Here is a 72,089-nt window from a genome sequence, read left to right as displayed (position 1 = left end):
TTCGTCCAAGCCTTCCCTTAAGCCTAACATTGCAACAATTCTTTCATTTAGCTCAACAGACTAAATGCCCGACCCAGCCATTGTATATTCATTCGTGTTCATTCTCCAGTTTTTTCTGTCCTTTACTTCCTGGCTACACTAGCCCCCAAGTTCATTCTCCCTGTTTTTTGTAACTGCGCCTCGACCTTCTTGTTATATGGTTTTGTTAAGTTAACCCCTAAGTTTGATGTAAACCGGCCTGATATGAAGCTTGTCATGAAGTTCGGTATAGAAAAATGTTAAATAAATAAATAAATAATACTTGAGTAAGCGGGATCACAAGAGGTCCCAACTATGCTATAGGGTGGTATACTCTGGGGGCCAAGAACCGCAAATTGCCAAATATTACATGTTCTTGCTACCTTGTAGAAATGTATATAGTTGTATAGACTGAGACTACTAACCATGAGTAGATAAGTATACAACTTGACATCCTATTAGCAATGAACATTGTTATGTAGAAATGTATATATTTGTATAGTCTAATAAACCTGTATATATTTGAACATATTACCTGCCTTGTTCACAGTCCCATTTGTTTTTCCTGGGGTGAAGGGAGGGAAATCCCACCCACTAACACCTTCTTCCCCGGGTGAAGGCACCAGGTGCCAAGAACATGAGGACCAATTGGGGGGGGGGTGTCCCATTAGGTCTGTCCCAGACCCAGGAACACCCCATGAGGTAAGCAGTCAAGGAGGCGTTACAAATGAAAATCTAAGTGTTGGCATCTGTCAGCTGCACCAGTGCTTAGATATTCACCCCACAAGAGGAAGTAAGGGTTTCTCCCACTGGGATTATTTTGGGATTCGGGGAGGAGGGTGGGGTGGTGCCTCACTTTTTTAAAAAGCAGAAAGGCCACGGCAGTCACCTTTACTTTTGAACCTTGGGAGGAGGTGGCAGGGGGCTTGAGTGCTACAACCCTGACTTTTTTTTTTTTTTTTTACAACTTGGATGTGGGGGTGAATTGGAGCATCAGAATAAACAATGCTTTTTTTCTTTCAAATATTCAGTAAGTCGGCAAGCGAAAGGTTATGTGGATAATTTTATCTGTGTAACTTTACCCAGCTAACTTTGCCACTCACAGACCTACTGAATATGAACCTCTTATTGAAAATTTGCACACACGACCCCCACCCCAATAACCTACTTGTTAGACGAACTCCTTAAGTTAGATCCTTTAAAAAAAAAAAAAAAAGACCATCCATGGTCCCCACTGCAGTTCTGATGTCCAGAGCACATCTATCTCCTCCTCTCCTTGATGGACTGATCCATAACAAAAGTGTGCCCCACAGCTCCAGGTGCCTCTGCCCTCTCCTGGGTGAATTATAATTGAGGAAGGGGGTGACTTTGAGTAAAGCTGCAGGGAATGAAGCTTATATAAGAAAAAAAGTCAGCGGGATGGGTAGGTGTGATTCTACAGTATGTCCTTAACAAAAAGCTTGAGTAATGCTATACTCACACATTCCTATAAGCAGGGTCCGAGCATGGGGGCAGAGGGTGGAGGGAATACCTTACCAGAGCTCAGAAATCCAGGGCTTCTGCCTCAGGCTGCAAATCTACCACCATGAGAGGGGAAAAAACTATGAATAAATTGTAGGTCATGCTTGACGATATTTATGTAAAATTATGTACTACCTATATAGGGTGTCCAAGCTGGGAGATTTGCTGGAGCCAAACAAATGTTGTGCCAGGAGGTGGACCCTTGGCCTAGTGCAGGATTGGTAGGCTCCCTGGTCGGACCCAGAGAGCGCCTGCCACCAGGAGGCGGAGCACAAAAGGAGACAGAGGCTAGCTGGAGCTTCGCCACTAGCAACCTGGAGTTCCCTCGGGTTGAGCCCATGGTTACCCGGGCCACCTGGTCTTAGGTGGGCCTCGCAGGGTCTCCTTGAGCGAAAGTTCAGAGGTGTGCCCAACAGGATCAAGGGTGCGCAGTCTATGTTCAGACTAGGAGTCCGGGGTGCCAGAGAAGGCCAAAAGAGAGTCTCTGATGTATGGCAAGGATCAAGGCCAGAGTCAAGGTAACGTGGTCAGCCAAAGCAGGGGTCAGGTTCCAGGCAGCAGTCAGACGTGGTCAAGGATCAGGCACAGGTCGGTTCCAGGCAGCATGCAGATGAGGTCAGTAATCAGGTGCAGGTCAAATCCAGGTGGCGATCAACGTAGTCAGGAACAGGCAGAGGTCAGTACCGAGAAGACAGTCCGAAAGGTACTATCTGGGCAGACGAAGGAACAGGAGGACTCTGGAACAGAAGGACGCTGGAACAGGAGGGTGCTGGAACAGGAGGACGCTGGAACAGGACTGGAACAACACTGGAACAAGGCTGGAACGAGACTGGAACAAAGACTGGAAATGCAGAGGCAAACTAGAAATCACAGCGTGTTCGACCCAATTGCCAAGGGAAGGAAGTGAAGGCAGGGACTTCCTCTTGTACAGCATTCAATCAGGGCGCGCCACGGAGCTGGGACCTGCCCCTGGCCCTTTAAGGGACCGGGAAGTCTGCGCGTGCACGCCTAGGGGCAGGGACAATGCCACGGAGGACGCCGAGCCCCGCCATGAGGCTGGCTGGAGGTAGAAGGGCTGGCGACCACCGCCGCGGGACGCCGAGGCCTGCTAGCACTCGCCGCTGCAGCTGGGGAGGACGACCCGGGACCTGTGGAGGATTTAGTGAGGTGAGCAAGCCCGGGTGCGGGCTGAGCATGGACGGGATGCGCAACAACAAACAACAATCTGAATAGCAAGTTGCTGGCCATGGCCCTTCTGTAGAGCAGAGAAAGTCTGCTTGTACAGTTAATTGTAGGACTTCTGTGCAGAGCCTCACTGGAATCCCTTGTTGAAGGGCTATACAATTAAATAAATACAATTAAATAAATGAACTTGAAAGCTACTATCAACAGGACCACCAAAGACTGCTTCCACAAACTCCAAGTGCTGAAAAGAATAAGACCTCTTTTCCACACCCAAGACTTCAGAACGATTCTTCAAGCAATCATTTTCTCAAAATTAGATTATTGTAACTCCATCTTACTAGGTCTCCCCTCCTCCTTCACCAAACCGCTTCAGATGGTACAAAATGCAGCTGCTCGAATACTGACAGACACCAAGAGAAGAGACCACATCACTCCAATCCTAAAAAACCTCCATTGGTTGCCAATCCACTTCAGAATCATCTACAAGTCCATTTCCATCATTTACAAAACCATCCATCAACTGGCTCCAATTGATCTACATAACCCTCTCCGATTACATAACTCTTCAAGACCGACAAGAGACGCATACAGAGGATCATTACAGGTACCTCCTACCAAAACCACCAGACACATTACCTTAAGAGATCGGGCCTTCTCCACAGCCGGTCCACCTTTATGGAACTCCATCCCTCCTGATCTTAGACTGGAACCCTGCCTTTCAACTTTCAAGAAAAGACTCAAGACTTGGCTATTCAAACAAGCATTCCCGGACTCCAATTAATTTAACTTCTCACCATCAAAACTTAAAACTCAGCCATTTCAATTTTAATTATTTGTAAACTTCTTTAGCCATCGTTAACCTTTCCTTTTGTTTCTCTCCTCGCCCAGTTCTACTACCCTTGTTATATGTAACTGCTTTTTCCGCACCATGGTTCAGTTGAAGTTTATTATGCACCCCTGTTTTACTGTGAACCAGCATGATGTGATTGTTGTCATGAATGCCAGTATATAAAAAACCTAAATAAATAAATAAATAAGAAAAAAGGAACCTGCCATCTATGCCACAGCACCCCCATGTGAGGCGGCTGAAATGGTTGTTTCCTATGTCTGCAATAGACAGAGAACCCTAGAGGAGTTGTGAATTTTTGTGTTGAAAGTCCAAGAGAGAGGAATGTGTTTTTCAGACGGATAAGGATTTTTAGAGTTTGAAGAGACTTTCTAATTGATTTTTTTTTTAGAAAGAGAAGATTTTTTGTTTTGCAATTTCATTTGAAAGGAAGTTTTCTCCACCCTTCCTTTCCCCTTTTAATTTTGGGAACTGAAGTTTTTCCAGCTAGTCCCTACTTGGAGAAAGAAACAGAGCTTTTCCTGCAGAACTGTTTGTTGAGGAGAAGATATTTATCTGGGACCCAGCTAATGAAGGGATCCCAACACTCCACCTTTTGATTTACTTTCTGGCCAGAAAAGTGGGAATTTCAAAGGGGGCTGTCGGGTCCCCAATATTTAAATTGGCCAAAATGTAGGGATAATTCTACAAGGGACTGTTGGATTTCCCACCCCCCCCCCCATGTTACTATTTAAACTGGTCCGAAAGGAGGGGGGATTCCGTGAGGGGGCTGCATTGTACAGTTGTACTCAGGTAAAAATTATTGTCTGAGAGGGATGGGAAATTCAAAACTTCAACGTTAGCCAGTCAAACCCTATATTGATTCCAACGTTTTCAACACAATTTTCAGTACATTTATTTTATTTATTTAAATTTTTCTTATATAATCGCACTTTCAAACAGGCTCGATCAGGGTGGTTTACAATATCACATTCACAGTGTAACATAAAAGTTAACTTGAAATAATACATAAAATATTCCTCAAAATAAACAAAAACAAACCTACAGTATATCAACAGACGTGCCTCAAAATAAAAGTAATGATAAAAAGTAAGGTATTAACCTGTACTATCAAAAGCTTTTTAAAGAGGTAACTTTTTAGATTACATGAATACATTGCTTTCTCTAGATCTCATCCTTTTATCCAGGTATGTTTACCTTCTGACTTATTACTTACTTATGTCTAGTCTGGTCTAGTTTCATCTTGCTCCTTTGGGTTTCCAGCTCATTTCAAATCCCTCTCTGCTGGGCCAAAGTGCCCTAAGCTTTTTTTCCATCTTCCTGGGTTTTCCCGAATTTTATAAACTTCCCTGTCTACCCAATCTAGCCCAGCCATCACAGCAATGGTCCTAGGCCAAGGGCCAAAGACTGCAGCTTCTCTATGAAGCCAGTACACATGTACTCTGAAACTAGCCACTAGGTGTCGCCATTTTGCAATGGCTGAGATATCTTCCCTCTAGGACAGAGCTTTCCAAACTTTTCATGTTGGTGACACACTTTTTAGACAAACATAATTTCACGACACGGTAATTCAGTCTACTAGTAAACCAGAGGTTAAAGGTTAAACGAACGAAACATATTTCGACAATTTATGTATGTTTCCTTAAATATATACATAAATAAAATGTTTCACGACACAACCTATCTCATGAAAACCTTAAATTTATATTAAAAATATATATTCCAAGATTCATGTTATTGTTATAATTTATGAGAAACAATAATAAAACAAATTGTCTGTCCCCCACACCCTCATCTCTCTCCTCCCCCCAGCACATGTCTGGCCCCCACACACTCATATCTCTCCCCCTCAAGCACATGTCTGTCCCCCCAGCACGTTTGCCCACCACTCACTCATCTCTCTCCCCCCAGCACATGTCTGGCCCCCACACTCATGTACCTCGTCTTTTTGATTGTTGCCAGTTAAGTGCTTCACTCCCTTCCATGATCACCAGACACTGCTGCTTGCAGTCAGTACTCCTCATGGCCAGGCCTCATCGGCAGCAGCAGCCAATGCAAGGATGGCTGGGCTCGTTCCACCCACCAAGCCCCCCCAAAAAACGCGATTGACAGCAAAAATCACCCAATAATAAGCAACCCATAAACTGAAAAAAAAAAAGTGAATCTCTAGAAAAAAAAAGCCCAAACTCGCATCAGAGTTGACCGGGCTTGCGCTACACACATGCACACTGCAGGCGACACACTAACGTGTCCCGACACACAGTTTGGAAAGCTCTGCTCTAGGAGTTGTAAATGTAGCCTCCTCAGCATCATCAGCCAGACTAAGGAGCAGAAAGCAGGTATGGAAATCAAACCCAGGTCTTCCATATCACAGTGGGAAAAACTGACTTTTAACAATATTTCTACAGTGTGGCAATAATAGAAAACCACATCAAATTGCAGAACATAAATCTTAACATACAATAAAAAAGTTTGAGCTTTAAGAGCTATAGGGCAATTAACTTCACAAGGTTAGTGAATGACAAATTGAGAGTGATGAGCTGCAATTATGCCTGCTCTTCTTATATATCTAAAAAAATATTTTAACTCTCTAGAGAAAATTCACTAACTGAAAGTAAAAACAGCTAGTAGCTCTCCATTTATCTCAGTGCATAGATCTTCATTCCCTTTTTCAGATTTGCAAATTCTAATAAAACAAGCTATTAGAAATTTCGGGATTGTCACAGATTGCTCTCTGTCTATGAATGTACATGTGAAAAAGTTGCACCCACTGAAACATTTAAAACCTTTCCTAGATATGCAAGACTTTTGCACAGTTTGCAAGCTTCAATATTAAATTCTTTCGATTATTGCAATTCTCTTTCCTGGTCCTTCCTTAATCTACCATTCATCAGTTACAAATCATTCAAAATTCTGCAGCAAGACTAACAAACGAAAAGAACACATTACTCCCACTCCTCTGATATTACACTGAGGTCAAAATATGAAGTCTTAACTATGATATACAGGCTGTTAAATAATGCATCTTCAAATTCAAGATAACTAAGTATAAGTATAAGAAAAAAATATGAACAAATTGTTTGCCGGCCTATGATTAAGTATAAGGCAAAGGAAGGTATAATTTGATACTGGAAGTGCCTATTATGATTGGCCAGATGGCATTATACCTGTATTAAGGACTTTCATTGATGTATTTGAGTTGGTTTGGTCCTTATTTCACCATCATAGTAGTTGAGTGCAAATAATGCATCTTCTACATGGCTGATGTCTCCATTAAAGTTCTATAAACCACCATGCCTACTGCGCTCGATGAACAAAAACCTGCTAAAGATCCCAACAGTTAAAATTGCCAGGCTAGAGGTAACCAGAAATAGAGCATTCTTTGTATGGAACAGCTATGGAACAGCTTACCTAAAACCATTCGCATAGCACCTTCAATATCTGTGTTTAAAAAAGCGTTAAAAACATAGGGGTAGATTTTAAAAGGGTTACGTGCATAAGTTATGCGCGTAATCCTTTCAAAAAAACCCCTGCATGCACCGAGCCTATTTTGCATAGGCTCAGCGGCGCACGCAAGCCCCGGGACGCGCGTAAGAACCGGGGCTTTGCTAGGGGGGCATGTCAGGGCCATTCGGGGCGTTCCGGGGGGTGTGTCGGGGGCATGGCCAAGGCCTCCAAATCGCTCCCAGGCTGGGGAATCGCGCAGCGGTGGCTGATCAGCACACGCGAGTTACGCCTGCCTGGAACAGGTGTACATTTCACGATAAAGGTAGGGGGTGTAGATAGGGCTGGAGGGGTGGGTTAGGTAGGGGAAGGGAGGGGAAGGGAGGGGGAGGTGGGGGGAGGCTGAAGGAAAGTTCCCTCCAAGGCCGCTGATTTCGGAGCGGCCTCGGAGGGAACGGGCAGCGCGCGCAGGGAGCACAAATGTGCACCCCCTTGCGCGCGCCGACCCGGGATTTTATAAGATACGCGTGGCTAAGCACGTATCTTATAAAATCTGGTGTACTTTTGTTTGCGCCTGGTGCGCGAACAAAAGTACGCACGGGCGTACATTTATAAAATCTACCCCATATTATTTAGAGCTAGCCTTCTGCAAATGGAGGCTTCCTCTTTGTTATGGCTTTTCTCGTTCTTTGCTAATCCCTTTGTGTGTTTTTTTAAATTGTATTTTAACATTTAATTTATATATGTATGTGCTGTAAGCTTGTGCTTGTTTTTCAGAAGTCTGGCCTTCAGGTGCCATCTACTGTTTCAAGGTTGTATTGCCTGGAGTCCTAGAAGGCAACTTTGAGTAACCCATGCAGCTGCAAAATACTTTGGTAATTTTATCATGCATACCATGTAACTCATTTTCAAAGAGGAAACTGCCCAGGTAGAGTAAAGTACCTGTGCTAAAAGTCTGTATGCTTTGCTCCAACTCTTTGTTCTGGCAATTGAAGTGGGAGATGATGCACTTTGAAAAATCCCTATGTATGCACATAGGTGTCCTCCCCAGAGTTCCACATCCCGCGGAACGCCTCTTTTCAACCAGGCTAGAAAGTGCACATGCTATGGAAATCCATGTGGACTTTTAGACAAGCAGAGGGCAATTTTTCAGATTGGTAGTTCTGCAGGCTTTCAAAGTCGCCCTCGTAATGTAAGCCACCCTGGAGAGTGTTCCATAAGATGGCTGCTAAGTACAAATTTTACCTGCCCTACATTTGAAAAAAAGAAAACCTACTGAACAATAAAATTCAACCCTGGACAAGTGATTTTTGCATATTCGAAAATGGGGGGGGGGGGTATAAGCTATGGGCTGATACAAAACATATAATCGTTTTAAATCTTGCATCGTATTGGAAACAATTTTCTAAGTGTCCACACTAGGACAAGGGCAGCGCCTACTTTTTAGACTCAGGCTTTGCACCAGTTTCCAAAGCATATCTAACCAGTCCCCCCATTTGGTGCTATATCTGTCACTAAGGGGTAGTGCGGGTCCAGGTTCAGTCCAGATGGGAAGGAAGAATAATCTTCCAGGACCCCTGGCATGTCTATCCACCCTTCACTCTCACTGCTCACATTGGAGGTAGAAAACCTCCAACAGTTGTCAAACAGTCCAGAGAATGAGCAATGAAGGCGATAATAGTAACAAGGTATTGCGTCTGTTGCTATGCCAGATGAGAGTGTGGACCCCTTGCCCGAGGTGAGGTTGGCACAACCTGAGAGGGCGAACCCCCGCAGGTCCCCTCCGTCGGAGGGCGAGGCCGGGCTGGTGCAGAGGGCCAGCTGGAGCTTCGCCAATACCAACCCCATTCCCCGCAGGTTGAGCCCTTGGGTTCAGGGGTCGGCTGGTCTTAGGTGGGCCCCTGTGAAGACAGTGGTGAGTGTCAGTGGAATCGTCCAAGATCAGTCCAAGATCAGAAGCCCAAGGGTCGCAGGTAGCCAGTCCAGAGTCAGAAACCAGAGGGTCGCTGATAGCCAGTCCAAGGTCAAAGCCAGGAAATCTGTCCGAAGGAGACCAAGGATGGGAGCTGGAGCGGGAAGAGGAAGCGGAAGGCAGGAACAGGATTCAGAAGGCAGGAACTGGACTCAGAAGGCAGGAACAGGAACCAGAACACCAATGAAGCACAGAAGACCTCACCAAGGCAAAGCAGGCTTGTTGCCAAGTCGAAGAATAGGAAGAGGAGGTCCCTAGAAATAGTCCCTGGCTCCAGACGTCATCCAAGAGGTTGGACCGAAGTTTGTGTAGCTGGCCCTTTAAATGTTTGCAGGTGGTGCGGCCGCATGCCTAGGGAGGGCCCGGCCCGGAGAGGCAGCCAGCGGCATAGGTCTGTGGCCTTGTGCCGCAAAGAGGAGGACCGGGAGTCATCCCTCCTGCCATGGAGTGCGGCACGGGTTCGGCGGCAGGGGCCGCAAGAGTGGAGGAGGGCAGGTGCGGGCGGCCGGCGCGTCTAACACAAGGATGTACAAATGGATTCACACCAATGTCCAGCCGTACAATTCAACCACTAAAAGGGGTAGGAAAACCAGGAAAAATACTCTCTGGAGTCCAAGAATGGTCATCAAGTAAAGCAGTCTTTATTGTAACTTAAAAAGGATAATCCAGGCCACAATACCAAGGATAATCCAGGCCACAATACCAAAAATCAAGATTAGCATAAAAAATATAATAGCAATGAAGATTATTGTCAATTTCTCCATCTTAGGTCTTACCTCCCTTCTCACTTCTCTTGCATCATTATCGATAGAGAAAAAATGTTCTCCTTGCAATATGGGAAAACTGGAATGAGGTTTCAGCATAAAGTCAATCACCAAAATGAACCCCTCCCCCCCCTTCCCAAGGGAGAGAGGGTAAAGAGCATGCTACTATTTAAGAGAACGGCAGCAGAGAAAACAAAGAGGACAATGCAGCTATGTAACATGAGCTGCCAGCCCAGGAAACTCAGAATGAGATTGAAAAGGTTGCCAGACCTCTTACAGTGAAGAATTTGAATGTCACAGCCCCATGGACAATTGTTGGTTACTTGCAGTGACATATCCCACTGAAGTTCTGAGCATGCTCCTGGGAAATATATATCCCAGGTACCATACCCGCCAAAAGGTGGGGTTATCACACAGGGAAGAATAAAAAATATAAAACCTCCTCCTACAGCTATGCAAATTACGAGGGGAAATATTAGTAACGGCTTGGACCCCCTGTCACACATTAAATTCATGCATACTTTGAAACTTACCATACGTACAAAGTACGTGTAGTCACTTGAAGTGGCTTTTGCTGTGGGTGAAATTTTGCTGTTAAATACAGATGAAGATATGAACATGCAAGCTATGTGCATACTTTCATTTCTCCGACCAAAACACACCACCAGAAACACCTTCTTTCAGTATGGCTAAAAGCATGTGTCTTGTGGGTCAAGGTGCAGACTTTTAGCCTCATGAAGGAAGAATAATTTTCAGACAACGACTAATGCAGGTCAAATACATTTTACTTGTGTAAATCCCTGTGACAAGTGTCCTCATTATGCAAACAAGAAGCAAGCTTTCAAATTTCTATCGTCATATTTCCCTGAGGTATCTAAAAAAAAGGGTCCAAAACCTCATTAATGTCACCTACCAAAATAATATTTTCACACTGAACATTGGTTAACAAGTTTAAAATATTAATAAGAGGAACAATATAAACACTGAAGGGTCCAAAATATGAGATAATTATACAGTAGACTCTGAAGCCTGATACATGAACCGCAACTCCGTGGGTGGGCAACTTTCAAAATCATTTATGCAGGTTTTTATTGATGTACACGTGTAAATTGGCTGTTGGAAAATGTCCCTCCCTCGGTGCAGCCAACAGTACACAGAATGTTTCGCAGCTTGTGCACTTTTAGCCACATTTAGAGGAAGCATTCCCAGGAGCGTGTTTAGGTCAGGGGAAGGAAACAAAACGCACCAGTTACATTTTTAAATCTACTCATCCTGCAAGAAAATTATTCTTGCAGGATGGGGGCACTGCCCATAATTTTGACAGCCTTACTACCAAGATGCAAATGTTGCTGTCAGAACCTGCCAAGATATAGATCAGAGCTTTCCAAACTTTTCATGTTGGTGACACACTTTTTAGACAAACATAATTTCACGACACGGTAATTCAGTCTACTAGTAAACCAGAGGTTAAAGGTTAAACGAACGAAACATATTTCGACAATTTATGTATGTTTCCTTAAATATATACATAAATAAAATGTTTCACGACACAACCTATCTCATGAAAACCTTAAATTTATATTAAAAATATATATTCCAAGATTCATGTTATTGTTATAATTTATGAGAAACAATAATAAAACAAATTGTCTGTCCCCCACACCCTCATCTCTCTCCTCCCCCCAGCACATGTCTGGCCCCCACACACTCATATCTCTCCCCCTCAAGCACATGTCTGTCCCCCCAGCACGTTTGCCCACCACTCACTCATCTCTCTCCCCCCAGCACATGTCTGGCCCCCACACTCATGTACCTCGTCTTTTTGATTGTTGCCAGTTAAGTGCTTCACTCCCTTCCATGATCACCAGACACTGCTGCTTGCAGTCAGAGTACTCCTCATGGCCAGGCCTCATCGGCAGCAGCAGCCAATGCAAGGATGGCTGGGCTCGTTCCACCCACCAAGCCCCCCAAAAAAACGCGATTGACAGCAAAAATCACCCCCAATAATAAGCAACCCATAAACTGAAAAAAAAAAAGTGAATCTCTAGAAAAAAAAAAGCCCAAACTCGCATCAGAGTTGACCGGGCTTGCGCGACACACCTGCACACTGCAGGCGACACACTAACGTGTCCCGACACACAGTTTGGAAAGCTCTGATATAGATGCTTGCAGGCATTTATAGTACATTACGAACACTCTTCTGATGTTGACAAACCTTTTTTTCAGACCATTATTTCACTGGAAGTATTCAGACATAATCATTCAGAAGGACACGACCCTAACTTCTTGGCATATAGTGGATGTTCTCCCTTTGTAACCTTAATGGAAAGAATGTTCTGTTAGTAAACTGAGAAGAGGGCCTGAACATATAGGCATTTCTTAACAAGTCCATGCATACAGTAAGAGTAAAACCAAAACTGGCTCAGTCGCTCTACAGACACGAAGATTTTATCCCCTCAGGGTCTACACTTCATGAATACGTTTGACACTGACTTTCTACCAGAGTTTTACTAACAACTTAGTACAACTTACGACATTTATGGCTTGACAGTAACTTGACATTGGAATAGGCCTTTAACAGGTTAACTACATATTTGCTCTCCTGCAACGTTATTGAATTAGAATATTCATGCGTTCTTTATACTTAAGGTGTTATATCATGTTCTCCTGAAAACAGTTATATATGTAAAGCCTGTTGCTTTATTTGTTGACACTCTGTAAATCCTGTTTTATGTAAAGCCTTTTGCTACGTTATTGTTTACTGTAAACCGAGGTGATGTATATCTATACGTGCCGCGGTATATAAAAATCACTAAATAAATAAATAAATAAACAAACAAACAAACAAACTTAGGGCATAGTTTTTACATCACGTGAAAGTGTGCAAAATACCAAAATTCACAAATTATAACTTCAATATCAACTGAGATTTATTTTACATGAACAATATACAGTACTTTGGCCTACTATTGTTAATTAATATCTTCAGAAGTGTTTCAATTGTGATATTGACACTGCTACACTCTCAGTCATTGCAGGCCTGATGTTCCCACAGCGGCTGAAAGAAGATTGTTTAACTGATTTGATGTGTTTATAGCAAATGGGGGGGTGCTCCAAAGATTTTAGATATAACTTATGTGGCCCACAGAACCCCTGGAGAGGGTTCTAAAAATGAGAATCTTTAGAGGACAGATTGATCTTGGGAGTTGACAGAGAAAAGAATCTGGAGAAAGAATGACCTGAAACTTGAGGTGAAGGGACCAAGTTCAGTAACAAGATAAGAAACAATGTTTTGAGATATTGTTCTGAAAGGGATAGAGGCAACAACCAGTGCTGTTGATATGGAAAGGCAAGAGTGCCAAGCCAAGGGGACATTGAGGATGGAAGAATGAGGGGTGAGCCATACAACACACAGTCCCCTTCTGTAATCTCCACCTGCCTAGTCCTGAGGGAATTCTGCACTTCTGCAGAGCACAGAATTTGCGCAGAATCCCTCCCCCCCCCCGGTGCAGAATTGCTAAATTCCGTGCAGAAAATGGCAGAGAAGACCCCGGCATGCCGCAAATGGTGTGCATGAAGATGAAGGCCCCCGTGTATCACAGGATGCACCCCGCTCACAGTGAAGATGAAGGCCCCAGTGAGAGTGAATGTGTGTCTGTGTGTGTGTGTGTGAGTGAGAGAGGAGAGGGAGAGGGGTGTGAGAAAGGGGAGGGGTATGAGAGAGGGGAGGGGAGGAGGTGTGGGGGTTGGGGTGGGAGGGGTGTGAGAGAGAGAGGTGTGAGAGAGGGGAGAGGTGTGAGGGAGGGGAGGGGGGAGGGGGAGAGAGCAGGGGGAGGGGGTGTGTGAGAGAGAGAGAAAGAACAGGGGGGTGAGAGAACACGGGGGTGAGCAGGAGGGTGTGAGAGAGAGCATAGGAGGTGAGAGAGCGGGGGATGCTTGAGTGTGGGTGCCAGAGAGAGGGAGCCTATATGAGGAGATTGTGAAGGAGTGTGTATGTGTGTGAGAGATTGGGAGCGTGAGTGTATGAAAAAGGGATCGTGTGTATGTGAGTGTGCTAGCCTGTGTGAACAGATTGTATATGTGTGAGAGAGAGCCTGTGTGAAGGGGTGCGTGAGAGAGAGACATTGGTAGCCTGTGTGAGGCTGTATGTGTGAAAGAGAAAGGGAGCTTGTGTGGGTGTGTATGCAAGAGAGAGGGCCCTGTATTAGGAGATGTGTGTGTGTGTGTGTGTGTGTGTGTGTGTGTGAGAGAGAGAGAGAGAGAGAGAGAGACACAGCCTGTGTGAAAGGGTGCATGAGAGAGAGACATAGATAGCCTGTATTAGATGTATGCGTGAGAGAGAAAGGGAGCTTGTGTGGGGGTGTGTACAAGAGAGAGGGACCCTGTATGAGGGGATGTGTGTATGTGTTATTTGAGAGAGGGCGCATGTGTGTGAGAGAGGGAGGGACAGAGGGAGCCTGTGTGAGGGGCAGTAATGAGAATGGGGTCACTCTCTGGGACTGGCAATAGAGTGGAAGAGGTTGAGCCTAGAGGTGGAGGGGAGAGATACTGGCAGGTGGAGGAGTTGGGGTCTGAGAGGGCAAAGAGGCCAGGGGAGATGGGAGAGCGAGTGGAAGGGACAATCTTACAGTGAATTTCTAGGGAAATTCTGCTCAAAATATTTAAAATTCTGCATCTCTAAGTAATAACTTTTTTCTGTATTAATTTAAATGTAATTACTTAAAGACTGGCATGTACATTGTGTTCCCTGTACGTACCCAGATCAGTCCAGACTCCTGGGTTTTGCCCCCCCTCTAGCAGATGGAGACAGATGTTTACAAACTAAACTCCACCTTAACTAGGCTGGTCCCACCTACAGTCTGGCAGTCTTCTTCTGTCTCCTAGCAGGTGGAGAGGGTGCAAAACCTACAGTCTGAGTTGAGGCCTAGTTTAAAAAAAAAAAAAAAAAAAGAGAAGTATAGGAATTTTTTTTAAGGAGTGGTAGGTAGGTGGGTAGGAGGCTGAGACCGCAGTTGGGTGCCTGCAGGTCCGGCCTTGTCTCCTTCCAGGAAGCGGTGAGGTTCTGCTGGGACCATCCCTTCTGGGGGTTGAGGACGCTGAAGGTGGGCTGGGGGCCCTTGCCAGCGCTGATTTGTTGTACCTGTCCTGGGGGTGACACCGGGGAGCTCGGTTCACTCCCCCCAGGTGGGCTCGGAGCCAGCGGCGAACGGTAAAAAAAAAAAAAAGTTTTGTTTGTTCTTGTTTTCTCTTTTTCTCTCTTCCTTACCGGGCATTTTCGTTCGTGGGGGGGACACGGGTGGCAGAGCGGTCAGCGTCTTCATTGCTGTTCTTTGGGAGGCATGCCGCGGCGGCCGGTCTGCAGGGCCTGCGGGGCGGCCCGACGTCTCTCCCGCGACAGCCTTTGTTCTGGCTGCGTTTCGGGGGGGAGGGAGTCTCGGCCTTCCCGGAGGCATCGCGGCAGGCACGGGCAGCGGCTCCGGGGAACAAGTCGGGGGTGGTGGCTGGCCCGGCCCCGCGGAGCGCGGGAACGGGCGCCATTTTGGCTACCCTGGAGCCGGCGGTGGGAACGCCCACCATTTTGTTTCCTTCGGGGGCCGGGTGTTCGGCGCCCCCGGCAACGAGGGGCGGGGAGGATTTACCTCCTGCGCTGTCCCCCCAGCGGACAGTCCCTGAGGGGGACAAGTCTCCGTGGCCAGACTATAGTGATCCGGAGGAGGATCCGGATCGCAGCTCCTCTGATTCTTTTACCTCTGACTTTGTGCTGGTAATGCACAAAGCCTTTAAGGCACGGCGTCTGGCCAGGAAAAGGGAGCGGGGACCCCAGGAACTGGATCGGGGGTCGGAGCCCAGAAAGCGGGCCAGGCCCGCTCCGGTCTCGGATCCCCCGGGGGGGGGGCCCGTCCACTCAGGCTGGGGGCACCTCGGGGGGATCCCGATACTGAATCGGAATCCGGTGAGCCGGATGAGCAGGATCCGCCATCCCAGCCAAGAGGCATTGAAGGAGACAGAGACCCGGGGGCTGCCGGTCCGAGCGGTTCCCATTCGGGGGACAGGGATGACCCCAAAGTAGTGCGCTTGTTCCGTCGGGACGAGTTGGCGCCCTTGATACCAGCCATTCTTGGGGAGTTGTCCATAGAGTTACCGCAGCAGGAGTCCCGACTCGGGCGCACGGACCCCGTAGTATTGGGCCTTAGGGGGCCCCCGTCGGCCTTTCCCTTGCATTTTTCGGCGTCTGATTTACTGTTCAAGGAATGGGACACCCCAGATTTGGGGCTGAAGGTAGCCAAGGCCATGGATAAGCTATACCCCCTGACGGAGGACGCACTCGAGCTGTTCAAGGTCCCGAGAATAGATTCGGCGGTGGCGGCCATTACGAAGAGGACCACCATTCCGGTGACGGGAGGGACAGCTCTTAAAGATTTGCAGGATCGCAAGCTGGAGGTGCAGCTCAAGAAAATCTTCGAAGTCTCCGCTCTCGGGGTCCGAGCGGCTATATGTAGTAATTTCTCCTTGCAGGCAGGGGTTCAGTGGGCGCAACAACTATCCGCTAATGAAGCTCTCTCGCAGGAAGAGGCGCTGCAGGCGGGTCGCTTGGAGGCGGTGATTGCCTATAGCGCAGATGCCTTTTATGATTTGCTTCGCACCTTGGCGCGTGCTATGGTTTCGGCGCGGCGGTTGCTATGGCTCCGCCATTGGGCGGCAGACGTGTCGTCTAAAGCTCATTTAGGATCGCTGCCATTTAAAGGAAAGTTGCTCTTCGGAAAGGAGCTGGAGGATTTGATTGAGTCGCTAGGCGAGAATAAGGTGCATCGCTTGCCAGAGGACAGACCGCGGTCTAGAGGGGCTCCAGCCTCGAGATTCCATTATCGGGGAGGTCGCAGACCTCGTAATTCCTGGGGGTCAGCCTCCTCCTTTCGGCACAGTGCAACCTGGCAGCAGTCGTATGCTCAGTCCTTTTGCGGGCGCCGCTTTAGCAGGCCAGGGACCGGTACGGGAGCGCCGGTCGGTAAGCCTTCTCAATGATGGGCTGCCGGTCCACTCCTCGGTTCCGGTGATCGGCGGCAGGCTGGCATGGTTTTACGGGGAGTGGGTCAGAATCACCTCGGATCAGTGGGTCCTGGAGGTGATAAGTCAAGGTTACGCGTTAGATTTTGTACAGCGGCCCCTTCAGTGTTTCATGGTGTCGCCGCGCGGGTTCTCAGAGAAACGCAGGGCGCTGCGGGAAACGATTCGTCATTTGCGGGAGCTAGGCGCGATCGTTCCGGTGCCGTCCCACGAAGTTCGCAGCGACCGGTATTCCATTTACTTCCTAGTACCAAAGAAAGAAGGTACATTTCGCCCGATACTCGACCTGAAAGGCGTCAACAAGTGCCTGCGTGTTCCGCAGTTTCGTATGGAGACCCTGCGGTCGGTCATTGCCTCGGTGAGGCAAGGGGAGTTTCTCGCATCCCTGGATCTCATGGAGGCATATCTGCATATCGGGATCCGCGTGGAGCATCAACGTTACCTCAGGTTCGCCATTTTGGGGCAGCATTTCCAGTTTCAAGCGCTACTGTTCGGGTTTCCTAAAGCCCCGCGGATGTTCACCAAGATCATGGTAGTGGTAGCTGCCCAACTTCACAAGGAAGGGTTTCTGGTCCATCCGTATCTCGACGATTGGCTGATCCGGGCGAAGTCCGAACACCTCTGTCAGATAGCAGTTCGACGAGTAGTCGGATTGTTACAAAGGCTTGGCTGGGTGATCAATCTGGCCAAAAGTCACCTGGTGCCCTCACAATCTCTGGAGTTTTTGGGAGCTTTGTTCGACACTCGGAAGGGCATGGTGTACCTTACGTGGGAGCGCAGGGACAAGTTGCAGGTTCAAGCCAGGCGGTTGTTGACCAAACCCATGCCAATAGTCTGGGACTACCTACAGATGGTGAGGTCTATGACTTCCACGCGGGAATTGGTTCCCTGGGCGTTCGCTCATATGTGACCCTTACAGTTGGCATTACTCTCCCGCTGGAGTCCGGTGTCGGAGCAGTTCCATCTACCCTTGCCGCTACCGCAGTTGGCGCATACCAGCATGGATTGGTGGCTTTGTCCCGTCAACTTGGCCCGCGGAATCTCGTTGGCGGTTCCCTCGTGGACAGTGATCACCACGGATGCCAGCCTGTATGGATGGGGCGCGGTGTGTCTCCGAAAGTCGGTACAGGGCACGTGGTCCCCGAAGGAATCGTCATGGTCCATCAACCGGTTGGAGACCAGGGCAGTGAGGTTGGCCCTCCGGGCTTTCCTTCCACTGGTCTGAGGCAAGGCGGTCAGAGTTCTGTCGGACAATGCGACAACAGTAGCCTACATCAACCGGCAGGGTGGAACCAGGAGTCAACCAGTGGCCGCCGAAGCTCGACAGCTGATGGCCTGGGCCGAACGGCATCTCCAATGCATAGCGGCGTCGCACATCGCTGGAGTAGAGAACGTTCAGGCGGATTTTCTCAGTCGCAATCAGCTAGATACCGGCGAGTGGGAGCTCACGGACGGGGCGTTTCAGCTCATTTGTGCCCGGTGGGGGACACCGGTCCTAGATCTGATGGCGACATTCAAGAATGCCAAAGCTCCGTGATTCTTTGCTCGCCGTCAGGAGATAATAGAAAGACTAGGGGGCACTCCATGAAGTTAGCATGTGGCACATTTAAAACTAATCAGAGAAAGTTCTTTTTCACTCAACGCACAATTAAACTCTGGAAATTGTTGCCAGAGGATGTGGTTAGTGCAGTTAGTATAGCTGTGTTTAAAAAAGGATTGGATAAGTTCTTGGAGGAGAATTCCATTACCTGCTATTAATTAAGTTGACAGCCACTGCTATTACTAGCAGCAGTAACATGGAATAGAATTAGAATTTGGATACTTGCTACGTTCTTATGGCCTGGATTGGCCACTGTTGGAAACAGGATGCTGGGCTTGATGGACCCTTGGTCTGACCCAGTATGGCATGTTCTTATGTTCTTATTTTAAATTGTGTGCATACAAGCACGGGTATGTTTTAAAGTATACCAAGAGCGCATAAGTGTGCTCCTAATTTTAAGAGGTTACTCGAGCACATTTAGCATGCGTATCTTCCATAGGACATTGTCGATTTTAGGCACATATGTAGGCAGATTTTAAAACATGCTCACACGAGGGACAACCTAGTTTTTCCAATTAGTCCACCAGTTTGCCCAGTTAATATTGAGGTATTCCAGACCCCTCTAGTTCTTTATCCTGCAACCCCCCCCCCAGTTGATCCAGACCATCACTTTGTCCTGTAAGTCCTAAAACTTGAGATCTACAGTCCTGCTCCTCATCTGGAGAGCAGAAAAGTTACGCAGATAACAAGGTGACCATGTACTGCAGTCTCCGGTTTTAAAATAAGGAGTTATGCACAAAACTGTTGGCCCTGCCCCGAAACGCCCACGCTCCACTCATGCCCCACCCTCTTGCCTTTGACACATGCACTGGTATATAATCGTGTACTTTGCAGCTTTTTTTAAATACACGTTACTTGCATGCAGCCCACATACATGCATATGTGGGCATTTTGCGTGAGCAATGCTTTTAAAATCTACTTCTGTGTTTTATACTTTGGGGTTAAGAAATCCCTAGTTGAACAAGGAAGAGCTATACCTTACACACAATTTGAGGTTTTGTCCAGGTTTGACTGGGGATGTATTCTGATACATGCTGCATATTTAACCAGAATCCATACTTAAATGTGCATCCATTGTTAATTAATTCTTCTGGTGTCAACAAGTTTTGCTAGAGTTGCTTTTAAATTGGAAAGTGTCCACAGTGAATACTCATGAAAAACCATAAGTCATTACCTGGGATCTTTCTTTAAGCATTATTGCTTATATCTCTTGCTTCACAAATGCCTCCACATCTTTGCTTTCAAAAAGAAAAAAAAATCATTCATTAAGGCACAATATTAAAAGAAAAGAAATTCCATATGAAGGACCAAACTAGGGGCCTTTTTACTAATGTATGTTTCTATGTAATAGCACATTTTCATGCTAATTTACTCCACTTTATTTATCACGGGATATACTAAACTACAGTACCTGAGTACTTTGTGACATTTAGTAAATCATGCATGAAATCTCCAAGTGTTGTCCCAGCCAGGAAAACTGTGTGTTCCTGGCCATGGCAATGCACGGTTGTGGGGCCACCCCATCCAAAGGCTGCCATCTTTTAAAGGGGCTGCAATGCCCTATAAAAGCCTCTGCCACCCCTTTTAAAAATGTCAGTGGTGGTCCATGGACAACCTCCCAGATTCCTTCCACACTCTTGCACCCCCATCTGGTGCTTCAGTCTTTAACGAGTTACCAGTGCCTAAGCTCTACCTCTCCCAGGCTTCAGGTCCCATCCCCTTAAGCAAAAAAAGTGCTCTTCCATTTAAAAACAGTATCCACCAGCCCCCTGAGCCTCCCCAAAGCCATGAAGATCTAGAGGGGGCAGAAAGCATCCCCACTCACTCCTGCCCCGCCGGCAGCATTCTTTCAAAGTGGCATCAGCTGACCCATTAAGGGGTGGGGATTAGGCAGGGATAATCTTTTTTTAAAAAAAATGTCACCACCAGTGGGGGTGCCAGCATGTACAAGCAATCTGGAGGGGTTGTTCCTTGGACCACCACTGACATTTTTTTAAAAGGAGTGGAGGAACTTTTATTGTCTTTTGTGGTCCCTTTAAAGCAACACCCTGGGAGCATCACCAGGTACCTTAGCCTGGCAATACCCCTGGGGAGGACATTAGCTATATTTCATGAGATGTAACTAACTTTCCCACAGTAGTGCAGCTTGCAAAGATTTTTTTTTTTTTTTTGGCAAGCTGCACTGATGATTTTCATGGCAATGAGCTGCTTTGCATGTTTTGTATGCAAAACAGCCCATTACCACAGCTGCATTGCAACAGATTTAGAGGCTGACACATAGAGATAGATCTTCAAAAAATACGCGTGCGCGTACTTTTGTTCGCACCACCGGCGTGAACAAAAGTACACCCGATTTTATAAGATACGCGCGTAGCCACACATATCTTATAAAATCCGGGGTCGGCGCGCACAAGGCTGCGCAAAATTGGCAGCCTGCGCGTGTCGAGCCGCGCAGCCTGCCTCCGTTCCCTCCGAGGCCGCTCTGAAATCGGAGCGGCCTCGGAGGGAACTTTCCTTCTGCGTCCCCCACCTTCCCCTCCCTTCCCCTATCTACCCCACCCCCCAGCCCTACCTAAATCCCCCCCCCTACCTTTGTTGGGCAAGTTACGCCTGCTTGAAGCAGGCGTAACTTGCGCGTGCCGCCCCTGCATCCCCCGGCACAGGCTGCAGTGCCAGGGGACTCGGGACTGCCCTCCCGGCCCACCCCCGAACCGTCGCCACACCCCTGGACCTGCCCCGGACCACCCCCTGCCCCCGGACATGCCCCCTCCCACCCCTTTTTAGGAAGCCCCGGGACTTACGCGTGTCCCGGGGCTTTGCGCGCGCCGGCGGCCTATGCAAAATAGGCGCGCCGGCACACGAATGCCCTGCGCGTGTAAATCCGGGAGGATTTACGCGTGCAGGGGTTTTAAAATCTACCCCAATATGTATAGAAAATTTGCAGTTATCAAAAAGTCTATGCATTACATGCATTTACTGTATAATAACATGTTTTACTGCACATTACATGCTATTTGCCACATACAAATGCCACAAGAGTGCTGTCATAGAACAGTATCAGTCATTTCTGCTTCACAACAAGTGTTTCTTCTGAGGTGTTGTTGTGGACTACCAAAATAAATACTTAATAAAGGCAGCTAAAAGATAGATCTTTATTTAGATAAAGTATGGAATATTCCAGGAGAGTGTGAGATTTACAGCAAGGCAATTCAGAAACAGCCTCAAAGAGCATTGTTGACACAATAGAATTAATAGATTACCACCTCCAATTTACATACCAATAAACTAGTTTGTTTGCATAACATTTTCCTAATTGGTTGACATTATAATTATACCACATATATGGTTAATGGAACTGGGATTCTTGTAAATCATGTGATTTCTTGTAAATTGAGCCCAGAAGGCAAGAACAACATTTAAGGATTAACTTAGACATACCTTTTAACTTCTAGCATACGTTCTAGCATTTCAGCATATTCTGTCATGCCAGCAACCTTGAACAAGTCTGATCAATGCGCTTTCACAGTGCAGTAATGACAGCTTCATAGGAAACCCTTTTCAAAGCACTCCAACAGCATGGTAGTCCCTGCTGCACACACCAAGGTCTAACCCTGAAAAATTAGATTATGGCAAATGGGTACCAGAAAAACCCAGAGAAACAACAGGAGGGGAAGGACGGGATTAGGTAAGAGGGGCTCTTCCTTGCTCTGCTTTGTGTTCTGTCTTCTCTAGGCTCACCTCCTGCCTTCCTGTTCTGCTCTCTGCCTGCTCTCTGGGAGGGAAAGATATGGGTAGAGCAGAATGTGGAGTGCTATTCTCTGTTGCCTGAGATTTGGGGCATTAGGGAGATTGGGGCACAGTGCTCATGCATAGCAAAGCCCCTGGTGCTGCCCCCAGACAATTCCTTAAGTCTGCCTAATAGAACCAGCTCTGAATAAAGGATTCTATTTAAAAAAGAGTTTTGTTTTTTTTAAAAACCATACTTTAAAAGATCCTTTTGAAGACAGGGCACAAAAATTATATCAAAATGTTACTTTTCCCACATATTGCACATCTTATTAGAAAAATTTTGTCCTTAATGTATAGACTTTCAATCTCAGACAAATTGCCAAGAAAGCACCATCTTCCACTTATGTCGCAGGCCTTGCACGTGTATCTTAGCCAAAACTGAGACAAGTTACATGTGTGAGCTTTTCAGTGTGTACACATTGTCACTATGTTCATGACCTCAACAAATGCAGGAATAACATCACGTCACTTAATTTGTGTCAACAAAAAGTGTCCCTTATTTTATACATCAGAGTATTCTCAGTTGCTGAATATGTGATGTCAGAGAGAGAGTAGGACTATATAATGTTCCCTGACATTCCCCAATGGGAGATGTCTTGTCAAGGAGTATGATTTAATAAAACTCATGAGCCTACTTTGGCTTTTGCTCTTTCATCCAGTCTTCCATCCTAGAAAGGTAGTTGAGGCTCGAGGTCAGAACTCTTGGACCTTTCAGGAGGTGGGGGAGATTTTTCTTGAGGTTTCAGGGAAAATCCTGGGATTGAGAAAACCAGGGGATGTGAAAGGGGAGTTGGTCCCAAGTTCCTTGCATTTCACTGAGGATTTGCCTTAAGGTCTGCAGAATGAATTTCTGGTTAGAGTCAGAGTAAGGATTACTAAACTGGGAGATCTGCTTTCAGAGCTGCTGCTTGGAAGTTGTTAGCAGAAGCTCATCTGTTCAGCAGAACATTCGGGTTCAGCTACTGGTCTATAGAGATCTGCACACCAGAAAACAGGTACCAAAAAGAGGAGAACCCAGGGAGAATCCCATTTCCAAAGAGTACCTCAGAGCTAGTAGGTAGTGGTGAAAACAAAACCCACTGTGTGAAGACTGTGCAGTGACTGTAACTTTTTGGACTATGTATTGCCTTTTACTTTTGCTACATGGATAGCTCTCTTCTTCAGTGTCTGATTTATTCATCTGCATCAGTTATTCCAAAGGATTTATGAACAACACAGGACTGTTGGCAATGTGTGTTATTCTTCTTACTGGACAGTGTAAGAAGTCCTCCAAACAGCCTAAAGTCCTCCAAACAGCCTAGAGGCCTTGAAAGACTGTAACTTAACTTTTCCCCCATCAGCAATGAACCTGAAGGATCAGGGGATGTCTACTTGCCCCACAGATCCTAAATGTGCCCCTCAGTTCTAGTAGCTGGAGAAACAGAGGATACACGTAATTGGTCAGCTGAGCAAAACAAACTTTGATTCAAGTCCGCGGTGGTCTCAGCCAGAGGTCTTTCTCGGGAGTATGAAGACCCAGAGGAATAGCCAAGCAGCTTCTCCAAGTTCTGTAATAATATGCAGCAGTCACTAGGTGCAAAAGGATTTTCAGATTCTTTTCAATGGGCAAAGCAACCTAATTCTTTATCACCACAGTCATGTTAACACAAAGGGCAACCTTCTCATCCTCTTCATCAGCAGTCATTATTTGACCAAAAGCAATATAAGTTCCCTAAAAAAAAAATGATACATAATTATCTTTACAGTATATTGCATAGGTATGGTAAATAACATTCATTATTGCAATGCATCATTTACATTTAAAGTAAGATAGGCATACAGAATAAGATGATCATAATTGGGAACCATCTGTCTCGTATTTGGAGGAATGGTTCTTCATTTTGATTGAAAAATTACCCTTTTTTTCATCACTCTGTCATGCAGAAAGGCATTCAGGCCAGTGCATGTCATTGAGGCTGTATGACAGACACTTTATTCCCTATAATAATAATTTAAAGAAAACAACAACAACTTAGGCATACTCAGCTAGAAGACATACCGTAAGTAGTTACTATTTCCCTTCTGAGTATGCAGATTGCAGAAGCTGCTTTTTTGATCATATGATATATGCAGCTGGCATTGGGTCTTAGTTCTTATTAATTGCAGTCCTTTAATCCCACCATACATGTCCCAAAATGTCACTCAAAAACAGCATTTGAAAGCTGGCCCCCTTGAAATCATAAGCATGTTTAAGTATAGAGTTTCTCCATGGGTGGCTAGACAAGGCAACTGCTATTATCTAATCAGCCAGGTGAGGATTGTTCGTGTCCTGGTTCACACACAGGTTACTGTTGATCAGTCCCAGTCCCAGCAGTATCTGGGCTGGATGCACTTAACACTTATGTGTGGTCACCAACATCTGCATAGCACTTCATCACACATCCTACATAGAAACCAAACATGAATGATTCTGAAGACATTAGGGACTCAGTTCCACTTTGGCCCAAGCTAGACTGTTTTGCTGAGAAATTCACTTTGCACAGCACAATGTCAATCTGCCTTCTTTCTCTCGTCCTCTGTTGCAGGTCTCTGGCACAACTTCCCTATGCCTCTTCCACAGTGAAGAAGAAAATTTAAACTTAATATTGGTGGGGAAAATTGCATTTGTTGAGGGGGCAAAGAGGGTCTTAACCTCCATCTCATGTATCCAGCCCAAAAATGTAATTACATGTTAACTGCAGTAAAGCACCAGGAATATGAGGAAAAGGGCTGCCTCCCAGGCTCCTTGCAGCATGAATACTGCTTTGTTTTGCTTTTCACAGCCTTGATATTCACTGGAATTGTAAAATTTGAATTTGCAAAGATGAATAATCTCAGGATAGTCTGTTACAAAAAGGAAATCATATATACTTATTTTTCAACGACAACTCACTCACAACTTAAAGGCTAAAACTTGTTTTTCACTTGTTTTTTTCTTTTGCCGCATCGCCAAGCCTGACGACGTACCTCATTGGTTTTCAAATTGAGGCCGTCCAGACTTTTAATCATTTGCGGTCTAAAATGTTCAAAATAATTTGTTCATAGACGGTGATAATATATTTATCTTGCATACATCTTAGATTCAGGCTCAAGCGTACTTGAGCTCTCTACTCTAGCTTGACAACGGCCGGTGTTTCATGGGTAAATGCTTCATCAGGAGCTGTCAATGTTTTTTTCTTTCAATAATGACTAAATCACCACTTCTTTTTTGACTCTGTTCATATTCCTATGTCAAAAAAGTTGTATTGTAATTATATATCAACCTATATGCTGTATTACTTATCTTGTGTTGGCAAATGGTCCGACCTTTCATCCGAACAATCATTGTCTCGAAACACTTCCAAGAAGAATCGCGAAATACCGGCTGTTGTCGAGCTAGAGTGGAGAGCTCAAGTACGCTTGAGCCTGAATCTAAGATGTATGCAAGATAAATATATTATCACCGTCTTTGAGCAAATTATTTTGAACATTTTTAGACCGCAAATGATTAAAAGTCAGGCGGCCTCAGTTTGAAAACCAATGAGGTCCATCATCAGGCTTGTTGATGCGGCAAAAGAAAAAAGAAAAACAAGTGAAAAACAAGTTTTAGCCTTTAAGTTGTGAGTGGCTTGTCGTTGAAAAACAAGTATATATGATTTCCTTTAACAGTGTATTGTTGCGTAGAAATCAAATTGGGCTCTTTTTCCGTAATCTTAGAATAGTCCAGGTTAGAACATATGTATAGGGAAGAAGACTGGAACAGTGACCCTTTCATCTGCCCCTTACCTCAGCTGGACTGGATGGCTCCCTACAGGAGAGTGAAGAACACCGGCTCCAGAAAGAGCCCTGGGACAGAAACTTGGTTCAGAGGTGAGTGGGCTTTAATTGTTTTAGCCATGCTTCTGCAACTCATTTAGATTTGTTACATTTGTGCCACACCCTCCTTCCCCCCCCCCCCCCCCCCCCCCCCACATTTTTTTGTTTGCTAAATGAGAAATGTTAATTAATTTGGAAAATCCTGGACAACCCCTGGTATTTTTTCATCATAATACTATGCTACATACAGTAGGTCATCTTTGTATTGGCAAGATATAAATCAAAGCCCTAGCATGGTGTTTGGGGGCAGCGCATTGCTGAAGGTGCTGTATTTCAAATGAGGGATTCAACCAAGGTCTTATCTTTTCTCTGGATTGGGGGGGGGGGGGGGAAGGCAGACAAGTTTCAAAGCAATCTATCCACATAAATACAGATTCATGGAGAAAACAGCCATCCCATGGTTGGCTAAAAAGCCAGGCTGTATTCCACCGGGGGTAAGCTTTTGCTAGACTGCAAAGAGACATTCCCATAGTTATGTTTCAGTCAGATGAAGAAGCTAGTGAATGTGCATGACATTTGCCAAAGTAAGTGCACTATTTTATGCTCTGGGTACAATGCAATAAGCCGCACTTAAAAACATGCGTCTAAACTGAGCACCCGTTCTTTTAATGCACGCACAACCACATCTCCTGGGCATCTAATTTAATATGTAAATGAGCTGCCATGTTAAAAAGGACGGGCTAGGGATCAATTGTGCGTCCCTAACATGACCTTAGCATAGGGCACTCAGGGGATATGGCTGTTAGGAAAATGGATGCTCAATTTACAAGCGTCCGTGTTCCTAACCCGCACACAGTCACAGGTTAGGAAAACAGACGCTCGTAAATCAAGCACCCTTTTTCCTAACCTGACCGCCATCAAGATTTTTTTTTTTCCTGATGCTGCCTTCTGTGGTTCCTCCTATTTAGTACCGCAACAATATTAATTAGGAAGAACCATAGAAAAGCAGTATTTTGGGCTTTTTTGTGGTGGCTTGGAGCGTGTGAAGACTTAACACCAACTCTGGGGCCCACGTTACATTTTGTATGTAAAAATGTGCACGTGAGGCTCACGGTGATTTTTTGCATTGGGAGTAATAACTAATAGCCTCATCTGCATAGCATTTACATGTGTTGAGTGCTATTAGCTATGCACTGGTTTGGACATCTGTTTTGGCCGCGTTAATCCTATTGTTGCATCGGGAGTTATTCCAACGCATCCACTATGCGCTTTCAACCATGCGTCAAGCTGTGTGCTAGGCTGAGCATCCTATATTGCATCGGCCTCTCTGTCTTTTATCTCTACATGCGCACATAGCTCCAGGCCCTAACACGCTTAGAGAATGCATAACATTGTTAGCACAGTTTTTGGAGAGTTCTCATGTAGACATACTATTACATATCTATAAATCCATTTTATATAATTATATTGCACTTGCTTGGACCTGTTACCTATTTTCAGATGACTCTCTTTCTTGTCCCTCTCTCCCACTGCACACAAGTCCAGATATACACTTTTATCTATGAGCCTACATCCTTACTCATACACATGCACAAAATGCGGCAGCTCTTGCTATCCCCTAGAATGTTGTTTCTTACCTTTTTCTTATTAATAGGTCATCCGTGTACTTTTTCATGAAAAAAGGGATTTCATTCAGATAATAATAGCATTTACTGAAGATTCTTTTGACAAAATATAGTCTCAATATTTGCAAAAAATATTCTTTGCTACACAAAAAATAAAGAACAATTACAGAACAAAATCAATGGAACATACCGGTTCAAACTTTAGCTTTGTAAATCGTTGTTCTGTGTCTATTCTGATTGTCTCTGCAAAATAAGACAGATAAAATGGATTTCCTGAGTCTAATGTATACTAATAGAGGTCAGAGAGGCAAATAATGCAAAGATTTACCAAGATTGAGGACTTTCTTTACATTATACATAAAATCTAGTATGATTAGATTTTCCATACTCAGTTTAATTATTTACCAGTTTAAGACTCCATAAAAAATGACAAGGAACCATGATCTTTGGAGTATAATTTACAGAGTGACAAGCATACATCAGAATAAATGCTGTGGCCACTGCTCCTATTATTTCTCCTGCTAGCTGCAATGCCAGGGCTCAACTAGGTCCAGCAGCCAGCCACACAGCAAAATTCTGCACACGTATTTGAAATTCCATTCCAGTTCTGCATTGCACAGTGGTGCATAATTCCCCCAGGAGTTCCTCTACCTAATATTACTACCACTTATTTTATAGTGCTATACTAGACATATGCAGCACTACCTGTAAATGCCCTTTCTGAAACACAACTAAGTGATAAAGTTCCTGAAGGGAGGCTCTAGGGATTAGCCCTAGAGTCTAGGCTAATCCTGTGTTTGTCTGGGCACTTCACCAGGTTTATTCTGCTGTTTGTAACATAGATTTTAAAATGGAGGAAGTAGGACCACAAATTGAACAATGCATTGACATGCTCATTTAAACCCAGGACAGGAATGTCCTAAAGCCTCCCTTCAGAAACAGGATAACTTGGCAGCCTATGTACTAAGAGGTTAATTTTAAGACCCATACACATGTGCAGATATGCGCACATTTGCTGGCTCACGCACATAGGTGCAGCGATTTTATAACATTTGCACATATAGACGTGTCGGGGAGAGTGGGGGTAACCTACATGGAGTGGCAGTTACTACTCTTAACAGAAGTCCCAAGGGGTAACTTGCATGGAGTGGCAATTACCATCCTTAACACATGCATGTCACAATCTTCTTGTGTGGCTGAGTGAGTTCTTTGACCCTCTTTTCATCTCTCGTGGACCAATCTCCAAACCACTCTCTCTTTGAATCATTCAGTACAGGTGCTCCAGTCCAGAGCCCTAGGCAGCTGCAACCCCCATACCTGGTATGGATTAGGCACTTGGCCACTATTATGACCTGGGTCTTTTAGTTTGATTTCTCTCTATGTCTCCATTTGCAACCAGTGGAACCCACAGGTTCCAATAGTCGGCCTCTGTTTCCAGTCAGGTACTGTAATCAGGTTCTACTTCTTCAGCGTATTGGTCATTGGAAGTTCTCTGGCTGCAGCATCCTTCACTGGGACTTTAGCCCCTTGGCTTTCTGCTACTTCTCTGTTTCTTGAGTAAACCTGGATGAGAATTTCTCTCTTTAGGGATCAGGCTGTAATTTCATTTTGAATGTCAGCCTTGTTTCTCCTGATGGTGCCAAAGTAGATCAAGTTTTCACTTAACCTTTTCACCAGTACAAACGTAGCAGAAAAATTCCTGTCACCCAGAATATTCCTTCCTGATTTGTACCAGGGCCGAAGAAGGTTTTGCACAATACGGCTACCTAACTTTCTGCTATTCTTCTCCAGCTTTTTTGCCCAGGAAATATAGATATCACCATTCGGGGGTACAATGTTGCTATATCACAGCACCACCAAATCTTGAAACCATATTTTGAGGATTTATTTATTTATTTATTTATTTATTTTTATTTGTCTTTTTTATACCGACATTCGATTTGGTATATCACATCGGTTTACAGAAATAACTCATGGTACAATATGACAACGGTGTCGTTATTATTATTACATTTTAACTTAGTTAAACAAATTGGAACTTAAATTTGATTTACATAGAAACTGTGTAACTTAATTAACAGATGGAATACGCTTGAATTACATTGGGCGGTTGGGGGAGGAAGGGCATAGGGCGAACATGTGGAGTTATTGGTGCATGGGTTGGAAGGCTTTCTGGAATAGCCAGGTTTTTAGAGTTTTCTTGAAGGATTGGGTTGAGGTTCTAGTCTGAGTTGTGTGGGAAGTTTGTTCCATATTGAGGGGCCAGTTATTGAGATGGCGCATTTCTTGGTTGTGGTACAATGGGCCAGTTTGGTGGATGGGATAGCCAGCAGGCCGGTGATCTTAGATCAGAGATCTCTTTGGGATTCGTGGGGGTGGAGGGTGTCCTTTAGCCATTCGCTCTTCTCATTGTAGATGGTCTTATGCAAAAGGGTTAGGGCTTTGTGCTGTATTCTATAGGTTATGGGGAGCCAGTGGAGGTCTTTGAGGATGGGTGTGACATGGGTGGAGCGTTTGTTGTTTGTGAGAGATCTGGCTGCTGCATTTTGTAGTAGTTGAAAAGGTTTGAGTGTGGAAGCAGGGAGTCCAAGGAGGAGAGAGTTGCAGTAGTCCAGCTTGGAGAGTATGAGGGATTGCAGTTCTGTCCGGTAGTATTGGTTGAAGAGGAGAGGCTTGATTTTTTTGAGGACTTGTAGTTTGAAATAGCCCTCTTTTATTGTTGCATTAATGTGTTTTTTTTAGATTAAGTTCAGAGTCTAGGGTGATTCCTAGGTCTTTTATTGTGGATATGAGTTTTGTTTGGTTGCGTGCTCGGGAGGTCATGGGTGTTCTTAGTGGAGGGTTTGTTTATTATGTGTAGTATTTGCTGGGTATATGCTGTCTAAAGGGATTGTGACCTCAGAAAGCTATCAGCTACTTATCCATAGTCAGGTGTATCCTGGGCACATACCATTTTCAAAGTTACTCCACAAACAATGTCCACATATCATGGAAGGTAGTAAACTTGTCTACAGCTCTCTTTTCCTCCCACATAACTTTATTATCAAAATGCATATGTACCGTTATTTGTTGTAATCTTTTCAAACTCATTTTAGCACAAACAACAAGAATGCCGTATCTATGGAAACTACAACTTTTTTAGGGTTTCATAGCCTCCATGGAAAAAGTCATTCAAAATGAGGAGACCTATACATGTTGTGCTTCCCGGCCGCGTACGCTCCGTGGCCGGGCCTGCTCACCTCACTACGCCTTCCACCAGCTCCGGGCACGTCCCCTCCATGGCCGCTTCCAGCTCGCGGCGTCTCCAGTCCCCCTGCACTCCCACTCCAGACCAGGCCTCACGGCGGGGCTTGGCATCCTCCGTGGCATCGGCCCTGCCCCTAGGTGCGCGCGCGTGGACCAACCGGCCTCTTAAAGGGTCAGGGGTGGAACCCAGCTCCGCGGCGCACCCTGATTGATCACTGCTTAAAAGGAAGTGGTCTGACCCCACTTCCTTGCCTTGGCAATTGGGTCGATCACATTGTGATAGCTAGTTTGCCTTCCTGTTCCAGTGTCTTGTTCCAGTCTCCTGTTCCAGTGTCCTCTTCCAGCGTCCTCCTGTTCCTTCGTCTCCCCAGGTAGTACCATTCAGTCTGTCTTCTCAGTACTGACCTCTGCCTGTTACTTTGACTATGTTTGATTGCCTCCTGGATTTGACCTTTGCCTGTTTCCTCGACCACGTCTGAACGCTGCCCGGAACTGACCTCTGCTTGTCCATTTACCACGTCTGCACGCTGCCTGGAACTGACCTCTGCCTGATCACTGACCACATCTGACCGCCGCCTGGAACCAGACCTTTGCCTAGCATCGGCCCTGCCCCTAGGTGCGCGTGCGCTGACCGCCCGACCTCTTAAATGGCCAGGGGTAGAACCCAGCTCTGTGGCGCGCCCTGATTGATCGCTGCTTAAAAGAAAGTGATCTGACCCCACTTCCTTGCCTTGGCAATCGGGTCGATCACGTTGTGATAGCTAGTTTGCCTTCCTGTTCCAGTGTTTTGTTCCAGTCGTCTGTTCCAGACTCCTGTTCCAGCGTCCTCCTGTTCCTTCATTTCCCCAGGTAGTACCATTCGGACTGTCTTCTCGGTACTGACCTCTGCCTGTTACTTTGACTACGTTTGATCGCCGCCTGGATTTGACCTTTGCCTGTTTCCTCGACTATGTCTGAACGCTGCATGGAACTGACCTCTGCCTGATCACTGGCATGTCTGACCACCACCTGGAACCTGACCTTTGCCTGACTGACCATCCTCTGACTAACTACTGGTATTGACCCCTGCTTCAGCTGACCACATTATCCTTGACTCTGGCCTTGATCCTCACTCTTCATTCAGAGACGCTGTTCTGGCCTTCTCTGGCTCCTGGCCTCCCTGACCTGAACATTGACCATGCACCCTTGTTCATGGTGGGCACATCCCTGAACTTTATCTCTCGGAGATCCTGCGAGGCCCACCTAAGACCAGGCAGCCCGAGTAACCAAGGGCTCAACCCGAGGGAACCCTGGGTTGCTATTGGTGAAGCTCCAGCTAGCCTCTGTCTCCTCCTGTGCTCCGCCTCCTGGTGGCAGGTGCTCTCTGGGTCCAACCAGGGAGCCTACCAATCCTGCACCAGGCCAAGGGTCCACCTCCCGGCGCAACATCCAGCTTCTTCCATTATCAAAATGACTGTCTTTCCATTCTTTGAATTTACAATCTACCTGTTTGCTTGTTTCGATCACAATTACTGACAAAATATTGTCAAGCATAAATAGGGCAAACATTTCTGAAATGTTCTACTTCCAGGTTGCTTGTGTTGGTGACTCATCTCATTCTTTGGCCATCATTTGCTACACAACTGATGTGGAGCTTTTTACCACAACCTGCCATTTCTGCCTATCATGGTGGCAGCATCCAGAATATTCTTAGGGTGTAGTTATCTGGACTGTGAAGCTCTAGATCTACCTCTACCACGTCAGCCATGGGATGCTCTTCTTCCCCATACCACTGAATGACAGCAGTATCAATTACTCCTCATCACTGCTGGATGAACTTTCATGGAAAATGTGATCTTCAGGTTCAAAGAAGTCATAAACCCCTGGAAGAAAGTCTGGCTCATCTTCATTGGAATATCCTTCAAATGATGAATCACTGCTATCATCCATGAAACATAGTCTGATCATTTCTCCAGACATGTAGCTCCACTTCCTTGACTTTCTGGACTATAGAAAAAAATAACATAATGGCACAATGAAATGTGTGAAATAAGATACCATTGCTCCTCACCACCTCCACAAAGAAAGATGTATGGTATGGCACAATTTTGCCAAGCCAGAAATGGGACAGGTTTCACATGCACACCCTGGAAAATGCAGTAAGACTATAATGTTATCCCCCTTCAGCCTATGGCAGAGATGCAAACTCTGTCATAGGTCGAATGGACTCTGCTCCAACTTACTGGAGCAGAATCCATTGGGGCAGATTTTCAAGGATTTACATGTGTAGGGGAAGTTACGCGCGCCAGGCCTATTTTCAAAAGGCCCGGCGTTGCGCATAAAGCCTTGGGATGTATGTAAGTCCTGGGGCTTGAAAAAAATGGGCAGTCAGGGGGTGAGGGCAGAGACCTCTCCACGGCCGTTGGGCCGGAGGATTGTGTGCCTGCAATCGGCAGGCATAACTTGTTAAATAAAGGTACGGGGGTTTTTTTGGAGGGGGCTGGGGGTGGGACAGGTAGGGGAAGGGAGGGGAAGGTAAGGAGGGAATGGGGAAAGCCAGCTGGTCTCCCGAGGGCTCGACACGCGCAAGGTGCACTAGTGTGCACCCCCTTGCGCGCGCCAATCCCTGATTTTATAACATGCGCGCGGCTGTTAGTCAGACTAGAGTAGACACGGATCTGAAAAAAAACAAACAAGACCGATACCTTGGAAAGTAAATTTATTGGATACAGTAATGCCCAACTCCGGCCGAGTTTCGCCCTTTCGGCTGCATCAGGGATTTATAATTGCATACTCTACAAATGTGCTTCACATATGAGCCACCCTTATTCATAAACCAGGGTATGTTAAGGATGATCTCAATTTCTCTAATTCACTGCTAATGCCTTTTTAGCAATTTCATTGTGCCAGAGAGAACCTCTTTTTGGAGGTCATAAGGTGTAATTTTTACATGCAACAAATCAAGATGCACTTGGAAATTCTTCTTAATCAGGCCAGTGGCACTTTTGGAACTATTTCTGTAGCTTTCTGCCACCTTTTCTAGGACTCTAATTGCATCTCTTTAGTACTTAAGGATCTGTGCTTTCTCTGTACGATGCATAGACACCTCTATCAGCAATGCTGTATTCTTCTCTGATACCACAATATCTGCTTTTTGTGCATTGATCTTACTGTCAATGGGAATAGGAATGTCCCAGGTGATCACAACTTCTTCATTCTCTTCTATTCTATTAGGGTTGTGCTACCAGCGTTTGTTTGGTACCCAGGCCTCTCTTCTTCTTGTCTTTGACCACAGGTGGATGGGCTTCACCTGGGCCTCTCTTTCCTGTCTTTGGTCACAGGCAGGATGGGCCTTGCCTACTGCCTTCCTGGGCCTCTCTTCTTCTTATCTTCAGCCACAGGAAGGATAGGTTCTACCCATAGCTCTCCAAAGTTATTCTCCTCCTCTGCGTGCGGTCCCACTGGGCTTCTCTCCTTGTCTTCAGCTGCGGGTGGGATGGGGTTCATTTGCAACTTCTCCAGGCTACTTTCTATCTTTGGCTGTAGGCCAGGAGCTCACACTGGTGATTTTGCCATCCCCTAAAGGTTGGTGCTCTAGGCAACCACCTACTTCACCTAATGAAATCTCTGGCTCTGGTCTTCCCTACAAATGTATCCATCATCACAGGTAGAACAACTGGTCTCGAATCTTCAACAGAAAAGACACCATTTTCCTTTCCTCTTCCTCATAGGAAAACAAAAAAATTCATTTCTTCATTACTGTGAGGTCAGTTTGAAGGGTCTAAAAACTGCTCAACCAGTCGCCATCTTCCTATGCACCAGGATATTATCCTATTAATTAGCCAAAGGAAGGAGGGAATGCTGATGAAAGGAAGGAAGGAAGGACCCAGCAAACAGAAAAAAACCTAAAAATGTTCCCATTTTACAACTAAACATTTTATTACATGGGAAATTCAATATATTTCTTATTTGTATCTTAATGGGATTTTGTGAGCTGATGGGAATGGAAGATGGAGGATGCCTGTTCAGGAATATGATTGGAAATGGGAAAAGTTTGACTCATGGTGATGTGTTACCGTGGTCAGTTGAGATAATAGGGTTTCCCTGTTGATTTAAGAATACATTTTAATTGTTAATGCAATTATAATGAGGCATTACTCAGTCTTGGAGAAAAGGTATAGATCAGAAGTTGAGAGAGACATGGGGTTTTCTTGTTGGGTTTGATTACCATAGTAAAGTTTGAGAACCAGCATCTTAAGGAAATAAGATAATGTGACTCCAGGCATGAGAATCCTGCCACAGAGTACTCCAAAGAGCACAGTGACAAACATGTGCTGTGGAGAGTCCAAGAAAAGAATTCCTCAGGGGCAAAAACAACTATTCCTTCGTAACTGTAACATAAAAAAGGAAATAGAGTCAGGCAAAACATGTTATTCTTCAAAGAAACTAAAGCAAGACTCCTGTCAAAAGTCAATATTATACTCTACTTCTCAACTCAGCCTCAATGGGATAGTGAAATCCTCATAACAAGACTACTTTCAATTCACTTCTACAGATTTCACAGACATCATTTCCTTAATTATCATAATCATTGCTTTATCACTTGAAGGTCACAAAACATATCACTCCTGGAAGGCTGAAAGAAAAGGGTATTTTATCCAGATCTTCTAAGAAGGACCAATTTAATGGCACAATAGCCATACTATGCACAGCGATGCAGGAGATCGGGGTGTAATTCCCAGATCTGGCTCCTATAGTAGCAATATTCACAGGTCCTTGAAGGCAGAGAATCCAAACCATTACACATCAAGAATACCTATTGGTTAGCCACATAACATACTTTTATAGGGCTCCAAAGGGAGCCATGGTTGCTTCTTTTGGCTGAAGACTACCTCTGCGATTGTTAGACTATGGAGAGAATAAAAAGAAAACGCTCAAAAGTTGTGTACAAAGGGTCATGGCAACCAAGCCCCGGTGGAGAAGAAGGGAAGATACTCTAGAAAAGAGAAGTTATAAGCTGCCAGGGTATGTATATACAACAATAAAAATAAACCTCTTCAGTAAAGGAAGGAATTGGAGTTAATTGTAAGATATTTCACTTGTTATTTAAGTTTGAGTACCTACCTCCTTTTAGACTGCCACAAAATTGATATTCATCATCAGTTCCAGTGCACATGATGTATCTGTTTCCACTTACTTTTATAGATTTGTACCAAACATCTACTATGCCATGCACATTTATTAGATCATACCCTATGAAAGAGAGAAACACAGGTTTAATGTTTATTCATCCTTTTCTCATCCAGAGATGAAGAACAAAGAAGGACCTATCCAAATTATTTTTTTTCTCCTTGGATTCCTGTTCCTTTCAGCTCCATGTGGGGACATACAGAGGTAACATTCATGGAACTGCTATGATCCTGGAATGTAAAGAGATCAAAAGACAATATACTGCCTTACAAATTATTTATTCATAAAACTCCCAATCTAAAACTCCATTTTTAAATGCCCCTCTGGGTAACTGCTTTAGAATAAAATGTGTAATCAGTTCTCACTCTGAAGCAACAATTGAGTTTGACAGTCCAAGAAGGTACACATTATCTCAGAATGGGTTACTATATATGGCATCACTCCAAACTCATTAAAGCAGCCAAGGTGAAGTGTGACTTCTTATAAACAGTAACTGCAAGCTATTGAATGTGGAGAAAGATTACAAAAAAAAATGTGTCTTTTTCTTGTATCATGGGTCTCGCACTTGTTTACTTCTTGTCATAGGAAAACTCAGAGAGATAAGCAACAGGGCATATAGCAGCCAAGGTTCAGGAAGGGAAAAACCAGAACTATACTGTCATCTGTCTCCATTTCCTTCATGCAAACAGCATGAAACATAATATACAAACATATAGAAATTAATCTCAGTAAGGACCCTACACACCATCTAGTCTGCCCATTCCAAATGCAATCCCACAGAATATACTTAATTTTAAGTTTTACCCTCAGTTCCTCATATCTAAGAATCTTCTGTGCTTATCTCATGTTTTCTTGTGTTCTGTTACTGTTATAATCTCCACCACCTCATTAAAAAGCTGTACCATTTATCCACCACCTTATCTGTGAAGAAGTTTTTGTTGTTTACTCCTCAGTTTTCCGTCTTTTAGTCACATATCATGATCTCTTTTTCTAGAAACTTCTTTTTCATTTAAAAAATGCTTGATTTTTTGTACATTATTCATATGTTTGAGATATCTGAATGTCATTCACATGTCTCATATCTCCCATCTCCCTTCTCTCTCCTCTCTATCAGGGTATGCATATTTTGCATCTTAAGTCTTATTTCAAATGATTACAGACTATTTGTACCATCTGCAAAACACAAACCTTACCTACTGGCTCCTCTGCAATATCATTTTTAGAAATATTCAACCAAACTGATCCTTCAAAACTTGACTGATGACCATTTCTCCTTGGAGTAAATTCCATTTACTAGTATCCTCTGTTCCTTTCACTCAACCACTCCTTAACCCAGTTTATCACTTTAGGACCTACCATTATGCTGCTGAGGTTACATATGAGCTTCCTGTGTGGAACAGTATCAAAAGCCTTCCTGAAATCCAAATAAACCACATCCAGGGCACACCCTCTAATTCTTTAGTTTCCTAGTCCAAAAAATTGATACTCTTCCTCTAATAAAACTATGCTGTCTTGCATCCTGTAATCCACCAGATTCAAGATATTCTACTAGCCTCTTCTTTAGTAGTGACTTAATCAATTTATCCATCTGGCTAGTCTGTTATTTCCACCCTCCTCCTTTTTACCACTTTTATGAAGAGGGTCAATGTCTGCCCATTTCCAGTCTTCTCAAGGAGCACTCCTATCTCCAAAATCTGTTGAATAGGACTATCAGTGGAGATGTCAGCGGTAACTTTCACTTCATGTGCACAGTACAAGCAATCCTTCTGCTGTACATCCAAACTCATTGACTGAAGTCAACATGAGTTTGTATTAATATTTATTTTGGCATACATAGGGATTTTTCCTTATTCAAAACATAAACTCTTTGGTTTTGATTGACCCACACACTAGAACAAATAAAAATAACTTACTTGGAATCCATGAGAAAGAGAAATTATACTTGGAGCCTCGACTGAGGTTACAAGGATCTATGTTCACCGTCAGAGGATGCTTATTGACATTATCTAAATGAAAAGCATATAGTTTAGTGTTAATCAGATGAAAAAGGATCTACAGCTCTACACATCACAAGCATATCTATCAACAGGCCTACCAAATTTGTTAAAAACAACAACAAAAAATGACATGTGTAAAAATAATTTCATGCCAGTAAAGATGCTAAATAGTTAGAAGCCTCTAAGCTTAATGTGAACCCTAGTAAATCAGAAGCTTTATGGCTTACTACAAATGTTCTCTTTCTCTTCCAAGTGTGGCTATGAATAATGTTCCAATCCCAATCAAAGATGTAGTCACCACTCTAGTGGTCAAGCTTGATAAAGATCTGAAATTTTCAGTGCACATCTCTCATCTCATGCAAAACTTCTTATTTTTTTTCTTAGATCCATCCGAAACTTGCAGCCCTTCGAAGACCATCAAGATTTTAAAACTTTAGTACATGCACTTATTCTCAGTAGACTTGACTACTGTAATACTCTCCTTAATGGTCTACCTGCAGCCAAGTTATTCAAAATACATCAGGCAAACTTATCTTTGGAAAAAAAACAATTTTTTTAAACTTTCTATTTATAATTTTCCAACATTACAAAGAAGAAGACTTTGCACAGTAACTGAGAGTTTAACAAAATAAGAAAAGAAAAAATATATATATCATATGACATAATCCACAAAAAAGCAATACAATACCCTCTAAATGTAGACCTTCCAACCAGACAGAGAGAGGAAAGAAACACAGGAGATACAAAATAGAAGGAAAAAAGAAAACTTAATAGGGAATTAGGCTGACAAAAAAAACCATAACCCAACTTCTACATAAGAAAGTCACAACTAATATCAAGAAGGCTCTGAAGAAATGACCGTTCTCTTCCCATTGATATAGGCTTTAAGCTGTTCTGGAACAAAAAATATGTAAGAATCATTCCCAGAATTTACAACATACTTGCATGGGTATTTAAGTAAAAAAGAAGCCCCTAAGTCTTGGACCTGCGAACATAAGGCCAAGAAATTCCTTCATCTCTCTTGTGAAACTCTAGCCAGGTCAGGAAACCCAAAAAGACTACTGGCATATTTTTAAAGTAATTTCTCATAACAAAGGAAACATCATGTTCACTAAAAAAAAGAAACTATTAATAGCGTAGCCTGCTCAATTATCTCATCAGAAGTAGATTCAAGACGGCAATCCAGCGGGCTAAGAGATGCTCCTTCCCCAGCCAACGAAGGATCTCCTGCTCCTTCTTCGGCAATGGGGTTACTAACCCATGAAGCTTCAGGGTTAGAAGAGACACGCCCTACGACGGTCATTTGCCTCAAGGGGGAACTAGGGTCCGGAGGAAAGACCCAGCCTCGGCCCTTTCATTTGGATGGCATAAAAGCAAGTAAATTAATGAAACAGCAACAGGGAAAAAATGGAGACAAACATGAAAGTGACCGCTCAGGCAGCTATCTTGGCTCCCTCCCCCCGGAAAAAAAAAACCAATTTGGTCACGTCATTCCGTTTCGCACTGAGCTTCATTGGTAACCCATTTCAGCACGTATCAATTTCAAACTGGCCACTCTGACTTTTAAAGACTTCAGATTTAGCTCTCCTCCTTATCTCTCCACTCTCATTATTCCTTATCATCCTTCTCTTGCTTTTAAGTTCCAGCAAACTAGAACTACAAAGAACTACAAAGAAATGAGACTTGAATCTTCCAGAGACAATTGTTTAGGAAGTAAGATAAACTTCTTACCCCCCAGAGATAATTGTTTTGCCTTTCTCAAACCTAACATTTGGAATTCTTTACTTCATAGTGTATTTTTAGAGAAAGATTACATGAAATTTAGGAAAGCTCTTAAGGCATTTCTCTTTATCCAACTAAGTCAGGACCACATTTAGTTTCATTTTATTTCATGTTTCCATGATGTGATTTTCTTATTCTTTAATATTATATTGATTATTTTAAAAAATTATTTTATTTTATTATGTAATCTGTTTAACATTTCAATATTTCAACCGCTGAAGAATTTCATATTTGATGATCATGCAATAACTATAAAACTTCATGCAAAAAATGTAGGTGTTATCATTGACTCCAAATTATCTATGACATGCAACATATCAACACTTGTGAATACATCCTTTTTCAAGCTTCATATGTTAAAAAAACTAAAACCATTACTATTCCCATCAGACTTTCGATCAGTAGTTCAAGCATTAATCTTAACAAGTTTAGATTATTGCAACACCCTATATCTAGCTTTACCTAATGCCACTACCCATCCATTACAACTCATTCAAAATTCCACAGCTCGTATCCTATACAATTTGTCCCGCAGAGATCATATAACCCCGACCTTACAACAGCTTCACTGGCTACCCATATCTTACCACATTTCCTACAAAATCCTCACAATAATACATAACTTACTATACAATTCTAATTCTGAATGGCTCTGCTCTCTTCTCAGGATATATAAACCATCTAGACAACTACGCTCAATGGATAAATGCATTCTAGAAGTTCCATCGGTAAAAACTGCAAGATTAGGCAAGACACATGAACGCGCTTTCTCAGTTGCAGGTCCTTGTCTCTGGAACTCCATCCCAGAAGAAATCAGACTAATACAAAAGAGTTCAAAAAATATCTGAAAACATATCTGTTTACTGCAGCCTTCAATCTCAGTTAACTGACTGCGTTGCTTAACATAATAACTGATTTATATGATAAGAGTCATTAACTAAATGTAAATACCAAAGCTTAAAGTTATTGTTAATTTTATATCGCGTTGAATTAGAATGAATGAACAGTGTTGTTTTTAATTATGTATGTTTTATTGTAAACCGCCTAGATGGTCAGACCCTGACCATTTCGCGGTATATAAAAACTTTTTAAATAAAATAAACAACATGTAATTCACAATTGTTATTGACTTTTTTGTAGGATTGCTTTTTTTTACTTTTATCTGCTTAAGCTTATTTTATTATGTACACAACCTGTTTTATTGGTTTATTTTTCTCAGATTTTTTAATTTCATGCACATTGTAATGATTTATTGTACATCACTATGATTTGCCTTAGTAAAAAACTAGCAATTCATTAAGTAAATAAACTAAACTAAACTATTTCAACCAGTTGGTTCTCCCAGTGCGAAATCACAGGGACCCATTACCAAAATGTTGCTATTGTGAAACGAACAGCATAAATACAGTGATTGGCTAACTGAACCTCCTCCTTGTCAGAGATCCCACTGAATCCCCCCACAAGCCTAACAAGCCCATAGAAGGAATCAGAGAAAAAGCCTTCTTAATAATGGTTTGAATAGCTGTTTTAACTTCTTACCAGAATGAATGTAATTTAGGACAGGTCCATCACATGTGCAAATAGGACTCTTCCAAGCCACAGCCCCTCCAACAAAGAGGAGAGGCTGTCTTAGAAAACTCAGTAAAAAAAGAAAGTGGATACCTGCATGTACAATGAAGCACACAATTAACTCCACTCTTCTTGCATATATGGACCATTAGATGATTCAGAGGTTAAAGGGGCACTTAGAGAAGATAAGGCCATTGCAGAAAGATTAAACAATTTCTTTTCTTCGGAGTTTACTGAAGAGGATGTTGGGGAGATACCCATTCCAGAGAAGGTTTTCATGGGTAATGATTCAGATGGACTGAACCAAATCATGGTAAACCTAGAAGATGTGGTAGGCCTCATTGACAAACTGAAGAGTAGTAAATCACCTGGACTAGATGGTATACTCCCCAGGGTTCTGAAGGAACTAAAAAATGAAATTTTTAGGTCTATTAGTAAAAATTTGTAACCTATCATTAAAATCATCCATTGTACCTGAAGACTAGAGGGTGGCTAATATAACCCCAATATATAAAAAGGGCTCCAGGGGCAATCCAGGAAACTACAGACTAGTTAGCCTGACTTCAGTGCCAGAAAAAAGAGTGGAAAGTGTTCTAAAGATCAAAATCACAGAACATATAGAAAGATATGGTTTAATGGAACAAAGTCAGGATGGCTTTACCCAAGGCAAGTCTTGCCTCATTAATCAGCTTCATTTTTTTGAAGGCGTTAATGAACATGTAGATAAAGGTGAACCGGTAGATATAGTGTATTTGGATTTTCAGAAGGCATTTGACAAAGTTCCTCATGAGAGACTTCTAGGAAAAGTAAAAAGTCATGGGGTAGGTGGCAATGTCCTTTCGTGGATTACAAACTGGTTAAAAGACAGAAAACAGAGCGTGGGATTAAATGGACAATTTTCTCAGTGGAGGGAAGGTGGGTGGGCAGTGGAGAGTCTCAGGGATCTGTACTGGGACCCATGCTTTTCAATATATTTATAAACGATCTTGAAAGGAATACAACGAGTGAGATAATCAAATTTGCAGGTGATACAAAATTATTTAAAGTAGTTAAATCACAAGCAGATTGTGATAAATTGCAGGAGGACCTTGTGAGATTGGAAAATTGGGCATCCAAATGGCAGATGAAATTTAATGTGCATAAGTGCAAGGTGATGCATATAGGGAAAAATAACCCATGCTATAGTTACACGATGTTAGGTTCCATATTAGGAGCTACTACTCAGGAAAAAGATTTAGGCGTCAGAGTGGATAATTAATTGAAATCATCGGCTCAGTGTGCTGCGGCAGTCAAAAAAGCAAACAGAATGTTAGGAATTATTAGGAAGGGAATGATGAATAAAACGGAAAATGTCATAATGCCTCTGTATCACTCCATGGTGAGACCACACTTTGAATATTGTGTAAAATTCTGGTCACCGCATCTCAAAAATATATAGTTGTGATGGAGAAGATACAGAGAAGGGTGACCAAAATGATAAAGGGAATGGAACAGCTCCCCTGTGAGGAAAGGCTGAAGAGGTTAGGGCTGTTTAGCTTGAAGAAGAGACGGCTGAGGGGGGATATGATAGCAGTCTTTAAGATCATGAGAGGTCTTGAACGAGTAGATGTGAATCAGTTATTTACACTTTCAGATAATAGAAGGACTAGGGAGCATTCCATGAAGTTAGCAAATAGCACATTTAAGACTAATCTGAGAACATTCTTTTTCACTCAACGCACAATTAAGCTCTGGAATTTGTTGCCAAAGGATGTGGTTAGTGCAGTTAGTGTAGCTGGATTCAAAAAAGGTTTGGATAATTTCTTGGAGGAGAAGTCCATTACCTGCTATTAATGAAGTTGTCTTAGGCAATAGCCACTGCTATTAATTGCATCAGTGTACACCAACCAACCTCTTTCCCTTTACTAATAATTCTCCAACATTCGCCGATTCAAGGGAAACCTTGTTCAGTGGTATTTCTTTTGTACGGTGGCTCTGTTCAAGGATAACCAATTTGTGGTTATCTTTTTCATTCGCCCCGTATATTACTCTTTATTATTCATACTTTTGTGTTTATTTTCTTTATTTTCTTTTCTCTTTTTAATTTTTGCTTATAAAATCCCTTCTCCCTGACTGTTTATCCGACCCACTTGTATATTCTTATGGTCATATACTTATCAAGGCCGCCACCTCTGTCTCTTCTCATGGGGTCGGATCCGCCTGCCCGACATTGGCCATGTTTCGGCACTGTGTGCCTGCTTCAGGGGCTACGAGAGAGAAATCTACTGTGTCCAGTCAGGGTTCACAGTGTCGACATATCTGACAGAATCGGCGAATGTTGGAGAATTAATTGCATCAGTAGAATGGGATCTTCTTGGTGTTTGAGTAATTTCCAGGTCCTTGTGGCCTGGTTTGGCCTCTGTTGGAAACAGGATGGTGATCTTGATGGACCGTTGGTCTGACCCAGTATGGCAATTTCTTATGTTCTTAGGCAAACCTTACAGTCTTGCACAGACACGTACACCCGCCCCAACCTCTACACACACAGTTAAATATTATATACATTTATATTAAGATTTTACATGAAAATGGACAAAAATATCACATGTATATTATATTTACATGCACTGCTGTGGCACCAACTAGAAAACCCTGGAAAAAATTAAACAAGACAATTGGAACTCTTATTATAATTATATTATATTATATTATATTGTAATACGTATTGGGTGTAGATTTGGCCCTCAGAAAGCCATGAGTTAACTAAATTACAAAATAGTAAACCTCCCATATCAAAACATCACTAACTGCCAGCACTCAAAATAATAACAAACATACCTATGAAAAGGCAACACTGCAAAACCCCAAAACCCCAATACACCTCCTATTAGGAAAACAGAACAAGCCAGGCTTCTAAAGATCCCTACAAAGAAACTATGTGCTAACAAAATACCTCACCTCAATCACACACGCAGAACTCAAGCAGTCTCATCAAATGCAGAATAAAGAGAGCATAAGGAATAAAAAGAAATGTGCAGCCAAAAACTAAACTGAAAAATACAAGCCAGATTTTGTATGCAGTACAACAATAGAAAAACAAACATTACTACAGCTCATAAAATATCGAGCAATACAAACTAAGAAATATAAAAACATAATAGTAAAACCAAATTAATAAATACTAATCAAAAGAAAACATTTCAAAACATAATTTTTTTAAATTTCCCAAACACCAATAAAATATTTCAAAAGAGTAGATACATCAAATAACAACAAATATTTTTTTTTTCAGAAAAAAATTATCCTGCTTTCCACACCTGGGAACTTTAGATTTCCAGTCATCCTGAGATTGTCATGGATTAGCAAGGGAAGAATGGTGCAAACACAAACACGCACACACACGCACACACACACAAGCTGCCTCTCACACACAAACAAGCAGCTTCCCTCCCCACACACGCACAAGCTGCCTCTCTCACATGGAGCCGCTTCTTTCAATCTTCAGACCAGTAGGCCTAGGCTTCAGCGGCACTTTGCAGTCTCTCTGCACTCTTTAGCTGCTGCCGGCCTGGTCTCCCGTGGCAACCTGCAGCATCTCTGCACTCTACAGCTGCCGCCAGCTTGGCTTCCAGCAGTTGCCCACAGCATCTCTGCACTCTTCAGACACCGCCAGCCTGGTCTCCGGCAACGGCCCGCAGCATTTCTTCACTCTTCAGCTACCACCAGCCTGGCCTCCGGCAGCAGCCAGCAGCTTCTCTCCATTTAGCCACCACAGGTCTGGTCTCCGGTGGCGGTATCTCGCAAACTCTCTCCACTCTTCAGCTGCCACCGGCCTGGGCTCCGGTGGCAGTCCACAGTACCTTCTCCTTCAGCTGATGTCTCCTTTGGGCCCTTCTCGCTGCGCAACAAAGCACAGGGACATTGCATAGCAGAGGAAATGCTGGCGCCAAATATCACGTGACCAATTGCATAGACCCAACTTCATATCCCTTGACAGGCCAATCCACTCCTGATCATCCTATAACAATCTCCAGTGTTTCAGTAATATTACTCTAGTCTGCTTAAGTTAGTTAATAATTCTGTAACAAATCCAATAACAATTACATTCCCTATTCTTATCTTTGCTCAACAATTGTGATTGGGTCAAATTAATGGGGTAGTGGATGAGGGATGGGCCAGCAATTCTGCAAGCATCCAAGAACGTGGTTTCATCCAGTGTGAATAATGTGCTATCTGCCCACAAGTTATTATTGGTGCCACATTACAACTGGTGCCACATTACATTTCCAGGATAATCTCCAATTCAACTTAGTTTCCAAAGCTGTTGTACTAGTACGTTTGTGGTATATGCAGTCTTGTGTCCATATCCATTGATCTACATTGGCAAAACTAAAAGAATGTTCCGTACATGGATGATTGAACATTGGAGTTATATTCAAATGGATGTAATGAGGCTCTTATGGTCCATCACTGTTTGGAGTTACATCATACTGTTGAACATTTGAAATGGACCATTATAGAACATGTGGTGGGGGGAGGGATTTGGATGTACTTTTAGTGTGCCTTGAACAGCAGTGGATGCACAGATTAAACTCAATCAGTCCATTTGGGTTAAACATCAAAACTGAGTGGACAGTATTTTAAACCATATTGTTGAGATGGAGTAACCATATGTTTTTGAGAGAGGATTTTGGCTTGCAATGTCAAGAATACAAAAATCTTTTTACACTGTGATTAGTTACACTGAAGCAGCCTCTTGATGTCATTCTGAATGAAGCAGAAGGGATTTTAAAAGTTGAATTAGGTCACGCAACACAAGAATTTTTGAATGGGGGTATCTGATTTTTATCTTGATCATGTGCTTCTCTGTGTGGTGTACAATAGGTTGGATAAGGACTTTAAAATGCGAATTAGTCTTTCTCATTGTATTCCTCCACAGAATTCTTGAAGCAGGCAAGACCAAAACATTGATGTTGGGTTCTTGCTGGGGCTTACTCCTGAATTTTATGACCAGTCTTGCTGGTGCTCACTCTTGAATTTCATGAGATGCTGAGTTTTAAAAAAAAAAAGCTAAGTAACACATTTTTCAAAATCATAAGAGTACATTTTGAAGTTTGTTTCTCCCAACTTCAGTCCCTTCTCACACTCACACCCCACAGCCCATCTGATCCTGTCATTTACCCTCTCCCCAAACACCTCCAAATACCTTACTCACACTCCACAGCTCCTCCATTCTCTTACACCCCACCGATCCCTTCCCTCACTCACTCTCCCCACAAACAATCCTCTGATCTATTTCACACCCTACAGCTCCACCAATCCCCAACTCACTCCCCATAGCTTTCTTCAAAAAGACATATGCTACATTTAATATACTTCAAGGAGAATACTTATCTCACAAGTTGAAAAAGAAACCTCAGTAAATTTCATCCAATAAACTTCTATTTCACCAATATTGTACTAAGTATTATGAGAACTTTGTCTAAGTTTCCTTATATATGCCTACGGCATACAGTTGTTTATTCCAGTTTGCAATTCAATATCCAGTATATTCAAACAACTAGAAATTTATCTGTCAGTCTTACAAAAAATAGTTATTTAATAACATATTATCCTCAAATGTTTCCAAATCTGAAATAATTTATTTGACCAGACATTCTCGTTGTGTTTGGCCGGTCGCGGGTCCGTCCTGTGACCGGCCACTCATACCTCCAGCCCAGGGTCAAAGGGGGCCCACCGAGGCCACAGCTGGGCCCCAGGAGAAGACGTGATTGGCTGCCGCACAGGCCCAACATGTCGCGCTAGGAACGCTGCTCAGCTGAGTGGGACATCTCTAGGCATGCACAAGGCTCAGGCACATTTAAAGGGCCTGCGGCACCTGTAAATGATGTCAGAGGCCTTCTACTATTTAAGGCCTGCTTTGTCCTGCCTCAAATGCCTTGGCAATAGGTCGAACTCCTCGGAGTAACTGTTTATCACTGCGTTCCTGGCTCCTGTTCCTGCTTAGTTCCAGCGCCTTGTCTTCGTTTTCCTGGTTCCTTCCTGTTCCTGTGTTCCTGTCTTGTGGCTCCTCATCAGTCTTCAGTGTCTTCCTGCTGTTCCACCTTGTCTCCTTCCCCCTGGATTGACTTCTCGGCTTGACCTCTGTTTCGATCCCTGGCTCATCCTCATTTGGATTCCTGGCTTGAATTTGGATTGCTCCTCGACCTCATTAGACTTCTGCCTGCTTTGTGACCACAGTTTGCTCCTCATCTTGCTGAACTCTACCTGACCCTGACCTCAGCCTGCTCTCATCTCTACTGTCTGCTGCCTGCTCTTATCTCTGCTTGGACTGACTTCATTTTCTTCCTGCTGGCCAACAACCTCTTCTATGATGGATTCATCTCTTCACAGAGGCCCGCACATAAGTCCAGCCGGCCCTGACACTCGAGGGCTCAACCTGAGGGGAACAAGGGCTGGTATTGGTGAAGTTCCTGTTGGGCCTCTGCTCCAGCCAGCTCCGACTGCCAATGGTGAGGACCTGCAGAGCTCCTCCCTGTGGGTAGCGACAACCTCACAATGGTCCAAGAACCCACTTCTGCAACACTCATATGGATGAATTTGATTTTAGTTAACATATAATTGTTGTTTCTTCTCATGTACATAATCTGGATGTGATTCTGGATACTAACTATGAAGGTACACATCCAAAACAAAATTAAAACTGAGTGCTATAAGTTATGTATGTTAAGACGGCTAAACCACTTCTAGAGCCATTTTCCAAACAGTTCCCCAGAACTGTCTTTTGGACAGTTATACTATTTGTGGGAGTTGACTACTGCAATTCCCTGATGTTTGGTCTTCCTAGTAGCATTCTCAGACCACTCCAACTACTCCAAATTATCTGCCTTTGAGTTTTAAATAGGCACACTGTCTACAATTTGTTACAATTTCAGCTGCTATTTAGTCTCATTGTAACCTGCCCATGAGTTCTCCTCGGAACTCCATTCCATGCTATCCATGTCAGCTCCTCACTACTCAGCCTGTGGTGCAGCCTTCTTGCTACCAGGAGTCCTCAATATGTTTGCTTTCTAGCCTTGCCAATCTCCTCCTCCTAGCCAGCACCACACACAAGCATCGGCCCTACATAACCCTGTCTGTTCCCTATTTCAATGTCTTTGCAGCTAGTCTGCCTTGGCTCCTTGTCCTGACCCCTTGCCTTGTGGCCATCTGGCTTCATGCTCCTTGCCTTGCCTTGTGGCCATCCAGCCTTATCATCCTTGCCCTGCTTTGTGGCCTACCTAGGTCTTTTCTAGCACTGTGGCCTATCTAGGCTCTTCCTGCTCTCGGACAATCTAGGCCTTCTTAGCCAATGTGCCTTCATACATTTACGTTCTATGTTCCTTGTTCTGTGTGTCCTGTTCATGTCAGTCCTGTCTTTGTTTTGTCTTGCCTGCACTCAAACCTCAGTTCCAGACCTGCCTTCACTCAAGATCCTGTTCCAGCCCTTGCCTGCATTTGAGATCCTATTCCAGTTCTTACCAGCACTCTGTACCATAAGAACATAAGACTTGCCATACTGGGTCAGACCAAAGGTCCATCCAGCCTAGTATCCTGTTTCTAACAGTGGCCAAGCCAGCACACAAGTATCTAGCAGGATCCCAAGGGGTAGATAGTTTCCAAGCTGCTTATCCCAAGAATAAGCAGTGGATTTTTGCAGATCTACCTTAATAATAGTTAATGGACTTTTCTTCCAAGAACTTGTCCAAATCTTTTTTAAATGCAGCTACATTAATAGCTGTCACCACATCCTCTGGCAATGAATTCCAGAACTTAATTATGCATTGAGTAAAAAAATATTTCTCTTATTAGTTTTAAATGAATTAGCTATTAACTTCATTGTGTGTCCCCTGGTCTTTGTACTTTTCGAAAGAGTAAACAATTAATTAATGTTTACTTGTTCCATTTCACGCATTATTTTATAGACCTCTATCATATCTCCCCTCAGCCATATCTTCTTCAAGTTCAAAAGTCCTAACCTCTTTAGCCTTTCTTCACAAGGGAATCCATCCCCTTTATCATTTTGGTCTCCCTTGTTTGTACCTTTTCTAATTCTGTTATATCGTTTTTGAGATGTGACCAGAACTGCACACAATACTCAAGATGAGGTCGCAGCATGGAGTGATACAGGGGCATTATGATATTCTCCTTTCCTAATAATCCATTTGCTTTCTTGGATGCTGCTGCACACTGAGCAGAAGATTTCAATGTATTTTCAGTGGTGACACCTAGATCCTTTTCCTGAGTGGTGACTCCTAATGTGGAACCTTGCATTTTGTAGCTATAATTTGGCTTACTTTTCCCTAAATTAATCACTTTGCACTTGACCACATTAAATTTCATTTACCATTTGCATGCCCAGTATCCCAGTTTTGCAATGTCCTCTTGCAATTTCTTACAATCCTCTTGTGATTTAACAACGTTGAATAATTTTGTGTCATCAGCAAATATGAACACCTTACTTGTTTTTCGCATTTCCAGGTCATTTATATATATATTACAAAGCAGTGGTCCCAGAACAGATCTCTGGGGCACTCACTATTCACCTTTTCAATAGAAAAATGTACCATTAAGCCATATTCTCTGTTTTCTATCTTTTAACCAGTTTAGCAATCTACAAAAGGACATTGCCCCTATCCCATAACTTTTTAATTTCCTAAGAAGTATCTTGTAAGGGACTTTGTCAAATGCTTTCTGGAAATCCAGATATACTATATCAACTGGCTCACCTTTATTCACATGTTTATTTACGCCCTCAAAAACATATAGCAAATTTGTGAGGCAAGACTTCCCTTGGCTAAATCCATACTTATCTATATGTCAACAATTTTGTTCTTTATAATAGTTTCTACCATTTTGTCTGGCACAGACTTCATATCACTGGTCTGTAGTTTCCTGGATCCCTTTTTAAAAAATGGAGTTACATTGGCAACCTTCCAGATACCATAGATGATGTTACTGATAGTTTACAAATTTCCAATAGCAAGTCCACAATTTCATTCTCAATTCTTTCAGCAATCTGGGATGTATACTATCTGGTCCAGGTGATTTGCTACTCTTTAGTCAATTTGCCCTAGTACATCTTCCATCTTCACTGAGATTTGTTTCAGTTCTTCTGAATCACCAGCTTTTAATGTCATTTCTGGCATGGGTATATTTCTTACATCTTCCTTAGTGAATGCTGAAGCAAAGAATTCATTTAGTCTGTCTGCTAAGGCTTTGTCTTCCCTAAGTGCCCCTTTTACCCCCTTGATCAACTGACTCCCCTTGATCATCTGACTCCCCTGCATTCTTTTTACCTCAAATGTACCTGGAAAAGTTTTTATTATGAGTTTTTGCTTCCACAGCAAGCTTCTTTTCAAATTCTCTCTTTGCCTTCCTTATCAATGCTTTGCATCTGACTTGCCAGTGCTTATGTTATTTTCTTCATGTGGATCCCTTTTATATTTCTTGAAAGATTTTCTTTTAAATATTATAGCCTCTCTCACCTCACCTTTTAACCATGCCGATAGTCATTTAGCCTTTCTTCCACCTTTTCTAATACATGGAAAACATCTGGTCTGCATTACAAAGATGGGATTTTTAAACAACGTCCATGCCTGAACTAAACTTAACCTGATGCCTTTCAACTAGCTTGATCACTCCATTCTTATACTTCACTTCAATGCATATCCAGCATAGTTCTCTGCTTCAACAGCAGGGGAAAAGAAAAACTGTTACTTCACACATCCAGCAGAGCTCTCTGCTTAAACGGCAGGGGAGAAGAAAAAAGGATTCACACTCACAAAGCGGGGAGTAGCTGGCTTGTTACGGCGGTTACTACCCCAAACCAAATGTGCCTGATACTTCACTTTCAATGCATATCCAGCATTGCTCTCTGCTTCAACGGCAGGGGAGAAGAAAAAAACTGATACCTCACGCATATCCAGCATAGCTCCCTGCTTCAACGGCAGGGGAGAAGATAAACAACCAATAAGGGCTGTATAACATAATCTGGGTAAAAACAAATAAGCATGGGTGTAGCTTGCTTATTGCGGCGGTTACTACCCCTACTACCTCTAACTACTCAAGCTAGATATTTCACTTGGATGCAGCTCCATCACCGCTCTCTACATTAATGGTGGGGGTGGAAGGGAATTAGAACCAAGAGCTAAGAGAAACAGATAAGTATGAGAAAAGAAATGAGGGAAGCTTGCTGGGCAGACTGGATGGGCCATTTGGTCTTCTTCTGCCGTCATTTCTATGTTTCTATGTTTCTTTACAGTTGCTCCTTTCTGTTTTTTCCTAACCCATTTCCTCATTTTATCACAGTCACCTTTTTGAAAGTTAAATGTTGTCAAGGTAGATTTCTTTTTTGCACTCCTTCCCGTTATTAAATCAAATTTGATAATGCTGTGATCATTATTGACAAGTGGCTCCAACTCTGTTACCTCTTGCACCAAATCTTGTGTTCAACTAAGGATAAGCTATAAATAGTTTCCCTTGTTGCTGGTTCTTGTTCCAGCTATTCTATGAAGCAGTCATTTATTTCATCTAGGAACTTTATCTTTCTAGAATGTTCTGATGTAACAATACTGGGGTAATTGAAATCATCCATTATTACTGTGCTACTAATTTTGTTAGTTTCCCTAATTTCTTTTAGCATTTGTCTGTTAGTTCATTCTGGCCAGGTGGATGGTATTTCACCCCCACTTCTATTTTATTCCCTTTTTCACATGGAATTTCTATCCACAAAGATTCAACATTGCATTTTGTTTTCTGAAAAACTTTTATCCTGTTTGACTCATTGCTCTCTTTAACATATAGTGCCATCCCTCCACCAGTTTGATCCATTCTGTCATCTCAATATAATTTGTACCCTTGTATCATTGTGTCCCATTGGTTATCCTCCTTCCACCAGGTCTCTGAGATGCTAGTTATATCTACATCTTCATCTAGTGCTATACACTCTAACTCTCTCATCTTATTTTTTAACTTAAAGCATATGTAAACAGACATTTCAAAATATGTTTTTTGTTTTTATTAACAACCTGCTCATCAGTTGACAGGAGTAATTTGGAATACTTCTGCACTTTACTTAAAGGTTTTCACTCAACGCACAATAAAGCTCTGGAATTTGTTGCCAGAGGATGTGGTTAGTGCAGTTAGTGTAGCTGGGTTCAAAAAAGGTTTGGATAAGTTCTTGGAGGAGAAGTCCATTAATGTCTATTAATCAAGTTTACTTAGGGAATAGCCACTGCTATTAATTGCATCAGTAGCATGGGATCTTCTTAGTGTTTGGGTAATTGCCAGGTTCTTGTAGCCTGGTTTAGACTCTGTTAGAAACAGGATGCTGGGCTTGCTGGACCCTTGGTCTGACCCAGCATGGCAATTTCTTATGTTCTTATGTTCTTAAAGACACCTAGCCCATGTTGTCATTTATTGCAGTCTCCCTGTTCTCTTAGAATCCTTAAAAGATACATCATTCTGAACTATGCACTTCTCAGCAACTGTCAGCTTTCCTCCATCATCTAGTTTAAAAGTCATGCTAACTCCTTTTTAAAGGTTAATTCCAGCAGCCTGGTTCCATTTTGGTTAAGGTGGAGGCCATCCTTTCAGAAAAGCCCCCCCCCCCCCTTTCCCCAAAATGAAGCCCAGTTCCTAATAAACCTAAAACCCTCTTCCCTGTACCATTGCTTCATCTACACATTGAAATTCTGGAGCTCTGCCTGCCCACCAGTATCAGCTCCTGTCTTTATCAGGAGTCACCAAGATGCTTCAGTGCCATCACAAAACCCTAATAGCCCCCAGATCCCAAGGGCTCAACCTGAGATACTCCCTGGATGGTGTTCTCTCTGTCCAGGTCAGCCAATCAGAAAACAATCATTTTACACCTGTTTGGTCAATGCTTCACTAGCTACCTGCCCAATTCAGAATCCAATATAAAGTTCTAATGTTGTTACATAATATAATGACTAACACTGATAGGTTATGGCTAGGGGTGACACTCCATATGTACACTTCACAACAGACATTGAGGTCAGCAAATAAAAGTCTTTTGGTGGTTCCAACAGTCCATCAGGCCCACTGGGAAGCCAAAGATCACATGATCTCTATGGCTGGCCCAATAACCTGGAATACTATGCTGAGGAGTCGTGGCTGATAACAAGGCTATAAATAAAGGCTTGAAAACTTGGCTATTTAAAAAAAAAACCCTTTGTGGTAATGAACGCCGGAAGGAAAGATTATTCTTGGACTACCGCATATACCAGATGATATTTTTGTACCATCATCTCCCAGAGATAAAATGTGAGACTGGATCTAAGAACTGTGTTCAGGCAATGTTGTCTTTGTTAATTATCTTGTGGCTTATGGATTTTATGAAGTGCATGTTTTAATATTGTAAACTTCCATGATTGTTTGGAGTGTACAGTAAATAAATAAATAAGTAGTAATTGCAAGGGGCTATCAAAGCACAAGGAGAACATCCAAAGGATTAAGGAGTCTTAAAACCACATCCTAATTGGTTTCACGGTTTAAGCTGTGGGGTTGTACTGTTACATGAAAAAATTCTCAACATTATTCTGTTTTCACTAAAGCAGATTCCACATCATCTCCCCTCCAGTGGCCTGTGCTCTTAGCAAAAGTATTTGTCTATCATCGAATATTAATCATATCAGCTGTATCACATACATAAGTCTGACATTTGGAAACATAAGGCTGCACAACTTTGTCAATATAAATAGAGAGATTCTAAACAGGTTGCAGGTTTTGGGATCTGCTGGGTACTTGTGAACTGGATTGGACACCGTGGGAGACAGGATGATGGCCTTAATGGACCTCTGATCTGACCCAGGAATATATATCTTCTGTTCTTAAATGGGAGGCAGACAGTGGAAAAGAAAGAAAGAACAGATTTTAATGATTTTATACAGAAAGAAATGACACATTTTAGCAGTTATTTAGATTATGTGTAGGGAAAGAGAGAGAGGAGCTGAAGATGGCTGCAAGGTGGCAGGCTGAGGTGACTATGAGCATGACATTGTTATCCACAAAGACAGAACAAAGAGGGTTTGGCAGGAAAAATAAGCAGCTCGGGCTTGATCATATTAAGCTTAAGGTGAAATAAAAAGTAGGCATCTAAAGGGTTTCCCGACCCCCAGCTCTGGCCCTAGGAATGCCTTTTTTAAGTATGCATAAAAGTATGTGTGAAATTATTTTGGTGTGTATTTTTGCACGGACAAAGCCTGGGATAATTTTTCATAAAACCCATTTACACGAGAAAATGCTTTTGAAAATTACCTCCAGAATGCGTTAAACCAAAGAGAAAGGAAAGGAAAGAATAAGATCAAAAAAGGACTTGATAGAGGGAAGAAAAATCTGTTGGGTTTTTTTTTGGGTAATCTACTAGTAATGCTGCTATAAAGAAACCAGTATTTTGTGTTATGTACAGCATGCAGTGCTGTCGGCATATTACCAGTGTTTTTGTAAGTTATACATTAAAAGATATGAATCTAGGTGTCCTAGTCAAATACCATTCACTGCCCTCCCTTGCTGTGCCTTTCGCTGACAGATAATTTGCTGCCAGGTAATAGCTGTTCTGTCAACAGTTCTGTTTGTAAAATAGTTTGGAATCCTTTTTTTTTTTTTTTTTTTTAGATAAAAGATGCCCTATATTCAAATTCTTCTTTATTTGATGTGAATCTTTCTCTTTTGCAGAGTAAAATCTGACATTTTAAATGTTAGAAAGTTTCCATGTCCTCCTCGGTTTCACTTCTACGTTCTTTACAGAAGCTCTGCCGCTGCCCTATGTCAGTGCCTGTCTTTAGAGCAAGTACAGTCACATAAATATGCCATAAACTTTAGTCCCCTCCAGAGTCACTGTAAGCTTATTGTCAGGATTTTTCAGTATTTCACAGATTATACAGAAAATGTTAACCTGCCCTCGTTGCCTCCTACCCACAAGACATCAGACTGAAAGGAAGGAGGCACATTACATGTTGAAACAGTAGATGGATCCTACGTGAAGCTTTCACAAGCATGCTTAAATCTTAAAGTGGTTTTTTTTTTTTAATTTTTTACTTACCACAAACAGAATACCAAATTTCTGTTCCTGAGGACTCACACAGCAAATAGTTTTTGGATGCTTTGGTATACTGGAAAGCAAAGACAGTCAATAAAATAAAGCAAAACATGATCTTATTTCCTGAAACTTTTCATGGTGCGGAGAGCTGAATGAGATCTCTCTCAGCAAACAGGAACAACATTAGAATTAGTCACTGGTCACATGGTACCTAACACCTATTTCTAAGTTCCCTTATTTGTCATGACTTTAGTGTAGTTTGGTAAAGTATTGTAGCCACAATTGTGTACTTTCTGAATCCATGAAGAGACACCTCAAAGGGGAACGACCATCAGGCTGCAATCATGTGGATTGTGGAAGGCAAAAGCAATATACTCACCTAAAAATACTTTTCCATTTCCAAGATTTCATGAGGCATTTCAATACACAATTCAGCTAACATGGAGAGAGCCACATTGTCTCTCTTCAATATAGCAGTATTTTGCATACTTTTATAGGATTAAGACAAAGAAATATAATTCCTAATTAAAAACTATCAGACCCACCTAATCTGCCCATTTTCGCCATCTACTGCAAAACCCATCTGATCTCTGGCTTTATCCATATTTTTCCACGGATAGAGATCCTCTAGGCTTGTCCTACGTCTTCTTGAATTTCAGTTAATATTTTTGTCTCACCACACTTCAACTGTGAAAAATAGTTGAACTGGCACACATTTTGAAATTTGTGAGTAGTAACACCAATTGTCAAGGCTTTCACCATGTAAAGGGTTAAAGGACTGGTTCAACTGCTCCCTAAATACATGGAACTAGCTGATCACCCTAGGGGGTAAGTCACTTTGGAAAACTGAAAAGCTTGTACTGATTATTGGAGGCTGTTTAGACAGTATAGCTGCCCAATTTGTTGTTTTAGAAAAGTGAGTCATTGGTCTATCTATCATTGGATTTGCAGCAGTTCAGCATCAGGGGGAGCTTGAGACAGCATATTGGAACCTGGAAAGAAAGTGAGCCCATGGGAATGATGGGGAATGGAGTTTTTGAGGGTACGGGTCAAACAGGAAATGACCTCATAGGGAAGAAACGTCCTCTGGGACACATAGTACAAGCATAGCATCCAATTAGAGTTAATTGGACACCTGGAACTACTAGGAAGTTTTTGCCCAAAGATAAAAGCCCAAACTGCTAACTGAGGAGATGCAGATGAGGAGGAAGAAGGCTGAGAAATAAACAGGATACAACTGGCAGGACATGAGGAGACCCCAGAGAAAGCTAGGAGCCATGGGGAATGTGATAGGATCGTGTACCCTTGGGCCAGCTGGGACTGCAGGAGTTGCGCTGTGGGAACCCACAGTGAGCATCGCAGCTGGGAGGTGGCGCTGAGGAGAGACTCTGAAGAAGACTTCATCACTGAAAGCCCGTGGTCGGTTCCGGGGGCCTTGGTCTGAAATGAGGAGAGGACCACAGGCTTGAGCAGGGACACGTGGATCCTCAGGGTGACTGGCAATCGTAGCCTGTAGGACATTGCCCCATTGTAAGTTGTTTGTAAGTTATTCTGTAAGTTGTTTGTAAGTTATTCTGTAAGTTGTTGTTAACAAACAACTTACAGAATATCTTGACGAAAACAATATCCTCACCTCAAACCAATTTGGCTTTCGTAAGACTATGAATACCGAATCATTATTAACATCATTATCAGACACTATCATTTTCAACCTAGAAAAGGGCCAACCTTGCCTCCTCGCTCTCCTGGATCTCTCATCAGCGTTTGATACTGTTAACCACTCATGCCTCTTGCAACGCCTAATAGACATCGGTATTACAGGAGTAGCTTTTAACTGGTTCAAATCGTTTTTGGAGAACAGATCATACAAGGTCAAGATAAATAACAAAGAGTCCCACACCATCGAATCCAAAAGGGGGGTACCACAAGGATCATCCCTCTCCCCGACCCTTTTCAATATTTATCTGCTCCCACTCTGTCAACTTCTTACTAACCTTAAGCTAAGACATTACCTATACGCGGATGATATTCAAATCCTCATCCCTATAGAAGATTCCCTACACAAAGCCATATCATTCTGGAATAAATGTCTGTTAGCTATCAACAATCTACTCACCAGCATCAACTTGGTTCTAAACAAAAACAAAACTGAAATCCTCATCATAGCACCGGAAAACTATACCCCCTCCCCACTTTCTACCACTAACCAACATCCGGACACCGCAGGGCTCTCCACCACGCAACAAGTTAGAGACCTGGGAGTCATCTTAGACAGCAAACTCTGCCTCAACAAATTCGTCAACAACACAACAAAAGAATGTTTCTTTAAACTTCAAACATTAAAGAAACTCAAACCTCTCCTCCTTTACAGAGACTTCCGCATGGTCTTACAAGCCATCATACTCCCAAAGCTGGATTACTGTAACTCCCTCCTCCTAGGCCTACCAGCATGCACCATCAAACCACTTCAGATGGTCCTGAACGCCTCTGCAAGAATTCTATCAAATGCCAAAAAAAGAGATCATATCACCCCAATTCTCCACCATCTCCACTGGCTTCCGATTAAATACAGGATCCAGTTCAAATCTTTAATGATGATACATAAGACCTTACACAACATCGCACCTCTCAACCTAACATTTCAAATTCAATTTCACACATCCGTGAAACCAACCAGAAGCGCCTATCAAAACAGACTAATCACACAACCGGCGAAATCCATTTTGAGGAAACGTGCATTATCCACAGCTGGCCCATCACTTTGGAACTCGCTCCCTCCAGACCTTCGTTTGGAAACATGCCACTCTACATTTAAAAAGAAACTTAAGACTTGGCTGTTCAAACAAGCTTTCCCCTAGAGCCAAGAACACGAAGAAAAGTCTTTTCAAGCCCACAACGATTTATTCAGATCTATTATTTTATTCCTTTCAATCAGAAATTTACACATGCTGACTTCATACATACTACATACATTTACTCATATTGACTTCATATTTTTCCATGTTATTCATTGATTTATTAACTGCTTGTTTATTAACGGTTAAATATCATACACTATTTGCTTACTTCAATTAATTTATGCAATGTAAAAACTTGCTTACTTAGATTTGTTCTATGTAAAAACTTCTTTTTTTATGTTCTATGTTCTATGTAAACCGCTATATTTTAGCGATAGTTACTGTTCTTTGTAAACCGGGGTGATATGTATACTATACAGGAACCTCCGGTATATAAATTATTTAAATAAATAAATAAATAAATAAATAAATACATTCTGCCACAGTGAAGGGACCGATATAGCGGGGCGCCAATCGCATGGAGGGGATGCGTAGCCCGTAGGGACCCGGGCCTCTTGGTCTTAGGTGGATCCTCTGCGACCAAGGATCTGAAGAGCAGGCTGCTGAGGTAGTCTGATGAATAGACGGCACCCAGGAGGTCAGACCAGACTTCACCCTAGGAAGCCCGAGGTCCCCCTGGGAGGAGCCCGTGAGGACCTGAGCCGCTGGGGCTTAGGAGAAACCTCTGGGCGAGTGGAGAACGGGTATCTGTGGCAGTGGCGAGAAATGAAGCCGAAGTCCAGGAACAAGCCAAAGTCGGGAGCCAGAAGCCAGATGTTGGAAGCCAAAACCAGAGATGGAAGCTGAAGCCGGAGTAGAGGAACGAAGCAAGGTCAGGAGCCAGGAGTCAGATGTCGGAAACCAAAACCAGGGATGGAAGCTGAAGCCGGAGTCGATGAGCAAAGCAAGTTCAGGAGCCAGGAGTCAAATGTCGGAAGCCAGAACCAGGGACGGAAGCTGAAGACGGAGTCAATTAGAGATGTGAATCGGAACCGGAATCGGTTCGGATTCCGGTTCCGATTCACATATGGGTTTTTTTTCATCGGGCCCGATTGCGGTTTTGTTTATCGGCTGCGCCCGAGCCGATAAACAAAAAACCCACCCGACCCTTTAAAACTAATCCCTTTGCTTCCCCCACCCTCCCAACCCCCAAAAACATTTTACAGGTACCTGGTGGTCCAGTGGGGGTCCCGGGAGCGATCTCCCGCTCTCGGGCCGTCGGCTGCCACTAATAAAAATGGTGCCGATGGCCTTTGCTCTTACCATGTGACAGGGTATGCGTGCCATTGGTCGGCCCCTGTCACATGGAGGGAGCACTGGATGGCCGGCACCATCTTTAAAAATGGCGTGGGCCATCCAGTGCTCCTACCATGTGACAGGGGCCGGCCAATGGCACGGATACCCTGTCACATGGTAAGGGCAAAGGGCCATCGGCGCCATTTTGATTAGTGGCAGCCAACGGCCCGGGAGCAGGAGATCGCTCCCGGGACCCCCGCTGGACCACCAGGTACCTGTAAAATGTTTTTGGGGGGTTGGGAGGGTGGAGGAAGCAAATGGATTAATTTTAAAGGGTCGGGGTGGGTTTAGGGTTATTTTTGTGTGCCATTTTTCCCGCCCTCCCCCAAAACAATAAGAGAACCCCCACGAACAATATCGAGGGGTTTTCCTATTGTTTCGGGGGAGCCCCCGATTTCAGACGATTTTGAAAATATCGACAATATTTTCAATCGTCTGAAGCCCGATTCACATCCCTAGAGTCAATAGATGAGCCAGGACAGAAGCCAGAAGAGATGATCCAAGATCAAAAGCAGCAACTAGAAACTCAGGGACTGAGTGAACCTCGTTGCAAGGCAAGGCATAGCTGTAACTGCTGGGTTTAAATAAGCTGGCAGCGTCTGACGTCACCGGGAGTCTGTCCCTGGGTTTCCCACACTGGACCCTTTAAATCAGAAGCCCCGGCACGCGCGCGCGCCTAGGGGGCCAGGCCAGCCGCGGATCGGCAGCAGCATCTCCCTCACAGGGAGAATGCCAGTGTAGGCCGCATTTCGGGCCTGCGTGGCCAAAGAGGAGGAGTTCCCACGGCTGGATCAGGCCGCACGGTGAGTGAAGGTCCCGGGGCACGGCCCGGGACCGTAACAGTACCCCCCCTCCTACGCCCCCTTCCTGGAGGCCTGGGTTTACCTGGATGATCCACATGAAATTGGTGGAGAAGGCCCTTGTCCAAGATGTTGGTGGCTGGCTCCCAGGAATTCTCTTTGGGGCCCAAGCCTTCCCAGGAGAAGAGATACTCCCACCGACGATGGTGGAATCGGACATCCAGGACGTCTTTCACGGTATACATATCACCTTGTTCGGCGGTAGAGGTGGTCGGTTCCGGGGCCTTGGTCTGAAATGAGGAGAGGACCACAGGCTTGAGCAGGGACACGTGGATCCTCAGGGTGACTGGCAATCGTAGTCTGTAGGACACTGCCCCAATATATTCTGCCACAGGGAAGGGACCGATATAGCGGGGGTGCCAATCGCATGGAGGGGATGCGTAGCTGAATATTCTTGGTACTTAACCATATCTTATTCCCTGGTTGGAAGATCAGTGCAGGTTGTCGAGACCTGTCTGCGTATTCTTTAGACTTGGCAGCTGTCAGATGAAGTTTCTCCTGGGTGGATGGCCAGAGGTGGCGCAGTTGTTGGGCTGTACGTTGTCCTGCAGGGGGTGGCACCATCAGCGGCAATGGTAATGGAGGCCTGGGAGTCTGACCACCTGGAAGGGGGACTGGTTGGTCGCAGAGTGTTTATGGCGGTTGTATGAGAACTCCGCCCAGGGTAACAAGGTGACCCAATCATTTTGAAGGTCTCCGACGAAGGCCCGGAGGAAGGCCTTTAGAGTTCGGTTGGTGCGCTCAGCTTGGCCGTTGCCCTGGGGCTGAAAGGCTGTCATCAGATCCAGTTGCACTCCAAACTTCTTGCAAAGGGCCTTCCAATATTTCGCCGTAAACTGAGGACCACGGTCTGAAGCGATGTGCAAAGGAAGTCCGTGTAGTCGGAAGATATGCTGTATAAAAAGGTTGGCCAACTCTGGTGCTGTAGGTGGTTTAGCGAGAGGCACAAAATGAGCCATCTTCGAGAATCAGTCGAACGTGACCCAGATCACGGTCTTTCCATCAGAGGGTGGTAATTCCACAATAAAGTCCGTGGACAGGTGGGTCTAGGGCTCAGTTGGTATGGGTAGCGGGTGAAGGAGACCCCAGGGATGACCATGCAAGGGTTTCTGCTGGGCGCAGGTAGGGCATGACTGGACGTAGAGCCGAACGTCTCTCTTGACCTGCAGCCACCGGTAGAACTCAAGCAGAAGTTCTAGTGTACGGGCAGTCCCTGGATGCCCTGCGGTCAGGGAATCGTGGGCCCATGCTAACACCTTCCTTCGTGAACAAGCGGGCACCACTGTCTTACCCGCGGGGACCACCTCGGATGGGGTTAAGAGAACTTTGGCCGGGTCCAGGATATATTGAGGCGGGTCGATGGTATCGTCAGTCTCCGTCATGCGCGAGAAAGCAACCGCTCAAATGTTCTTAGCTGCTGGTCTGTAGCGGAGAGAAAAATTGAATCGGCTGAAAAAGAGTGACCAGCGTGCTTGCCATGGATTAAGGCGCTGGGCGCGGCACAGGTACTCTAGGTTTTTATGGTCCGTGTAAACGACTACTGGGTGTTGGGCTCCCTCCAACCATTGGCACCATTCCTGGAACATTAGCTTGATGGCCAGTAGTTCTTTGTCCCCTATGCCGTAGTTTCTCTCTGTGGGGGAGAATTTGCGGGAGAAATAAGAGCATGGCAGGGATTTACTATTATTGGACAATTGGCTTAGAACGGCTTCGACTGCCAAGTCGGAGGTGTCAACCTCCACGATGAATTGGCGTTGGGGGTCCGGGTGCCGGAGGCAAGTGTCCTGGAGGAAGGCGTTCTTCAGATCCTGAAAGGCTCTTAAGGCTATTGCCGACCAATTCCTAGTGTCGGTCCCCTTTCTCGTAAGAGCCGTCAGCGGGGCCACCATGCTGGAATAGTGTGGGATAAATTGCCGGTAGAAGTTGGCAAAGCCGAGGAACCGCTGAAGCGCCTTGACTCCCACAGATTGAGGCCAATTCTTGATGGCCGCAACCTTCTCTGGGTCCATATGGAACCCTGTGGAGGATACAATGTACCCCAGAAAGGGTAGTGATTCCTGTTCAAATTGGCATTTCTCCAATTTGGCATAGAGTCGATTCTCTCGCAGTTTCTGTAGTACTGGGCGGACATCCTGGCGGTGCACCTCCAAGTCCTTGGAATATATTAATATGTCATCAAGGTAAACAATCACTGAGGTGTGTAGCATTTCCCTGAGTACCTCATTCATGAGGTTCTGAAACACTGCCGGAGCATTGCAGAGGCCGAAGGGCATGACTAGATATTCGTAATGGCCATCCCTTGTGAGGAATGCGGTCTTCCACTCGTCACCGGGCCGAATTATCACCAGGCTATATGCCCCTTGGAGATCCAATTTCGTGAAGACTTTGGTTCCTTGTAGCCGATCCAATAGTTTAGGGATCAAGGGTAGCGGGTAGCGGTCACGGTGCGTGACCATGGCAGGCCTAACACGATTGGATGTATGGATCTCTTCTCCTCGACGTGTAGGAGGCTGGTGCGTAGTGTTAGTGACTGGGTACAAGTGGAAATCGTTCCCGGGAGTGGGGTAATCGATACAGGGTATCGGTAATCGATACAGGGTCGGAGGGACCCGTCCTTCTTACCTACAAAGAAGAACCCGACTCCGGCCGGGGAGTTGGTCTGATGAACCCTCGGTCCAAGTTTTCTTTGATGTAGGCAGACAAGGCCTGGGTCTCCGGAAGTGATAGCGGGTAGACCCATCCTCAAGGAGGTGTGGTGCCTGAGATCAGGTTGATCGCACAATCGAAGGGCCGATGCTCAAGGAGTAGTTTGGCCTTTTCCTTCGAGAATACGTCTCAAAAGGCGTGGTATTGGGGTGGTAGCGCTAGTGGTATTGTCAAGAGTGGTACCAGTGGTTGAGGCCGGGAAGACTGACACTCATTAAAGCAGGTTGGACCCCAGGACGTAATCTGGAGGGAGTCCCAACTGATTACGGGAGAGTGCTTCCAAAGCCATGGCAGGCCTAACACGATTGGATGTATGGATCTCGCCAGGATGAGGAACGAGATCTCCTTGACGTGTAGGAGGCCGGTGCATAGCGTTAGTGACTGGGTACAAGTGGAAATGGTTCCTGGGAGTGGGGTCCCCTGAACTGAAGACACTTGTATGGGGGTTTCTGAGGTTGGACCCCAAGCTGGAGTTGCAGCACCAGGTCCCAGAGGATAAAATTTCCCCCGGCTCCGGAGTCTATCAGGGCTAAGGTGTCGAAGTTCCCATCCGGGAAAATTAAGGTTACAGGAACGATACACGGGGAGGCGGATGTAGTGTTACCTAGAGTTAACTCCCGGACTAACGCTAGGTCTGAGTGTTTCCCGGACGCTCATGACAGCGGGCAAGAAAATGTCCCTTGCCACCGCAATATAAGCACAGGCCCTGGGACCGGCGCCTCCTCCTCTCCTCTTGGGAAAATGGGCCCCGGCCCAACTGCATGGGTTCTGTATCGTGTGGCCCCAGGGAGGCAGGAGGGGAGTACCTGGTTCGGGGAGGTGTGGTTCCGGAGGCCCCGAATCTCTGACTGGGTATCCTCTCCCGGAACCGGCGTTGGATGCGGCGGTCAACGCGGCCAGCCAGATCAATGATAATTCAAGTCGTCCGGGATATCTCTGGCCGCCAGTTCGTCCTGAAGTCATGGAGAGAGCCCCTCCAGAAATATGCCGTGCAGGCTATCACTTCTCCAGTTCAGCTCAGCAGCAAGGGTCTGAAACTCCACTGCGTACTCTGCTAAGGGACGGTTACACTGCCACAGCTGGAGTAGTTCGGACACGGCCGTGGGTCTGCGGGAGGGCTCATCAAAGATCCTTCGGAAGGAAGTGACGAATTGAACCAGATTGGCAAGACGGGTGTCCTGACACTCCCATAGGGAACAGGCCCATGCCAACGGTCTCCCATCCAATAGCGAGATGATGTAGCTCTTCTTGATCTGGTCTGTGAGAAACTGCGCTGGTAGTAGGTTGAAGCGGATATAGCATTGATTCAAGAATCCGCGACATAGTTTCGGGTCCCCTGAGTACCGCGAGGGTGCTGGCATCTGTATGGGCGTAGGCGGTCCAGCGCTGGAAATGGCTACTGGTCCAGGAGAACTGGAAACAGCGGCTCCTTCTACTCGGTCCGCTAACCTCTGCACAGTTGCCATCAGCGAGTCGAGACAGGTTTGTTGCTGTTGCAACCTTTGTGCAATTCCCGGAATGGCTTTCAGGGTCGAAAGGCCCGCCGGGTCCATGGCCTTGCAAACTGTTAGGATCATGGACCCTTGGGCCAGCTGGGACTGCAGGTGTTGCACTGTGGGAACCCACAGTGAGCGTCGCCGCCGGGAGGCGGCGCTGAGGAGAGACTCTGAAGAAGACTTCACCACTGGAAGCCCGAGATCCCCCCAGGAGGGACCCCATAGGGATCCGGGCCTCTTGGTCCTAGGTGGATCCTCTGCACCAAGGATCTGAAGAGCAGGCTGCCGAGGTAGTCCGATAAAGAGACGGCGCCCAGGAGGTCAGACGAGACTTCACCCTTGGAAGCCTGAGGCCCCCCAGGAGGAGCCCGTGAGGACCCGAGCCGCTGGGGCTTAGGAGAAACCTCCAGGCGAGTAGAGAACGGGTACCTGTGGCAGTGGCAAGAGATGAAGCCGAAGTCCAGGAACAAGCCAAGGTCGGGAGCCAGAAGTCAGATGTCAGAAGCCAAAACCAGGGACGGAAGCTGAAGCCAGAGTCGAGGAACAAAGCAAGATCAGAAGCCAGAAGTCTGAAGAGATGATCCAAGATCAAAAGCAGCAACTAGAAACTCAGGGACTGAGTGAACCTTGTTGCAAGGCGAGGCATAGCTGTGACCGCCGGGTTTAAATAACCTGGCAGCGTCTGACTTCACTGGGAGGCTGTCCCTGGGTTTCCCGCGCTGGCCTCTTTAAATCAGAAGCCCTAGTGCGCGCTCGTGCGCCTAGGGGGGGCCAGCTGTGGATCATCGTCGGTGTCTCCCTCGCAGGGAGAACGCCGCGGTAGGCTGCGTTTCAGGCCTGCATGGCCGAAGAGGAGGAGTTCCCATGGCCGGATCAGGCTACGTGGTGAGTGAAGGTCCCAGGGCACAGCCCGGGACCGTAACAGAATGTCACCGCTCTGGTCTCTAGCGGGTTGAAAGACCACACAGACTCTCTCCTGGACCAGGACCCCTGTACCAAATGAGACTGACAAACTGCTCCCCATTCAAAGAGACTGGCATCGGTAGAGACCACCATCCAATCCGGAACTTTGAGGTCCACTCCATGAATGAGATTGGAAGTCTGAAGCTACCATGACAGACTCTCTCTCATGAAGCCCTCGAGAGGCAACTGGAGATGATACTCCTCCAACACTGGCTTCCAACGGGCCAACAACACCATCTGTAGAGGTCTCTTATGGGAAAACGCCCACAGAACAAAGTCCAGCGTGGAGGCCATCGAGCCCAAAATCTGCAAGTCCCAGACCTTGGGCACGCACAACTGCAAGAACCGTCGAATCTGCATCTGAAGTTTCAGGACTCGATCTTGAGAGAGGAACACCCTGCCTACCAGAGTGTCAAGCCAGGCCCCTAAATACTCCAAAGTTTGCATCAGCGACAACTGACTCTTGGCATGATTCACCACCCAACCGAGAGACTGGAGAACTTCGAGCACTCGATGAACTGATTTGCGGCACAGAAACTCCAACTTGGCCCTGATCAGCCAATCGTCCAAATATGGGTGCACTAGAATACCAACCTTTCGAAGGAATGCTGCCACCACCACCATTACCTTGGTGAAAGTCTGCGGAGCTGTGGCAAGACCAAACGGAAGGACCTGAAACTGAAAATGTTGTCCTAGAATCATGAAGCAAAGAAACTGCTGAGAGCCCTGATGGATGGGAATATGCAGATAAGCCTCCATGAGATCTAGGGAAGCTAGGATCTCTCCTTTGCGCACCACCACTATGGTCTCCATCCAACCGCCGCATCCTGTACCACTGAGGGTCTCCATCCTGAAGCTCAGCACCTTGACCTCGGCCGCATTGACCTTCTTTAAATTGAGTATCAGCTGGAATGAGCCCTCCTTTTTGGGGACCAGAAAATAAATGGAATATCTCCCTTGGTGGAGCTCTGTCTGGGGAACCGGTACCACAGCACCTAAGTGACATAGGCGATCTAGAGTCACTTGAAATGCAGACCTCTTGTACGGGTAGCCGCATGGGGAAGTCAGAAAAAGCTCTCGCAATGGGATGAGCAAATTCTAAAGCGTAGCCATTTCTTACCATACTGAGAACCCACTAGTCCTGAGTGATCTTGGCCCACTCGTCATAAAACTGCCATAACCGACCTCCTATAGTAGGAATGACGGAGTGGACCAGCCTCGCATTATTGACTCCTGCCAAAGAGTCCCAGGGGATCCCCTGAAAGACCTCCAGGCTCCACAAAAGGAGTGCCCCCATGCCTGCCCACGCAAAAGAAATTGCCTCTGAGGCCCTGACACCCTACGCATAGGCCACGTCCTTCTGTTGGACCGAAAACGAGACCTTGATTGAAAAAACCTCTTAGCCTTAGGTTTATCCTCGGGCAACCTGAGGACCTTATTGTCTCCAAGAGACTGCATCAACTGCTCAAGATCCTCCCCCAAACAAGAACTTACCTTTAAAAGGCAAGGAAGCCAATTGCGCTTTAGAGGAAACATCCGCCACCCAATTGCAGAGCCAGAGCAACCTTCTGGCAGCCACTGCTGATGCCATAACCCTGGAAGAGGTACGCACCAGACCATATAGGGCATCCGCCCCGTAAACCACAGCTGCTTCCACTCTCTCAGCCGTGTCCACGTCCACACTCAACTGTGATAAATTCCCCTGGAGCTGCTGTACCCATTGAAGACAAGCATGCTGCAAGAAACTGGAAACTGCACGCAAACCCAGGGACGCCACCTCAAAAATCCTTTTAAGGTGCAACTCCATCTTGCGATCTTGCACATTCTTCAACGCGGCTGAACCAATCACCAGAATCGTGATTCGTTTAGTCACAGCTGAAACTGCTGCATCTACCCTCAGGAGAGAAAAAAGTTCTAAATCCTGTTCCAGTAGAGGATAAAGCTTCCCCATGGAGCTGCCAACCTTCAAACCGGAATCATGGGTCCCCTATTCCAATTCCACTAGCTTCCTAAGCGACTTGTGATACGGAAAAGAAGTCAGGGGACCTCGCATGCCATCTAGGACCGGATCCTCTCCCTCCAAATCCTGGTCCTTCTGTGGCATTTTCACCCCAAGGACCTGAAATGCCAAAGGGAGTAAAACATCCAGCTCTTCCCTTTTAAAAAGGCTTACCACCTTAGGGTCCTCCACCTCATGAATAGAAGACACCGGGTCCTTCCCCTTTTTTTTTTTTTAATTTATTGGTATTTAACTTTTTTACAATCAAGTACAATCTTGAAATAACAGAAATTAAACAATGGCATTAATACTGAGATTAATAAGTAAAAAGAAAAACTTCAATTTTTAGACAATCAAGTATATAATATGCCAGTGTAGTTCAAAGTCCTCTATTGGGGATATCCAATACTCATTGAAGGCTCTTTATCATATAAGCAATAAACTTAAAAAAAATTCTGGCTGACCCAAACTTATGGAGTTACAAATTCCATTTATAAAGAACATCACAACTACTAAGGTGTTACAGAGTCATGCCTGTCAACAACGTTATCAGAGGAAATTCTGTCAGCTATAAATTTAGTAAGTTGAGATGGAAGGAAAAATATATATTTAATATCACAATACCTAATAAAGCATTTACATGGGAATCTCAAAGAAAATGAGGCTCCCATTTGCAGTACTTTAGGTCTCATAATCAAGAACTACTTTCTTCTCTTCTGGGTGTCTCTGGCTACATCTGGAAATATCTGAACATTCAGCTGCAGAAATTTTTCTTTAAAATAGAATTTTAGTACCCATTTCTTATCTGAATCGAGTAAAAAATAGACAATTAGTGTAGCAGGTTGGGCAGCTGTTGAATCTGAAGACTCCAATATTTCTGAAATATTCAGCGGTGTTAAAGATTGAAGGTCCTGTCCCTCTTTAGAATTTATCTTCATTGAAGGCGGATAGTATATTTTCGATAATGGTGGAAGTGTTTGCTGAGGAATTTTCAAAATTTCCAAAGCGTACCTATTCCACATCTCTTTTGCTGGTACTAATGGCACTTTCGGAAAATTGATCAATCTTAAATTTTTTCCTCTTATCTGATTTTCCAGATTCTCAGCTCTTCTAGTTAGGTATTGCTTTTCCCTTTATTAAGGTTACATGTTGGTCATTCATTTTCTCTATATTTTGTCTAATGGAATCCACAGCCTGATCCCTTTTTATATTCTCATCTTGTAACTTTTTAACTTGCAATTCAATTTCCACCATTTTTTTTAGAGAACGGCTTCAGCTGTAATGTTACATTATTATGCAAAATGACCAGAGTTTCCCATATCGTCTCTAAAGATCTGAGGTCTTACCATCAGTGTCATTTCCTCTCCAACTTCAATAAACTCAGGCATGATGTTAGTAGAGTCGGTTTGAAGCTGATTAGAAAGGAATGGAAAATAAAACAAAGAATACCATAACACCTCTGTATCAAACCATGGTACAACTGTACTTTGAGTATTATATGCAGATCTGGTAGACACATCTCAAAAAAGATAAAGCAAACCTAGAAAAGGTACAGAGAGGGGCACAAAAAATGAGAAAGGGGATGGAATGGCTCCTTTATAAAAAAAAAGGTTAAACAAGTTAGGGTTCTTCAACTTGGAGATGAGGCAACAAAGAAAGGATATGATAAAAGTTTATAAAATCATGAGTGGAGTGAGCCCAGATGGCATTGTTTATGTTTTTATGGGTAATACAGATAAACAGAGGACAATTATTTATCCTTTCACACAGTTCTAAGACTAAGAGACACTCCCTGAAACTAACAGGTAGCAGATTTAAAAGAAATCAGAGAAAGTATTTTTTTCACTGAACACAAAATCAAGCTGTGGAATTTGTTACCAGAGGACATAGTCAAAGCATCTAAGCTTAGCTGCATTTAAAAGTGGTTTGGACAGTTCTTGGAGGAAAGGTCCACAAACCATTAACCATAGATTTGGGAAAGCCATCACTTACCACTGGGAATGGGCAACTAAGTATGGATCCTAGTCTTTGGGCTCTGCCAGGTAACTTTGGCTCAGCTTGGTTATTTTCAGAGACAAGATGCTGAGCTTGATGGACCTTTGGTCTGATTACATATCACATGTACTTCTGTAAGTTTCTCTCTCAAAAGCTGACAAAGGTACAACAAAACAGAACCACTTGTTACTTCTTACTTGCCATTCTGACTCAGAAAACTTAGTTGAATATTTCCTACATACTTTCCCCATGGGGCTCTGCTGCCTCTGGATAGCATCACTGCAACCACTACAGAGAGCCACATTATTCCAGAGGATGGAGAAGTAACCATGTTTCCTAAAGCTGTAATTCCTGTAGTGTAATGTACCAGTGGTTCTCAACTCAGTTCACAAGGGCTGGCCAGTCGGGTTATCAGGATCTGCAAAATGAATAAGTACAAGATATATTTGCATGCAGACACATCTCATGCGTAGTCATTGTGAATGTCCTGAAGATATCCACAGGCAGTCCTAGAGGAGCAGGTTAGGAAACATACCCATACCCACACACTCTCAATCTCTCTCTCTCTAACATAGTAATGATGGCAGAAAAGGATCAGCTGGCCCATCCAGTCTGCCCAGCAACCTTCTTATGGTAGTATCTGCTGCTCTGTGCAGGATACACCCATGTTTCTCTCAAGGGTAGTAATTGCCACTCTGTGCAGTTACTACCCCCCCCCCCCCCCGCCTTATGATAAGGGTAGTAACATTTACAATCCATGAAAACTAAGCAACTGTCAAACCCATAAAATACTGCTAGCTGTTGTGGGAGTCTCAGTTTAGTGGACCCTTGGGCCGGCCTGCTGGAGACTGGGAATAGATGGTCAATGTCTCTAATGAATAGCAGGCCAGGAGGCAGATGTTCAGGCGGGACTTAGATGCTCTTCACCCTGGAAGCTGGTACTCCCCCGGGAGGAGCCTGTAGGAGCCTAACCGCTGGGCCTTAGGTGGCTTCACCCTTGGAAGCCGAAGCTCCTCCGGGAGGAGCCCGTACGGGCCCGGCCACTGGGACTTAGGCGGGTTGTGGATCAGGACAGGTAACTGGAACCAGACTAGGACAGTAGCGATACTGTAACTGGGTTCGGGTTCTGGAACCAAGCAGGAACTGTAGCAGGACTCAGGTACTGGAACCAGGCAGGAACTGTAGCAAGACTCAGGTACTGGAACCAGGTAGGAACTGTAGCAAGACTTGGGTACTGGAACCAGGCAGGAACTATAGCAGGTAAACAGGAACCAAGCCGGTACTGTAGCTGGCAGGCAGGAACCAAGCAGGCACTGTAGCAAGCAGACAGGAACCAAGCAGGTACTGTAGCAGGCAGGCAGGAACCAAGCAGGTACTGTAGCAGGAATGGAGCGGCGAAGCCAAGCGAGTCACTCCGGGGCACAGCGCAACAGGAAACCGGGAAGCTAAGCCGTTGCAAGGCAAGGACTGGATGGCCGCAGCCGGCTTATCAAGGCCATGGCGTCTGACGTCAGGAATTGGTCGGAGTCACCACTTGCAGGAAATGGGCTAGAAAGGCGCCCAAGTGGCACGCGCGCGCCTAGGGGCAGGGAGTCCTCAGGCACCTTCGCAGTGGCGCAGCCCCAGCAGGGACACCGCCAAACAGGCCGCAAGCCAGGGCTCTGGAGGCGGGAGCAGGTCTGGGAACAAGGAGGTAAGGGCCTGGTCGCGGTGCTCGCGGCCAGGACTGCAACAGTACCTCCCCCTCTTATGCCCCCTCTTAGCCAGTCCAGGTTTACTTGGGTGATCCAAATGGAACTGCCATAATAAGTCCTTGTCGAGGATATTACGGGCCGGTTCCCACGAGTTATCCTCAGGTCCGCAACCCTCCCAGGCAAGCTAGTATTCCCATCGGCGTTGGTGAAACCGGACATCCAAAACTTCACATACTTGATACATAACCTCGTCCGGTACTGAAGGGTCCGAGGGTTCAGGAGCCCAGGAGTGGTATCTGGACAACACAAGAGGCTTCAGCAAAGACACATGGAATACATCATGTAGGCGCATGGAGGAGGGTAGGCGTAGATGGTATGAGACTGCTCCCACTCGTTCGGCGACTCGAAAGGGCCCACAGAATTTCAGAGCTAGTCTTCGAGACGGAATACGTAGTTGTAGATTTCTGGTGCTAAGCCAGACACGGTCTCCTGGGAGGAAGATAGGTGCTGGCTGACGATACCTATCCACCCACTCCTTGGCGGACAGGGCGGCTTTACGGATCTTTTCCTGGGTAGAGATTCCGAAGCTGGCGGGCTGAGAGTTGCACTGCTGGGAGTGCACTAGGTTCAGGTGAAGGTAAGGGTGGTCGAAGTTGCTTCCCATAAACAACGAGGAACGGCGAACTTCCAGTAGCAGCATGCGTGTGATTATTATACGAGAACTCCGCCCACGGGAGTAGATTGGACCAATTATCTT

The 72,089-nt window shown here is 44.5% G+C and overlaps 1 protein-coding gene across 2 annotated transcripts; it reads right to left on the bottom strand.

Moving 5' to 3' along the window:
• Nucleotides 1-21,554: 21,554 nt before the first annotated feature.
• Nucleotides 21,555-70,171, bottom strand: LY96 (lymphocyte antigen 96). 2 transcript variants are annotated; one of them, XM_029591494.1, is made up of 8 exons: nt 69,881-70,165; nt 69,636-69,792; nt 68,990-69,055; nt 55,490-55,559; nt 37,972-38,064; nt 35,993-36,121; nt 27,834-27,886; nt 21,555-23,916 (listed from the first exon to the last, which is right to left on the bottom strand). In XM_029591494.1, the coding sequence occupies exons 3-8, from the start codon at nt 69,029-69,031 to the stop codon at nt 23,821-23,823; spliced, it is 483 nt and encodes a 160-aa protein (XP_029447354.1). In that variant the 5' UTR covers nt 69,032-69,055; nt 69,636-69,792; nt 69,881-70,165; the 3' UTR covers nt 21,555-23,820. The 2 variants fall into 2 exon arrangements, 1 of the variants encoding a protein (XP_029447354.1); XR_003854843.1 differs by adding an exon at nt 35,097-35,259 and having other exon boundaries at nt 23,840-23,916; nt 69,636-70,171.
• Nucleotides 70,172-72,089: the final 1,918 nt, after the last annotated feature.

Source organism: Rhinatrema bivittatum, chromosome 2 (assembly GCF_901001135.1).
Source record: "Rhinatrema bivittatum chromosome 2, aRhiBiv1.1, whole genome shotgun sequence".
NCBI lineage: Eukaryota > Metazoa > Chordata > Amphibia > Gymnophiona > Rhinatrematidae > Rhinatrema > Rhinatrema bivittatum.
Note: the sequence above shows the minus strand (reverse complement) of the source record. Positions and strands in the feature narration are given on the sequence as shown.

Excerpts from the sequence above, each read along its gene's own strand:
- LY96 (XM_029591494.1), bottom strand. The coding sequence starts at position 69,031 with ATGCCTGAGTTTATTGAAGTTGGAGAGGAAATGACACTGATG. Across the intron at positions 36,122-37,971 it reads CTCTTTCTCATGGATTCCAA|GGTATGATCTAATAAATGTG; the intron begins GTAAGTTATTTT and ends TCTCTTTCATAG. Across the intron at positions 23,917-27,833 it reads CAAAGCTAAAGTTTGAACCG|GGAACTTATATTGCTTTTGG; the intron begins GTATGTTCCATT and ends TTTTTTTTTTAG.